Source organism: Vigna unguiculata, chromosome 5 (genome assembly GCF_037176805.1).
Source record: "Vigna unguiculata cultivar grain cowpea cultivar isolate G323 ecotype 2 chromosome 5, ASM3717680v1, whole genome shotgun sequence".
Taxonomy (NCBI): Eukaryota; Viridiplantae; Streptophyta; class Magnoliopsida; order Fabales; family Fabaceae; genus Vigna; species Vigna unguiculata.
The window spans coordinates 44,368,112-44,439,633 of NC_140796.1; the positions used below are offsets into that span (position 1 = coordinate 44,368,112).

The window sequence follows — 71,522 nt, forward strand, 5'->3', positions numbered from 1 at the left end:
AACATATGTGCCCACAATCAAGACAGAAAAACAAGTCGTGACCCATGGATTTCCCAACACTTATTCCACCATACTGAACCAATTCCTCCCAGAACAAACCCCCCCCAACTCTCCAACATTAGTTTCATCCAACCTGGTTACAATGTCTGCGTCGACGCCTGGCGGCAATCCTCGTACCGCCAGGCGGTGCATACCATCTGGGCATTTCCAGATTCTTCCCAACATCACTGACTTCACCATTCTTCCAACTACGCGACTCCCCATCAGTCCCCACTCATATTCCAGCACAATCAAGGTAATTCGTACTCAAATACAATGATCAATTAATCCCACTATACTCTACCAGTATCCAATTTCGAATCATAACTAATGGAATCCCCAACATTCAACCCTAGAATTCTTGTACACTGTTCCATCAATTCATCTGCTAAATATACGGAATCTCCACAAAATATGACGTTACATCATCTCTAACTCACTAACCCCAAATTTCTCTCCGATCAGAATCACGTTTAACACCCAGAATTGACGAAAATCATAACTCAGTCTCGCGTCGCCTGGCGGAAATTCATCACCGCCAGGCAGTTCATCACCAAAACCCAGAATGCTCACGAACTTTGAGCCGCCTGGCGGTTCAGGGATTCACCGCCAGGCGCTGTACCCAGAAATTCCCACAATACACATTCAAATGCATGAGCCACCTGGCGGCTAAGTATAGCCCGCCAGGCGGTTTCTGGAAAAATTTCAGAATTCGACGAAATTATAATGCAGACACAGAACATACTTAAATTATATAGCATTTCCATACATTTCAGACCAAACAATCAAAATTAACGTAGAAAGCTCCCCTAACCTGGTTCCTTAGCTTTCAACCTTGATAATTTGAGGAAATCTCCCTTGATCACCAACCCTCCTTGGTCCCTTTCTATTCAGCCCCCTCAAGTCTCACTCCAACTCACAGAAATTTCAGATTTTCGTGCTCTCTCTCTCTGGTATATTTTTCAGCTTGCCAAAACCTTAGCCCTTAACCTAATTTTCCCTTTTAAAGTGTGCCTAAACTAAGGAATTAACTTCTAAAACGAAAATAGCATTGAATGATACATAATGTGCCATTCAATCCCTCCCTTGGCTGCCCTTCCAGCCTCCTTTGGCTGCCCACTCAATTAGGTCTCCTCCCCACCTTTCCATATTCACATCAAAACCAAAAAATGCCAAAAAAATATAAAGTTTAATGTAAGTTCTCCAAGGCTTCAACCCATAACCATGCAATTGCCCAATCAATATCACACCATTTATCCAATCCATATTTCATGCTAGGAACTACAATTCAAGCATCATAACATACAAGAACACGTTTTTCATAATTTTAAATAACAAAAACATAACATCAAAAGTTAGCATACATAGGACTCGAACTCAAGTCCTCTCGCACAATCAAAGTGCTCTCAACCACATGAGCTAGCACTTTTCCACGTCATACCAACCATAATTTAATGTCATAATTATTACCCCTCCCGTATTTATTAATTATTTATTTATTTAATTAATTAAATTCTACGGGTCTTACACTATGAGCGAGGGAATTCATAGTAGGAAAGACAGGTATACGGGTCTGGGTCTGAGCGAGGAGTTCAGAAGACGGGTGAGGGAGTTCATGAAGCAGGACTACGAGCGGGATAGGCTTGTAGGTTGGACCACGAGCGAGGAGGGTCGTGGAAGCACAAGAAGTCCCATGAGTTAGAGTACATGCATGAACTCATAATGATTATGAGTGTGGGAAAGTAGGTGTTTTGTGGAATAATAAATATTTCATGACTTATCGGGTGGGTGTATTTCATATTTATTTATATCTATATGCATAGCTCACCCTATCTGTTTGTGTGTGGCGATGATCGGGTAACTTGTTATCTGGGAGCAGATGATGTTTCAGGTGAGCTAGGAGACGCTTAGTGGCGGAGTGTGGGAGCAAAGTACGAGGGGATTTTATAAATAATTTTTTTTAATTTTCATGTAATTTAATTACTGTTTTGGACTTCCAAATTGTAATAGAGAATTATGAGTATTTTGTTTTTTTATAGTGGACATCAAATTTAAAGGTTTTAAAATTTCTCGCGTTGTTAGGAAATGGATTGATAATAATAAGGTTTTCCTTTCAAAATTGTTTAATTCTTTTTACTTTAAGTAATATCCTACTGGGATGTTACACAAGAAATGCATACAATGCAAGCAAACAAGAGGAAGTTTTTAGAAGTTTTTGCCCCATAAAATCAAGTGCCAAACTCGAGTTAGTCGGTTTAGATGTGTGTGGCCCCATGCAGATAGAAACATCTGGAGGGAACATGTATTTGTATTGTTTGTGGATGATTTCACTAGGAAAACTTGGACATATTTGATAAAACAGAAACATGAAGTTATAGATGTGTTTAAAAACTTAAAGGCCTTGGCAGAAAAGTAATGTGGAGAGAAAATTAAGTTTCTCCAAACAGATTGAGGAGGAAAGTATACCTCCACTAAGTTTAGAAGATTCTATGAAGTTGAAGGAATGTCTCAAAAAGTTACACCACCATATACCCCCAAATTTGAGATGAGTGACCTCGAGGTGCTAAGCTATTTTTCTGGCATAAATTTTACACAAAGTCTGAATGGTTTGATTATGCATGAATCACGGTATACAAGAGAATTACTAAAGAAGTTTAAAATGGGCCAGAGTAATGTTGTTGCAACACCTTTACAATACAAGGCATGACTTGTGTTTCAATGTTGGATTAATTAGTAGATACATGCAGGACCCACGAATGTCACACATGAATGCTGTAAAGAGAGTGCTGAAATATGTGCAAGGGACGAGTGAGTTTGGGGTTCTGTTTTCCAGGTCTGAGACAAAATTTGAGTTGGAGATTACTGTATATTCAGATGCAGATTGGTGTGGTGATAAGAGTGACAAGAAGAGCACATATGGGAGCATCTTCTTTCTTGGAAACACTCATGTATCGTGGAGCTCAACCAAGGAACATGTTGTTGCTCTATCTTCATGTAAATATGAATATATAGTTGCTTATGAACCTAGTTGTCAAGGAGTATGGCTAGAATCCTTGATGAAAGGGCTCAAGGTTGGTATTGGTAAGAAAATGAAGTTGTTAGTTGACAATAAGTCTGCTATCAGTCTGGCAAACCATCCTACTTCTCATGGTAGAAGTAAACATATAGAGACTAAGTTTCACTTTATACGTGAACAAGTAACAAGTGGAAGAGTTGAGATTGAGTATTGCAAGTCTGAAGAGCAACTGACAGACCTTTTAACTGAAGCTTTAAAATGTGATAGATTCAATGATTTGAGGAAACTTATTGGAGTTGTAAACGTGAAAGACTTTTGGCTTAGGGAGGTGTGTTGGAGTTTAGTCTTTAAGCCAAAATATAAAGTTGTTCTTGTAACAGTTTTTCGTTTTTTGTTTTTATCCTTTTTTGTTAATAGCAATTGCTCTGTTTATGTGGTGTATAAAACCTTGTATCATGGTTCAGTTCAATATAGCCTTTTCACCTTTTGTCTTTTGCATATGTGCTTTGTTGCCAAACCCTTTAAGGTGCATGACGTTGTAACTTTACTGTAATGGAGATGGGAAAACTCTATAGAGATACAATGACAATGGAGGAGCACAAACTCCACGGAGGCGCAATGACTTCTACTGTCACAAAGATGGAGTTAGGTCATTTTCATTAGGGTTTTTAATATTTTTTAAGGATTAAATATGTTTTTGGTCCTTCAATAGTAAAAATTGAAATTAGTCATTCTTGTAAACTTTGAAACAATTTAGTCCTCCAACTCCGTAAATGTGTGGATTTAGTCCTTTTAACAAAATTTTATTAAGTTTATTTGACGTTTCAAACACATTTCATTATAGTATTTTAGTTTGTTTACATCGTTTAGCACATGTTCGGTTCAATGTTAACTGAGAAATGTGTTATAAACGTCAAATAAACTTTAAAGAAAATAGTTTAAAGGACTAAATTCATATATTTCTAGAGATAAGAAACTAAATTAGTTCAAGATTTTCAAAAGAGACTAATTCTAATTTTAATTAAAAGTTGAAGAACAAAAACATATTTAATCATATTTTTAAAATAAAGGTTATTTAGGTCATTTCCATTAGACTTTGGGGGTGAAAAAAAAGAGTCCTGGAATAATGTTAGCTCAATTTGCAAACACGGTTTTTTTTCTTTTTTAAAGGCAATTACTCCCTGCATCCCATTAAATTTCTTCTCCCACCCATCAAAATGCTTCCGAAAAATATTTTTATTAGAAGATGAAAACTTTTGCTTTCTGGAAAAGGATTTCCGGAATTATTTATCGTGTTCCGGAAAATGAAATCTGGAGAATGATGCAGGATATGGTGCAGGAAGTAATTACGCTTTCTAAATTGGTAAGCCCAGTGTCGTCTAGCCCAACCCATTAACATAAAAGTAATAAAACACCCATTAAACAAAACTAAGAATATGTGTGAGCGTGCGTGTCACGTGAGTCTCCGTCCTCATGTTCCTCTCTATCTGTGTTAAGCAATGTGTGATTGTGCGAGGCAGAGATAGATAATGATGCATTCAAGGATTAGAAGCGTTGGCGCAAACATCAAATGCGCCGCGAGACTCTTCTGTTCATCATCGGCAACCTCTCCGGTGACGCCGTCGCAATTCCCGCAGACTCTGGCGGGGCTCCGGGCGCGGCTGGAGGAGGAATCACCGTCGCTGTCGGACTTCATCGCTCTGAGATCGGAGAGCGCGTACTCGGTGGAGGTTGGGACGAAGAAGAAGCCGCTTCCGAAGCCGAAGTGGATGAAGGAGGCCGTTCCCGGCGGCGAGAAGTACGTGCAGATCAAGAAGAAGCTCCGCGAATTGAAGCTTCACACTGTTTGCGAGGAGGCTCGGTGCCCTAATTTGGGCGAGTGCTGGTCCGGCGGCGAGACCGGCACTGCTACGGCAACTATCATGATTCTCGGTGACACTTGTACTCGAGGTTGCAGGTTATAATCCAATCGTTTCGATTTCTACATCTATAAATTAACATCTACACTATCACTAAAGGAAGATACGCATTGAGTGTTTCTAGCTTATTCTTCCACTTCAGCTTTAGCAGGAACAGGGACGTTATTTGTTTTTGAAAGTGGCTTTGAGGAAGTGTGTTCTAGATTTGGATAAATAGGTAGAGTTGGTGTTGCAGTTTGATGGATAAGTAGAGCAGATACCACTCGTCAGTAGAGTTGCAAAAATGATATGGAGTAGTTCTGTGCTCATGTTATGAATTCTAAGGAATGCTGGAGTTGCTTTAAGTAATAAGCATGTTTTAGAGATTGAGTTGTTTAATGGCTTAGCACGTATACTTGACTGAGATAGTAATAATTACATGTACATCTTAGAATTTGGGTTACTCAAATCCATAAACTAGTTCATGAAATGAGAGCTGTCCCACTCTTGTATACGCTACTTTTGTCATATCATTACTGATCGTGAGCTTTCCAATACATCCGATAATGGATCGGTAACCAGCGACTCAATAGGTCGAGTAGCAATCACTAAAATAAGGTCTATCATCTTTAAGTTTGGTTTGGATGTATAGCAAACTTTGATTTTAAAATATAACTTTTATTATCTGATCAATAATACTTTGGGGTGATACTCTGACTTCTCTTACGGGTACTGCTTGTTAAGTTTACACACTACATCCTTTTTGTTCGGGAAACTACACACTGTCATCACTTTGTATTTTATAATGCACACCCTTTTTTATATTTGAGAAGTTGCTCCTAGCTGTTCTGCTTTTATGTACAATGTCTACAACATTTATTCTAATAAAAATAACTAGGTAAGAAAGACAGCCGTAATTTCCCAAAGAAGTATATATAATAAGAACTAACCACGATGATTATCCAAAACTCATTATAGTTGTACATGGATTAGTTTTGTTCACAAGAACACTTGCATCTAATTATTTCTTGTTAATTTCCAGATTTTGTAATGTTAAGACATCAAGGACTCCTCCACCCCCTGACCCTGATGAGCCCACCAATGTGGCTGAAGCAATTGCATCATGGGGTCTAGATTATGTGGTTATAACAAGTGTTGACCGTGATGATTTACCTGATCAAGGGAGTGGTCATTTTACTGAGACAGTGCAGAAGCTGAAGGCACTGAAGCCTAATATGCTGATAGAAGCCCTAGGTATGTATTTGAATATTTCTAGTTACCGAAAATATTTTGGCATCTCTATCAAATTAAAAATCTAAGCCTAATACTGATAGGTGGGCACCTAGTTCTATTTAAAAAGTTAAGCATCTATATGGTTTGCAGTTATACTTAGTGGATAATGGGTATGAAAGGAAGGCAATCTTTAGTTAACTTTTGTTTCAACTATAGGATATTAGGTTGCAAGGTGAATCAGGTGGTACCTATTGTGCTAATTCCCCATGAAGTGTCAGTTGTTGAATTTCATAGACGTAGTATTTTTATTGTTGAAATGTGATATGCTAACGGTATGGCTTTAAATAGAATTATGAAGAGATCTTGGTTACAGGTCATTGAGAATAAATTTGGTTCGATTTTGAATTTACATCCTCTTGTGTCAGGTTTCAATCTTAGTATACATTTGTTGAGATGAATTATTATTCAGGGTCTATGCTTAATTAAAATCCTTCTTAAGTACTGACTCAAATTTCTTTCTTTGATGATTATTATTGCACTATTGTTGTAATAGTTCCAGATTTTCGGGGAGATGCAGACTGTGTAGAGAAAGTTGCTAAATCAGGATTAGATGTCTTTGCACATAACATTGAGACAGTTGAAGAGCTACAGAATGTTGTACGGGATCATCGTGCTAATTTTAGGCAGTCCTTAGATGTTCTAATGATGGCCAAGGAATATGCTCCTGTTGGAACACTCACTAAGACTTCAATAATGTTAGGTTGTGGGGAAACACCTGACCAGGTTGTGAAGACAATGGAGAAGGTGAGAGCGGCTGGAGTTGACGTGATGACATTTGGGCAGTACATGAGACCTTCAAAGCGCCATATGCCAGTATCTGAATATGTTACGCCAGAGGCCTTTAATAAGTATCAGACTCTTGGCATGGAAATGGTAAGACTTTTGTTCCTGTGTTTGAATTTAACTTATTTTGGTTTGGAGAAATACTCATATTTTTTACTGCCTGGGACCTGTTGAAAAAGATAGCATTAATATCACATAATGAATTGGTTACCAAAAGAAATTGTTAGAATGTATGATGAATATCTTGTAAAACCAATATTGTATCAAAATATTTTAGAGTACCTTAGAGGTTATATCATTAGCTTGGTCTTCCTTTTTGTTTTGAAAAGATTAATATTAGTTTTCCAATTTTCTTGATTTCCAGGTTTTCTTATATTTCATGATTTGACTCCTTATTTAGTTTAAGGTTATGATGTTGTTTTGGCATGAAAAAGAAGTGTATTTACCATCTTATTGTAACTCGTCATTCAGTCTCTTTTCCTTTTCGTCCCTCTGTTCCAAAAATTTAATAATTTCAACAGTAATTGCTGATAGTATACTTTATCATCAAAGTTTGCTGGCCTTAATGTAATCTAATACTAAATATAAGTTATGTACTATAATAGTTTTTTTAATTCTTTTTTAATTTTCTATGTTCTCACGATGTAGTAGATATTGAGTGGCATAAAACTTATTAAAGCCGAGCTTCTTGCCTGTATTTATTCGTCTCAAAATTTGGAGCATATAAAATCATTTTTTCCTTTTCAGTTTTTGTAAAATAATCATATCTTGCTAATCCATGGAAAGTTCAGGCTTGTCATTCTCTTATTTATTCTTAGAAGTTAGCACACCCCTGACCCTGACCCTGACCCAACGGACCTGCCAATAGCAATCTTTCCTCACATTCTATTTCTATTCATCACCAAGCAGTGCAATCATGGAACATTTCTCTCCTTTTAATTGTTGCATCCAGCATCATGATGATTTGTGGAAAAACTATAATATTATAAAAGCTGCATATGGTATTTAATTATAGCTTGATCATGAGGTATGAACTGATTCTACTTTGTATGAAGGGCTTTCGATATGTGGCATCTGGGCCCATGGTGAGGTCTTCATACAAGGCTGGTGAATTCTATATTAAATCCATGATTGAATCGGATCGTGCTGCATCTCCCTCAAAGCTGACATCCTCGTGACGCATTATCCTTTTTGTTATTTACACACTTCAATGTGCATTATATGTAAGTACCGCAGAATTATTACATGCTGTTGATGCTCAAGTCACCCAGTAATGAGTAAAAGCTTCTAAATGGACATGTGCTGTCTGCCATATTTTTCTCTTCCTCCTTCCCAACAACAACACCATTAGTGGATTGGCTCATTTATTTGGAAAATGCAAATTTCAAGGTTGTATATGTTCTCATTTACATGTACTCATTTTTTCTCTATTCAACTGGTGCTAACTAATACCAGTTACTGTAGTTATTGAAAGTAATGACTTTGAGAAATCGTTTAAATCTCTTATTTTTAACTCAATTTGGGTTTATTTGGTTGTTGCCGTTCAAACTTATCTCACTGGACTTCAGTTTTGAATTAGAGTTTGGTACTACCAAAGAGCCTATATTGTTCTGGCAAATTGTCCTGAAGTTATGTTTAGTGACGCGGTTACATTTGAAAGGCACTAGTGTCTGTCCCTCAACATCCTGTGGGGAATGATGGTAGAACAATTGAAAGCTGGAATACTTTGAGTAATAATTTTTTGTTACAATTCATTCATCTAATCAAATAAAATCTGTTGAACCTTTGTACTTCATGGGAGTTCTATGTGTCTGTGTATCCTTTTCTTCATCAGGTTTTGATGAAGATAAGCTTCATAAGATAACTTTGGCTGTCAATAGAGGTGCCAAAAAGGGGTAAATATTCGTATAAAATTTAAATCATATTAGTAATATTCATTTTAACTTGAGATATAATAATTTAATATATAAATTGTACACGTGTATTTTAATTATAAAATGGCTCAACTCATTAGGTTGAAGCTCACAGACTTTAAGTCTACTAAGGTTGTCGACTAATATGATTGGATAAAAACAATGGTATAGTTGAATATAAGATTATAATGTTTCAGCTTGACTTGTTTTTTAATATTTTAAAATTTTGAATAACTATCCAAATTAACTGAATTGTAAGAAAAAATGTGTTACACATTAAGAGGGAGTGAATTAGTGCTTAAAAAAATTATTTGATTACTAGAGATTCCAAATTAAATTCACTTTCATTCAATAATAGTGAACGTAAAATAAGAAACACTTATGTTTGCATAAAAGGAGAATACTCAATCCTTTTATATGTTTCTATTCTTCCTAAATTTACATTTAATTTCAATTACCACATAACCTTAGTCAGACTGTTTCAGTGTCTTATATGTAATCACTTGAAATGTACAATTTTATTGAAAATCTATCAAGAATACTATCAAACAATATAAAAATCTATTATTACATGAAACACCAAATTTAAGTGTATAAAAAATTACGCTAATAGACAAAAATAAATAGGAAGATATCATTTAATGTGATAGATAATCCAAAAGAATAAGAACAAGAGTTTATGAAAGTATATTTCATAATATCTTCAAGTCAAAACTTCCTCAGATATTTATCAAGAAAGAGACATTTTTATTATTGAAAATTATTAAATACAAACATAAATTATTTGTAAATGTATAAGACTATTACTTCTAAAATACACAATAAAACTTTTATATAAATTGCTATGAAGTTAGTCTAACGGGTTATATTTAATAATGTTTTTTTATATTTTAACTGATAAGAAAATTTGTGAGGCCCAATTATTTGTTTTTGTTTCAGCCCTAATGTCAGTGGGCCGTCCTTGTAGTTGGGCCTAAGGCCGGCCCAACATAAATGCCCTTAGGTCTGCCCTAAACCTAGGGTACCCTACATTTCAGAGACACTTTGCCCTTGCCTTGAACCCAGCAGCCGCCACCCCTCTGCTAGGGTTTCGTTTCTTCGTCTCGAACCAGTCCATCACAAGAGCTCGACTTGTGATTTCTGCTCCACGTAAGTAACTCTATCCTACTGTACTTACCTTATGAGGTTTACATTCGTTTTCCACCGATTAAAGTACGAAAATAATCGTGTCCTCCGCTGTTTTCGCCAGTTTTGCAAGTACGCCTTTCAAGTTGTTGTGCTCCGAGGTCCCGCGTCGAGGTTCTGTTAACCTTTTCCAGGTACGGGAAGCTAGGGTTCTAGTTTCGAGTCTTTTTAGAACTGTTTCTGCGTTGGTTGTTGATTTCATGGTTGGATCTGTTGTTGTGATGTGTGAAAACAGCTTGCATGTGTTGTTTGGCCGGAAAACATGGCGGTACGGCGAAGAACAGTGGCGAGACCTGTTAATCTCGCCCAAGCGAGTCCATCTCGCCTAGGCGAGATGAAATAGGGAGCTCGCCTAAGTCTTTTGCGCGAAAAGTCGCCCGGGCGGCTCGCTCAATTTTTGAGCGAGCAGGCAACTCGCCCAAGCGAGAGGGATCTCGCTTAAGCGAGATCCCGTGTTGCCCATGCCCTAGTTTTTGGCATTCTCGCCTAGGCGAGGGGGGAGGCTCGCCTGAGCGAGATGCTGGGCGAGACAGTGTTGTGATTTGGACGTTTGATGTTTCCCGAGTGATCTGTTTTGATTGGGTATGATTGTGTGATGATGGACATGTATATAATGGAGTATGAAATGTATTTTTGGCATGATTCATGAATTGTGGAGGAATGGGTTGGTATGAGACTTAGCATGTGAAATAAATGAGTGGTTTGGGACTAAAGGAACATGGTATTATCATGAGATGAGACCCCAGACCCATCGGGGCGGTAATGAACAGTGGTATGGACTCAAATGTGATGCGTATGAGGAATAAATCTCATGGATGGATATGGAATTGAAAAACATAATTTAATATTCTCTTAATTGCTGATTTATGAATGTTGGTCCATGTCAGCGTATAATTCCTTGGGGTCTCTAGGTGAGACCTCCGGGGTCGCGCTTCAGTGGTCGGGACGTAATTCCATGGCCCCTGTTAGTGGGTGTTCATGGTGGTGCCCCATCTGTATAACTAGGTAAGGATTCAAGGTAAGGTTGCATCTTGACACTCCGAGGAGCCAGTTAGTCTCACTTAGAGCGGACTGACTCCTGTGGTGGGAGTAGCAGGAGGCCTGAAACTCACTAAGGGCTAACCTTGTGGTGGGAGAGATTTGATTCATTATAACACTGGTAATACATGGCTCAGGATCGAGCAGCTCAGGTTCGAGCAGGGGTACCCACACAAGTGCAAGCATCCGCTGAATCCGACCAAGTTATACGTATCCGGATGAGTCGAGTCGAGTCGTAGTGTATTGAATGAAGAGTCATAACCTGTTTGGTTGCTATGTGGATGAGATGATGAAAATATGCTTGATTGCATGATTTATGTTGTTGGCTCTAGCTTACCCGTTTTGTTGTATGTTTGTGTTGTATGTGGCCGTTTTTCCTTGCGATGATCATCAACTTGATTGATGGGAGCAGTTGGGCGAGGTTCTCAGGGTCAACAAGCGAATGGCGATTCCGCTGCTTAGCCATCTGGGCTGGAGTTTCCTTATGTTTATTTAGGGCCATGGCCCATGTATTTCTTTCCGTATTTCTACGCTACATTCTACGCTGTATTCGTATTCAGCTATCCTGTTTTTATTGGCATCGTGGTGTGCCTAGTTTTGTAGGGGTTGTGTTAGGGACCCCAAGACTTTTCTGCAGTACTATTATCGCGTGACGTTTCCTTTAATTACGCATTAAATTAAATGGGACGTTACAAAATTTAATTAAAATAATCTAATTTATTATTTCTAATCCAGTTATAATTGATTATCTGTAAAACTTACGTTGAATAAAACTTTAAGTAATTAATTATTATTTAACTTACAATAATCTACTGTGATATAAAATCATTAAACATCTACTAAAGGACAGTAGTGTACCTTAGAAAATAATCCATTATGTTTGAACATAACTAATTACCAAATTTCAAACTATTCTTAAAATGGGTTCAGTTTTCCTAAAGACAAAATAAATATGAGAGACGTTGACTAAGTAAACATAAAACCCAAATAGTTTATTATAATCTCCCCTCAAACTTTCTACCCTCACCCGTCATTTCCAAACAACTATAAAAATAAAACTATTCCTCATATCTCACACACATTTAAATGTAATTAAATTAAATTAAATTAAATTATCACTTTTTAATTTTTTATGCAGTTATTTTAAGGAAAAAGATAACTTAAAAAAATTATACATAAAATAAAGAGGAAAAGGCAATAAAAAAAATCGGTATAATTACTCGTATAGTACCCAGTTTGGTGCTAGTGTGTCAGATAGGTACCTGGTTTAAAAAAAGTGTCAATTGCATTTCAATTAGGTCCCTTTCAGACGGAGTTGACTAACACCGTTAATGACGTACCACGTGCAGTATGTGGTTTTTTTTTAATTTTTGTTTAATTTTTTTAATTTTCTTTTTGACTTTTTGAAAAAAAAATAATAAAAATGTCACGTGTCAAATCCTTGTGTGTGACACGTGACATTACAATGCCACATGTCAGTATCACTATCAGATGTCATTGTGTTGATTTCGATTTAGTCCCCATATATGTTTTTTTGTTTCAATTTAGTACCTACTTATGTGTATCTCATTCAATTTTGACCTAATTTTTTTTAATAATTAAAATCCATTTTTTATAAAATTAAAAGTAATTAAGTATAAAATTTTTATAAAAATTAAGTATTTAATATCTATATTAAAATTTAGTGGTAAAAGTCATTTTATTAAGTCATTTTTAATAAAAAAAAATAATATAACATTCGTACAAATAGAAATTTTGGTTTAAAATTAGTAAGAGACAATATTGTTCTATTTTGGAAAAAAAATAAAAATTAACAAAACATGAATACTTAATAAAAAAGTAATTAATAAAATAATAGGTTAAAAAGTCGTTTTTAATAAAAAATATTAGTATAACATTTATACAAATAATAAATTTGGTCTGAAATTGAAAGAAATAATATAAATATTAGTACTTAATTTTGTAAAAATATTTTTACTTAATTATTTTTAATCTTATAAAAAATGGATTACAAAAATATTTTAATTATTAAAAAAAATGGGACAAAATTGAATCAGATACACATAATTAGGTACTAAATTGAAACAAAAAGACATATATGGAAACTAAATCGAAATCAATACAATGACATCTGAGAATGATACTGACACGTGGTATTGCAATACCACGTGGCACTGACAATGCCACGTGTCACACACATGGAACTGACATGTGGCATTTTTATTTTTTTTTCAAAAAATAAAAAAAAATTAAAAAAACCACATACTGACACGTGGCACCGTTAACCGCGTTAGTCAACTCCGTCTGAAAGAGACCTAATTGAAGCACTTTTTTAAAAGTTGGGATGCAATTGATACTTTTTTTAAACTGGGTACCTATTTGACACACTAGTCCCAAACTGGGTACTATACGAGTAATTATACAAAAAAAAAATCATAAAAAAAGTATTATATAAAAATCATTTTTGAGATAATAGTATAACTTGTTTAACATACATGTATAATATAGTAAAATATTATACTTTCAAACATTTAAGATCTAGAGTTTGAAAAGAAACTAAACAACACAATTACAACTACAATTGTTTTCAATTTAACTTATGAAATAATATAACAGTGGTACATGAAATTTTTAAATGCATTACAAGATTGAAAAAAAATACACCCAACAATAAGGAACACTGATTTAACTTAAGAGAGAAAAATGTTGAGTAATTTAAGAGGTGAAGAAGAAAAAAAGAATTTATACATATACCTAATACTTTAGTGAAGATATATATTGCCCTTTTTATAATATATTTTAAAAATACTCATCCCTACACATTATTATTATTATTATTTGTTTGTATTTGGTAATGATGATGTCAGCATGATGAACTATTGTGTGAATCAATTATTATGTAATTAATTGAGATTACAAATATTAGAAACATAATTAAGGGCAATTTGCTAAAGTCCATTTGCAAGTCCATGGTTTTGAAAAGTTTGAAGAATCAACACTCAACACAGTTAATAAGGGCAATGCAACAACCAAGAAGATGAAAGTAAAGTCAAAGTCAACCCTATTTTGGTCTACATTCCCACATATTCATCCTTTTCAACGGTTCTGATTCGCTTTAAGAAAGTTCAACTATGGTGTTGATGGTTGACAATTGTATAAGCCGCAATTGGCTTCACGCACTTTTCGCCGGAAAAAGGGATCCTCTGCACATGCACCTACGATACATCTCATTGTCAACCATAGTAGGTAGAGATCACAAATCGGTAGGTATTATAGAACCCTTTTTAAACTAAATAAACTACTCATATTAAGCTCCATAGAATTACTCATATAATTAAAAAGTGATTATTCAAAATATGTAAGTTAACTGAGATATCACTTTTCAAAAAATTTATTTTAGCTTACATTTATGAATTATAAGAATAAAATTATGTAGATATTTGTTATAACTAAAATTAAATTTCTGAATTTTTTCAAAGATATCTCTACTATATAAATGTATAAAATAAGAATTTTATCAAATTTTAACAAAAAAACATTTTATTAATTGTTTTCATTTTTAGAATATAACACATCGCATATATGAAAAATAAAACCATTTATTTCTTTGATTCAAAGATCAACAGAACATATTTATAAAAATAAATAATAACATAATATTATAATTTACAAACAATAGAAAAACTATCGAATACATAATTACAAACTTAAAAATATATATAAAAGAATTTGATCAAGATATATCCATACATAAAATAATCCACATTGTGCATAAATATGAAAGTAAAAAAATATATTATTCTATTTTTATCATTATTTATAATAATAATTTTTCAATTTAGAATAAAAATAAATTAAAATTTTACTATTAAATTACTCAGAAATGTCATGTTTAAATAATATTAATAGTATAACCTTAGAGTCATAAATTTGACTGATGATAGTTTAAAATATATATATATATATATATATATATATATATATATATATATATATATATATATATATATATATATAGAGAGAGAGAGAGAGAGAGAGATATTAAATGTTAACCACTGTGTTTTTGAATAAAATGTTCTCATAAAAAGGGATGGAAATTCTAAAATTCAAATTAAAAGTGAAAAAGTTTTAAGCCATGATAACGTTCCAAATATATTTTTCACAAATTAAACACGTTTATAATGTTTCTAAAAGTTATAATTCCAAGGAACATGATTCTTGAAAAATATATGATTCCAAGATTAAACTTGAAAAAAAAAATGACCACATGCTGCTGTATTGTTGTATTAATTATTGTATACATAGAAATATTAAAAAAATTTATAACAAATTAAGCTGAAATATATATATTCATCTGAAAAACCCTAATAACGTTTAGTTCTTTCTATATATATCTTGCGTTTAACAGTGATTAAAATCTGATATTCCTACCTACACTTAACTTTGCATCATCACTTTTTTGTCCTTAACTTTCGAAGCTTTCTTGAAAAATGAGCAAAAACAGGTTAACTTGTTCCATTATTCACATTAATTAAACAACAAGATCATGCTTGCACATCACTTATCCTCGAACCGAGAATTTAGATGAATCTAATTCTCTCATTCAACATTGCTATTAATTAAAAGAGCCAAGTTTTCCCCTAAGATCATGGAGTATTTCACGACAAACCACACTTTAAATTGCAAACACATTCCCATAACCATAATCAAAAGCTCAAGTTACAGCAACATCAACCTAAACTCAATAATTCATCACCATGGCCAACACAATCCTGAAGCTCACAGCATTTCTCGTTCTGCTCATTTTTTCAACCCTGCATGATTCTCATTTTGCTTCTGCAACTGACGTACAAGATCAAAATCATAACGAAGAGGAGGACGAAGACTATGTTCTTGATACCCCAATAACCCATTCGGGACCAAGAAGCAGATTTTTGGTTTCTGTAATAAAGAAAGGAAGACAGTGTAATGCTGAGAGCAATAACATCTGCAATGGGGTTCGAGCGAACAAGGGGAGGGACCTACTTTACTGCTGCAAGACGCATTGTCGCAATGTTCTTCGTGACAAGAACAACTGCAAGGTGTGTGGGAACAAGTGCAAGCAGGGAGAAAGATGCTGCAATGGAGTTTGTACCAATGTTTTGTCCAATGCTAATCACTGTGGCAAGTGCGACAAGAAGTGTTCATCTGGTGATTCATGTGGGAATGGTGTTTGTGGGTATGCTTGAAAGGAAGTTATTGGAAAAGGTTAGGGATCTTGTGATCCATCATATACTATATAGCAGTTTGAGATATAAAAAGATTAAGAGATGCTAACTACACTTTGTTATTGGTTAAAACCATGAAGAACTCACCAAAGTTTGTGACTTTTGATTGTTTCGATCAATGACGAAAGTGTGTTAGGGAGTGTCTTTCTAGCATATGAAATCCCATTGTGGTTTTGTTTTTTCTTAATCACATTTTTAGCACGTTAATAAGTATGAAATTGGACTGAATTTTGATTTAGTTTTGTATTAAAGTGTAAACATTTTAATTTTGTTAAGTGATTGGTTTTATTTGTTTAGTTTATGATGTTGTTATTGTGGTTGTTCCTTTATTTAAATTAATAACAAATGGTTGTCTTTGCATATATGCTCAAGAAGAATAAATTTGCACGTCAATTAAGTGTAATTAATATCTTGTAAATGAAACCTATGTCTATTATTAACAAATTAAGTTTTCCTTTCAAGATAAGGAGTGATTGTAGATATGATTTAAATCAATCTAAGAACATTTAGAATCGTTCATACCATAAGAAGAAAAGAATATATAATGAATATTATTAGTTTTACATTCTGGTAATAAGAATTCACTAACATATTACCGTGTTCATGTTATACATTTTATTCTCAAGGATAATGATATTTTAATATATTTTTTTTGACTTACTTTTAACTGAATATTTGAATCATCATTAGATCATCTATTTTGATTCTTTTAGTGATGTGATGTGATAATTTAATCGGAAATGATATTTGAACATATTTTTTGAACTTAAATTTGACATGACTGATGTGGCATGACCTTTTTTTATTCAAACATAAACTTTTTTTTTAATGAAAGAAAATTGCTGCACATGCGAGAGTTAAATTCTTTTTTTCCCAAAAACCAAAGGACACAGAGACAGAGAGAGAAAAGGCACAGTGATGAGTGTTAGTGTTAGAGAAGCAAAGAAGCAACCCAGAGAGAGAGAGAAAGAGAGAGAGAGAGAGAGAGAGAGAAGCAAAGAAGTAGTGCTTGCCGGAGAACGCATCGACCATTAAAAGTCATCCATGGCGAGGCTTCCACCAGTTTTGGGTTTCAAGTGAAAGGTGTGTTTGGAAGTGTTTGCACAGCGAATCAAATAAGCATTGATTGTATAGTGTTTGGAAGAGTTTGCACAGTGAACCAAAAAATTTAAGATAACTCCCCACCTAATTATTTTTGAGTCCCCACTTTTGACCCATTTCTGATTTAAATTTTTTTTGTCAAAATTTCGTGCCCAACATTGTATACCCATCATGGAATGTGATGGTGATGGAAATACATACATACTATGTTAAGGTTGTTGTGTGAGGAAATGTAACTAGCAATGATGATTGATTTCTTTAAAATTGGGTGTCTAAGTCCAAAATACTCATGACAACTCCCTATTAAAAAGTTCTTTACTCCCCACGAACCAATAATATCCATATTATCGCATTTCTACATAGGTTTACTGTATTCATAGTCCTGTGGCGAATTATGTATTGATTGAAGGAATTGTCTAGCATTCAAATGTGACTTTGTGGTGCGCATAACTTTGTAATTGGTTTCAAGTCTTGGGTCTGTGAACCGAAAAATTCAAGATAACGCCCCACCTAATTATTTTTGAGTCCCCACTTTTGACCCATTTCTGATTTAAATTTTTGTCACAATAATGTGCCCAACATTGTATACCCATCATGGAATGTGATGGTGATGGAGATACATACATACATACTATGTTAGGATGTATATGCATGTGGTGTGGTGTTTGGGCATGAAGGACTAAGTCCAATAGGGTTCTGGGATGTGCTTGGTGGTTGGACACATGATGGGCAAGGAACTGGTTGAGTTCTCGTCGGCTACTAATGGGCGAGGAGTCCTTAGTATGGTGATTGCATGTGTCGAGCGCACGATGGGCAATGAACTGTTATGTTCCCGTCGGCTACTATTGGGCGTCCATAGTATGGTGATTGCATGCGTGTCAGGGTCCAAGTTATGAGACTTGGATGTTTTTACTACAGGCGAGGAGTCTGTAGGGCAGGATTATGAGCGGGATAGGCTTATAGGGTTGGACCACGAATGAGTTAGTTTCGTGGAAGCACAGTGAAGTCCCAAGATCTAGTTCATGCATATGACTCATGAAGGACTATGAGGTCATGGTTGGGTGATTTGGATAGTATAAGAAATTTGATTATGTTATTTTGGGTTGGGAAGCATATTTATTTCTTATATTTGTTTATATTTTTTTTTTTGTGCATAGCTCAACCTATCTGTGTGTGTATGGCGATGATTGGATAAATTTGTTATCCGAGAGCAGATGATGTGACAGGTGAGCCAGGTGATACGTAGACTCGGAGCGAGGGCTAGCAGGGGATAATTTGTGTATATACATATGTTTATTACTTTCGTTTTGAGGATATTATGTAATCCTGGCGGGAGCCATGGACTTTTAATTCAGTTTCATGAATTTTTGGACTCCTGGATTTAACGATTTTAATTTTTAAAGTTTTATATTTCCCGTGTTTTGGGAAATAGTGTATATTATAAATGCAGTATTTATAATTAGAATTTTTAATTGTTTAATATCAGTAATATTCCTTAGGGATGTTACATTTGGTCTTCTCTCTTGCGCCTCCACTGCTTCTTTTTCTCTTTCAAGCGCCATTGACCACTGTCGCCGTGCCCTACTACCGTCGCACCGTGCTTCAACAAGCTTCTTCTTCTCTTCCATGCCATTCTTCAACAACCGATGCAATAAGTTAGTGTTTTTCTCCCTCATTTTCTCATGACTAGGGTTTTTATTTGTGGAGAAAGCTCTCTTTGTAGTTGTCTTTCTTGGTGCTCGGTGTTTTCCCATCTCCTTTGCAAATGAAGCAAATTTGTGACGCTGCTGCTTTACCGAATGTGTGTCGCTGGTCCCTATGGTGTTTCGTGAAGTCTCTTAGTCAAGTTTGCAGTCGGGGTGCGGTGTTCTCCTTGGTGGTTCGTTGGTGGTTCACTTGGTGGTTCGTTGGTGGTTCACTTGATGTTTCGTTGGTGTTGGTCTGTGGTGGTTTGTTGGTGTTGGTCCGTGGTGGTTTGTTGGTGTTGGTTCGTGGTGGTTTGTTGGTGGTCTTTGGTGGTTCGTTTCTCCTTTGCCCCTTCGCATGGTCACTTTCGAAAATGTTTTTTTTTCTTTTCAGTAAAAAGATATTAGATCGGTATTTTCAGAACCGATCTAATATGTTTTTGACATATTACACCAGTGTATATTAGATCGGTTGCGGAATCGATCTAATATGCGCTCCGGAACCGATCTAATATACTTATTTTGCACTAGTGCTAGGTGCATATATATATATATATATATATATATATATATATATATATATATATAATGACCTCTAGGCCACTAACTCCGTTATGTAAGTAAATGTTAAACTAGGCCACATCAAACCAATACAAAAAAAAAAAATCATAATTGGTGGGTTATGTGTTTTAGTATGTTTTCACCTCACGACCTAGTTTGACCTGATCTATTTTTTACGGTTCAACAGTTGGCCAAGCTAAAACGGATCAGATTGGCCCATTTTACCACATCTTTCTGTAATTGGTTTTTATGATATGATATAGGTTAAATTATAAATTTGGTCTCTATTTTTGTTTAATTCAGTACTAATGTTCTTTTATTCAATCAGGTCCTAATTTTTGTTAATTTTGTTCAATTTGGTCATTTTTTGCGAACTCTGTTTAAATTATTAACGATAATAAACAATGACTGTCACATGTCACTTTATGGTTTTTCTTTGTTTTTTTTTAATTTTTATAATTTTATTTTAATTTTTGAAAAACGTTCACGTATCAACCCAATAGTGTCACATTTAGAGTCAAAGTTTAATATGTTTTATATTCGATTTGGTTTCTATATTCGCTATTTTTGTTCAATTTAGTCTCAATTTTATTTAAAATGGAACAATTTTGTCCATCTCTAAATTGAAACCAAATTTAATTTTTATATAAATGTTATAAAAATTCAAAAAATTATTAAGTATTTTTTATTTAAGATTACAATTACAGATGTCAACAAAATTCGTACCCGCGGGTATTCGCGGATAAAACTCGCCACGGGTAAAAAACGGATACTCGCTACCCGTTGGTACGGGTATTTTGGATACCCGCATGTTAACGGGGCGGGTATGGATATCATAGTATTCGTACCCGTGGATACCCGTACCCGCTAAACTTACACCCCTTGACATTCTTCTCTTTCCTTCCTTTGAAATTGGGCATATACATCAAATCTTATATAGACAATGACGTTTATGGTATGCTTGTTGTCAAATGATGGAATCAAAATAAGAATATTTGGCACGTGACAATTGAGGTTTATTATTTGTTTATTTTTCAGGAATCAATCAGAGAAAGTGAGTTTATTGATCAAAGCACTAATTAAAGAATTTTCATTGTGTTAAACGTCATTTTATAAACTTGAGTTTATTTAAACTTTATTTGAAATTTATGACAGTTATGTATTTTGTTTTATTTTATTTGAATTTATGACTAAATATTTGTATTTTAAATAATTTTGTAAACACCCGCAGGTACCCGTGGATACCCGCGGATATGAAAAAAATAGACGGGTACCCGACGGATATGGGTACGGGCACGAGGTAGATATTTATCTAGCGGGTAGGGTACGGGGGAGCTACTACCCGTACCCTACTCGCCTCGTTAACATCCCTAATTACAATTAGTTTAAAATTTTAAATCAATAATATTAGTCATCATCCTTCAAATTTTCGTTTTAATTTTAAACTAAATGTAGCCCTAAACCAAAAATATATAATAAAAATGTGAATTTTAATAAACACATTATAACATTTATATAAAGATTAAATTTGGCATCAATCTAGAGGAACAAAATTGCTTTATTTTAATAAAAATTGTCACTAAATTGAACAAAAATAATGAATATATGGACCAAATTTAATACAAAACATCGATTCTGACACATTGCACACGGCTGGATTGACACATAAACATTTTTTCAAAAAAAAAATAAAAATAAAAAAAAAATAAAAAACACACAAAATGACACGTGATAGTCACGGTTCATTACCGTTAATCATTTAAAAGGAGTTAGCAAAAATGATAAAATTGAACAAAATTTAACGAAAATTAAAACCTCATTGAACAAAAAAAAAATAATAATATGATTGAATTGACAAAACTGAACGAAGATAGAAACCAAATATATAATTTAATCTATAATATACATTCATAATTGTTACCACTTACAACTCTTTTAAAAGCTACTATTTTATTTTATTTTGCAATCGAAAATAGTGATTAAATTGTCAAATACCTGGAAACAAATAATTGCGTATATTAACAAAAATCGTGAAATTGATTGAATTATTTTGTATAAAATGATTTCAATCCATGAAATATTTTTATTCATTTAAACTTTAGTAACTGAACTCATTCGCTATGGCTTATAATATTTTTTTTTAAATATATTTTTAGTCCTTAAATTTGGTAAAACTAAAATTTGGTCTAGTCTTTGATACAGTTTAATATTCGGACATTAAAAGTAAATAGATATCATCCTTTTAATCCAAATTGTAATACTCTTTTTTTTTTTTTCGTTAAACGAAATTTAAAATTTGTGTTTAAGTTGTTTACATCGAATGTTAGCTTAGAACATTGTTAAACATATATCAAATTTTGAGATGTTTGAGTTGTTGACTTAAAAGGAGTATATTCATTATTTTTTAACTTTGAGGACCAAAATATATCAAAGTTTGAGACAATAATAAATTTCAATTTCGCATATAAGTTTAAGAATTAAAAACATATTTAACTAATTTTTTTTTCTTGCAAAATTTTAGAGTTAATTTTTTTTTAGTAAACTTTAATGCGAAATTGAAATCCATTCGTCATATTCTAAACTTTGATACAGTTTAATCTCCAAACTTTAATATATATATATATATATATATATATATATATATATATATATATATATATAATATTCTCTATAAAAAATTCTTCACGCCCGAAAAAATAAAACAATCTTAATTTCTAATTAAATAACAAATACCATTATAATAATCAAAGAACTACATCATGAGAATGGTATAAGACAAAATAACGTCATTGGTAAAATATAAATCTAACTATCTCTTCATTCCTTCTATATACACATACTTTATGACTAATTTTGTAAGACACCCAACAATCCATAAATCATTTCCATTGCAGCTAGGCTGTCAACTTAACCCATGACCCATGGGTCAATCCTAAGCTAACTTGAATAAGTCCTCATTTTGGAAGCCCCTATGAAAGGACCAAACACAAATCTTAGTTCCCAAATACCCCTTTCAACTAGTTTAAGGTCAGAGTTAAGGTTTCAGCATGACCCCATTACAAGACTATAATTAACTATCAAAATAAATATCTATATTAGGAATGACAACGGGACAGGTAGGTTACGGATAGTAGCTCCTAATATTCTACCCGTTTGATAAATATTCGTTTTATACCCATCTGGTATCCGTTATGCAGGTACTTATATATTTTTTTAATATCCAAGGATATCCACGGGCATCCCCAAATATTTTAAAAAAATAATATTTAACAATATATTTGAACCATAAATTCAAATAAAATACAATACATAACATTCATAAATTTTAAATATGTTTCAATCAATGATGAAAGTGTGTTAGGGAATGTCTTTCTAGCATTTGAAATCCCATTGTGGTTTTTGTTTTTTCTTAATCAGATTTTTAGCACGTTAATTAGGATAAAAGGATATATGACATTGGATTGAATTTTAATTTAGTTTTGTATTAAAGTGTACACATTTTAATTTTGTTAAGTGATTGGTTGTATTTGTTCAGTTTATGATGTTGTTATTATGGTTGTTCGTCTGTTTAAATGTATAACAAATGTTTGGCTTTTAGTTGCATATGTATATGTTGATGAAGAATAAGTTTACATGTCAATTAAGTGTAATTAATATTATGTAAATGAAACTTTATGTTTATTATATTCAAATTAAGTTTTCTTTTCAAAATAAGTAGTGATTGTAAATATGATTTAACTCAATTTCAATAAGAATATTTAGAATCATTCTGATTGGATGATGGGAAGAATAGTTAGAACTAGTAGCTAGAGCTATTGTCTAGAGTTAGAAGTTAGTAACTAGAGCTAAAGTTGTAGCTAGTAATTATAGCTAGAGATAGAGCTAGAGCTAGAGTTAGTAGCTAAAGCTAATAGCTAGTAGTTAGTGCTAATAGCTAGAGCTAGTAGCTAAAGCTAATACCTAGAACTAGTAGCTAGAACTAGAGATAGTAGATAAACGTAGTAGCTAGAGGTAATAATTAGTAGCTAGAGTTAGTAACTACAGATATTATCAAAAGTTAGTGGCTAGTAACTAGAACTATAGTTGTAGCTTGTAGCTAGTAGCTAGTAGCTAGAGCTAGAGCTAGTAGCTAGTAGCTAGAGCTAGAGCTAAAGTTGTAGCTAATAGTTAAAGCTAGTAACTAAACTAGTAGTTAGTAGCTAGAGCTAGTAGTTAGAGCTAATAACTAGAGTTAGTAGCTAAAACTAGTCACTAGGACTAAGGCTAGAGGTAGTAGCTAGGGCTGTAGTTAGTAGCTAAAGCTAGTTTGAAAGTTATTACCCATGTGAGATTTTGAACTTTACTTACTTTCATTGTGTGATGCATTCATGTTTATTTACATTTTAGAACTTGCACTATTTATTTTCAAACGAATTGTTGGATTTGAACTCTTGATGTTATATTAGGCCATGTTTGTTTTTATTCACCTAGCCAAATAAAACTTACTTTGAACATAGTTCCTTTGCATATGAATTTTGAGCAATGTTATACTTCTCCTTTATTAATTTTAAGCTCATCACAAGCCTTAGACCAGAAAAACCGTGAAAATACCCATTCCTAGAGTTGTGAGATGTCTTAGGCAGTGTTTAGGAATTTGGGAAATTCAACTGGGGGGAGATTTGAGCTTTTATGATGATTGATCATGAATAATGTGTTGAAACATTTTGAATGAAAATAAATGAGCAAAAGCTGAAAAATCTGAAAGTAAAGCTCAAAATCTCACATGGAGTAAAATCTGTCAAAACTGGCTCAAGACTGACTTTGGCTCAAGACTGATTTTTCATGTAAAAACTATTCAACTCTATTGAAATAAATTGTAAAACTAGTTAGAGACTATAAACTCAAATTAGAAACTCAAAAATCATTCACAATCAAGAACTAATTATGCAAAATGTGTGAAACTCAACTAAAAATAGCAAGGTATCTATCTAAGCAAGTTTAAAACAATGAAAGAAAGCTAAGAACATAATTAATTTCTAAAAACAGCAAAGAACTAACAAATTCACTATTAAATCTGAAACAAAATACTAAAACAGTACAAGAACTCAAACTACTCTTGAAACAACAAATGAAATCCCAATTAACATTTCTAAAATTTTAAAACAACAAAATAAAAGTAAAATCTACTAAAAACATTAAAGAAACCTAAAAGAAACTATCTACAAATGAAGGTTCAAATAAAGTCTAAACACTAAAAACAACAAAGAAAATTAAGATGCATATGAATACCAAAGTTGAACTAAGGATCAGCGAAACTAGCATTAGTAAACTAAAAGAACCAACTCTACAAACTAGAATTAGTAAACCAAACCTGTAACAACATCAAATTAGTAAGAAGAAGTAAGATAGAATCAACTAACTAGAATGGAGAATGGATAATAGGTACCAGTAGTTAAACTTGCAAAATAAGAAACTAAGTCAGAAATGAAACCAAAGTCAGAATTCAGAACTGGTTAAAAAATTAGTAGAAGAATTAGTAAAAGAAGCAAAACTGGTTAGTAAGCATATTAGTAACTGGCGTAAAAACTGGTTAGAGAAATATCATCAGCAAAAACAAGCTAGTGAAAGTAAGTGGGTCAGCCAAAAAGGGTTAGAAAGGTTAGTAAGTCAGCAAACTGATTGAATCAGCAAAACAAGGTTAGTAAACTGAATGCATCAGCAAAAAGTAATCATCGAAGCGGCAGACTTTCCATACGGATTTTCTAACCCCTCCAGTGCTAAGGAATCTATGCAAGTTTTGGAAAAATTAGCAACTGCTCAAGGAGGTTACCCTCAGATAAATGCTTTCCAGTCCCTCCATACTAAAGTTATCTGAATTTGTGTGTAGACTAGTGATCCAGAAGAACTGACTAGTGATCCGGATATTATTTCAGCATTAAGGTAAATCTTCTAATTTCATTACTAACAATTTCAAGCTCATTAGATCCAATATTGATGTTTCTGGAAGTGTGCTAATATTTCCATAAAATTACTTCAGTATTAAAGGGAACTTCCAGTTTGAACCTTGCTCACATGGTGACTTCCTTGGCTCAGTTCTTGGAACAGGAATCGTCAGGGAGAAACTTGAGGATATTATATTGCAGGTATTTCTTTAATTAAATTTATTTCAGGAAAGTTCTTTTTAAAACTTTGCTAATGTGCACACATGAGTGCTAAATTTCCATGTCTTCTCTTTGTTGTTTGATGAGTCAATATTTTTATTATCTTTCTACTTGTATCAATAGAGTGCACTTAATAGGAAGATTATTCTTACCATGGATCCAAACGGAATCAAATCAGTGTCAAAAAAGAAAAGAATCAAATCTGTCAAGAAAACAATATTAACAAGTGTAACCTCTGTAGTTCTTGTTTGCTTTCATTCTGAGTTTTATTTTACCATTTGGTTCTGTTTGACTTTACAGTGTGCATGTACAGCAGCCCCAAACATATCTTAGGAAACTTAGACTTTTACCTTTGTTATCCAGGGAGAACAGGGTGCGCAGATAATTGTTGTGCCAGAACTGGTTGAATTTCTTATGTCAACCTTGGTTAAGGTAGCTTTTTACAGTTTACTTTTCTAGATAAACATCTAATTCTCAGAAGTAATAGTTTTGATTGTAATAGTTAATATTTGATTGCCATTGATGTGGATATGAACGTTGTTTCAAAAAATCTATGATAGTAGTATGGCAGAGTGTTCAAAAATAAAAGATTACAGGAACATTAATATTCGTATAGATAATGTTGCTTAAGTTCATTCATAAGAATATTATATGTCAATTCCAAAATACATAGGCTAACAAATTCAAATATTTTGGTGCCAATTTTTATGTTTTGTTTTTGTTTTAGGATCTAATCCAATACAATTTAAAAATAATAAACTACAAAGATATTAGAGAAGCCATAAATAGCATTCTGACTGCTTTCTTGTTATTCAGGTTCGTAATGTTCCTGTAACTTGCACGAAGATACCATTAATTTCTCTTGATTATGAACCACCAAGGTGCAGCAGTCTTAAACTACACTTGATATTTGTGTCAGTTATACTTTTACTGAATTTGTTTATTGTGCAGAACAAAATCATTCAAAACTATAGAAGCATCGCTAAGAGTTGATGCACTTGCTAGTGCTGGATTTAAGATTTTACGCTCAAAGCTAGTTAACTTGAGTAATATCTCATTTGTCAATTATCTGTAATTTGTTGATACACTTGTGAACATTGGAAAGATTTATGCATAGATTGAATGTTTCTGAATTTGATTAGCTATAACCAGACCAGTTGCATGGCTTACTCTTCCCCTTTCTTTCAATGCCAATATCCAAAAATGTACTCGTGTTCTTGCAACTAAAACTGCTTGAACTTTAACAGCTATTTTGGCATATAATGTGATGAAAAAATAATGGGGGCCATTATGAGTATCAGTTTGGGAAGGAATTCACGCCACACTAAAAAAATGAAAATGAGTGATAAGTGATGAAATTGATCATCACAAATTACTCTCGTAAGATTAAATTTGAGTTCTTATAACTTAGAACTCGAAAGAGGTTATTATAACAAAGAGAAATCTCATTTTCTATCTCATATATCTCACTATCATATTACAAGTGTATCCCTTACAATACCCTCTTAATTCCACAATATTTCCCAATAAGTAATATTTAATAACCACTAGTAATTAACCCCACTAATACTGTTTTTAATTTATATTATCTGGATCATTATTTTTCATTTAATTAAAAAGATAAAAATTACAAAGAATAAAAAGGAAACCATTCAATAAGAATAAATCGTATGATACATTAATTCCAAAAATCCACACTTATTGGTAGCATTGCAAGAGAACCATGCTTTGCCCAACCTAGCTTAGATTTGGCCAATGTCGTAAACAACCCTAAAGCTGCTGTAAAAGACAGGTAAAAGGGTTCTCAAAAATTTCATTTTACCATCTATAATCAGAAAACATGAATGCAGAAGTGAACCTATCACGAAAACCAGCTCTTTAATCAGTAACGATAAATGGATCCACATCACCTAGATCAGCAACCAATGGTTTCAAATTATCAGTATCTTCGTCTTCTGGGGCAAAGTAAGTTGGGAAAGGAAGTAGAGATATGTCAGGTTTTTCGTATACAGCATCTTTTATAAAAACAAAGTTCCCTGTAGCTCCTGGGACCTGTTGTGCACATCATACATACATAGAGAAATAAGCCATCGCTGAGAAGCCAAAATCCAACTTTTTTAGTGACTTAATGGACAACTCTGAACCATGAAGTTGCAAATCTACCACAAAATTTGCGCAACTAATTTGGCTCAACATCAAATTAAAATTTCTGTAGCAGTATTGCATGTGAAATGATTCTGATTTGAACTTTCAGGAAAAAAATTGGTGCATCCACCCCAGTCTGATGTTATGAGCAGATATTTTTTACCCTTAATCTGAATGTCATAAAAATAGAAAAAAGAATTTACCTGGCCTTTCACCCACATCAAATTCCTTGCCGGATCAATTTTATAGACCCATACATTTTTAACTGTTCTTTGATCTCCACCCATTCGCCCAGCCATCTTTTTACCTTTAAAAACCTGAAGGGTAATATAAGACGTGTTTAAATCAATCATCGAGCAAAAATTATAGTAACCAAATTACAACTTATTCAAGGAACTAAACAAACATATCAATCTAAAAAGAGTACAACTTACCCTTCCAGGACCAGTTATATGACCAATAGAACCAGCGCTTCGATGGGACAACGAAGTACCATGGGTTTCTGGCATCCCCTTAAATCCATGCCGCTTCATCACACCCTGGTAACAAAAATGATATTTAAAATTGACACCAATGATTTGAAGATATCCACAAAACTGGAGGACCCTTTTAGTGCCTTTTTACTCGCATTGAATGATTCTCCGCAAGTACACAGAAAATATAAATAAAAGGAAAACAGCATGATGATATATAAAAACACGGCGCAGATACATGTATAAACTTCCATACATGCACAAAGTAATTAACTTCTAAAGAATAAAAGGTAAAAGCAATATTTAACATGAAGGAAGGGGAAAAACACCTGAAAACCTTTTCCTTTGGTTATTCCCGTGACATCAACATATTGGCCTGGAACAAAGTGGCGAACATTAAGTGATGTTCCAACAGGAAGAAGTGCATCCTCTGTCACTGGAAACTCCTTAAGCTTTCTCTTCAGTGGAACTCCTTGCGCCCTTAAATGACCAACTTCAGGCTTGGTCAAATGTTTTTCCTTCTTCTGTCCACAACCAATCTAACTAGAAACAAACCAGCATAAAAGTTTATAATTAGATACACAAACGCTTAAAGGCATAACACCACGGTAGAAACCAAGGCATAGCTAAATGGACCACACCACAAAATATTCAAACTGCTTAATAACACAAACCCGTTTTCTTAAACCAGTTCAGTAAATAGAGTCAACTTTCAATCCAATTTGTTTATTTGGTTCTAAGTTGCAATCAAACCCAAAACAATCTAAAGATCTTTAATGAAGAGTAGTACAACTGTGGGTAATGACTGCACCAACTTGAATATTGGCTTGTTTTAATTATCATTTCTGTCCTTCCTAGTGCATTAAACTGCAGTTGTTCATGTACATTGTTTCATTGAACTCCACCAAGAATGTGCACTATTCAAACAATTGAAACATAAACTGGCTATTAACTTTCCTATAATTTCTTTGAGATTATGCGGCACAAGTCCATAAAGTTGTTGTTCATGCAAATCGGATAAATAGTTAACCACATTGTTACCATTCTGTACAAACTTAATGTCACTCAGGTGAACTTAAGTTCCAAAATCCCACAACAAATACGGTAGAAAATAATACAGGTTTTAGTATGGGTAAATAGAAGGGAAGAGAGGTGTACCTGGAGAGAACAAAAACCTTCTTTCTCTGGGGTCTTAACCTGAGACACAATGTTATCATCCACCCAAAGCACGGTGATTGGGATTCTAGCACCCCATTTATCCCAAAGCGCGCTCATTCCACATTTTACCGCTATAAGCCCAGTTCGCTTGGAATAAGGGGTCATCACACAGGGTTTTTGATCAATAATACGAGTCTGAATCGCTGCATCGGAGCTAAGAAATCGGAGCGGCGAGGGTGAATCGAATGCGAAACGTTGCAACCTGGAAACAAAGCCTCTCGAAAATGCGAGCATGGCAGAGCTACAAAAACGGAACGGATCAGCACAAAACGAATCGAAAAACCGAAAATGTGAAGAATTGCGCGCTTACCCAGGTGAAGATATCAAAAGATTAGGAGATCACACAGCTGGCTTTGCACGGGAGCAGGATGGGATTTAGGGTTTTAGAACTGCGTCTGTGTCAGAGACAGTGTAAAATTGACAAGTTTAAATAAATGAGTCACTCTAATTTTTGTTTTTTAATATAATTTTTCCAAAGTATAATCTTTTAATATAATTTTTCCAACTTTTTATCTCAATGTACACATAAATGAATTTTAAGTTATAAATAAATTTGTTTTGCTTAGTTTTTTTTTTTTATGAAAAACCTTTAAACTGATTGTCTACAGTGTATAATTACTTTGTAAAGTGAATGGACTTGTTATGGTACCCTTCAAGTTTAAATGTTTTCTTCCATTTATTTAGGTATAAAAATCTTTCTCTTTCAGGTCTAACATTAATATATTTTTTTTAGTTTTCTAATACTATTTATATATCTTTTATAGATTAAACTCAATTCATTATACTCACAAAATATATCAAAGTGGATAAATAAATTAACATATTTCAATCAAATGTTATTTCAAGTATTCATTTGTCATATACATAAAAAAATCAAATTACTTTCGTTTGAATTAAAAAAAAAAAAAAAAGTTCAACATGATGGACATATGACTGTTACATGATAAATTTTGGTGCGATACCAAGGATGAAAATAATAAATTTTAACATATATAATTATATTGATTGATAACTTATAAACTTATATTTTTTTAATGGAATGATATCTAGTAAAATGTTGCCTTTAAATATAATTTACCTTTAAAAATAATATAGTATCATAATATAAAATACTTATAGTAAGTCTAAAATGTAAAGTAAATTATTTATTGAAAAATAAATCATAATTTAATTAAGAAATAAAAATATTTAATTATTATAAATTTTAGTTATATTCTATAATACAAATTCAAATATTAACGACTGTATAAAGTTGAAGTTTGATCAGTTCCTCATTCAAATACATCTGATTTTTTATGCTTTTTTTTTAACTCAATCTAACTCAACTTACCAATTAGATTGAGTTAATCAATTAAAACTACTAACTTTGAAAAAAAAAAATATCATTGAATTTTGTAATTTTTTAAAATATTCTAAAACACTTTTTTTATAAATAATAAATATAATGTAAGTAAGGTTAAATAAAAAGTTACAAATATTAAAACTAAAAATAAAAGTTTTAATTATAGCTCGGATTTCAAGTTAAACCTACATAATCCAAATCATAAATCTAATATATTTATATTGAATTGTATCAGCATCAACATTTTCAATGGGCTGATATTACTGAATAAAATCAGTATCAAATACAAATCACAGCTCTTAGTTTAAGGTGAACATCAATAGTCTTGAAATGGAGGGAATAATAATATTCCTCTGTAAAACTTTTGCCTCTCTCCATTTTTATTTACATGAGGCAAAAGCTTCCCACATAAATGTCTTCTGAACTTGCTCAACTTCTACAAATACCGAATGAGCTCCACTGCAAATTTTCCTTTCTTTGTAGAGTTTATTTCACCTATCTGGTCCCAGATGAAGTAAAACATAACCAACTAAAACGCTTAATCACATATAATATAGCCAAAGTCATTCAGGTAATCCAGTAGCTATTTTAAGTTTTGGCAAGTTACCTTTAATCTTCCCTTTCCACTGACTGATACAATATCTCCACTCTTCAGTGTGGTTCCTTTGGTAGTAACAGGGATCCAGTTCACACGCACATCACCATTGCTACAAGCATATGTAAAACACAGTTATTGTATCTTGCCAAGGTCTTGTCATCAAGAGCAAGCCATGCAAAATGTTCATTTGTCACACAATGTCCATATTTGATTGATATGATTTGTTTCAAGTGGAGTGCTAAACTATATAGAATATACACATAGGTTATGATATGATCTTGAGGTTGTCAATGTAATTTTAGTTTTCTTTGTAATTTTTATCTTTTTAATTAAGTATGAAAAATAATGATCCATATAATGTAAATTAAAAACAGTATTAGTGGGGTTAATTACTACTGGATATTAAATATTACTTATTGAGAATTAATGTGGAATTAAGAAGGTATTGTCTAATTCATCCTATAAAAGGAATACAGTTGTAATATGATAGATAGATATATGAATTTTGACAGAAAATAAGATTTCTCTTTTGTGAGAACTTTTTGGAGTTCTAAGTTATAAGAACTCAAATTTAATCGTAGGAGGGTAACTTCAATCAATTTCATTACTTATCACTTATTTTCAAATTTTTAGTATGGCGTCAATGTCCTTTCCAAACTGAATATCAAAACGGTCTCCATTGTTTTCTCATCATATTAATATGCCAAAATAGCTGTTAAAGTTCAAGAAGTTTTAGTTGCAAGAACATGAGTACATTTCTGCATATTGGCAACATTGGAAGAAAAGGGAATTGTAAGCCATGCAACTGGTGTGGTTAAAGCTAATCAAATTCAGAGACATTCAATCTCTGCATAAAACTTTGCAATGTTCATGAGTGTATTATAGGCAATCAACAAATTACAGATAATTGACAGATGAGATATTACTCAAGTTAAGTCCGAGATAACCAACCTGATCATGTCAACTAGCTTTGAGCGTGAAATTTTAAATCCGGCACTAGCAAGTGCATCAACTCTTAGCGATGCTTCTATAGTTTTGAATGATTTTGTTCTGCACAATAAACAAATTCAGTAAAAGTATAACTAACACAAATATCAAGTGAAGTAGTTTAAGACTGCTGCACCTTGGTGGTTCATAATCAAGAGAAATTAATGGTATCTTGGTGCAAGTTACAGGAACATTACGAACCTGAATAACAAGAATGCAGTCAGAATGCTATTTTAAGACTTCTATAATATCTTTTTAGTTTATTATTTTCAAAATTGTATTGGATTAGATCCTGAAACAAAAACAAACATAAAAATTGGCATCAAAATATTTGAACTTGTTAGCTTAGATATTTTGGAATATATTATTCTTATAAATGAACTTAAGCAAAATTATCTATATGAATGTAAATATTTCTGTAATATTGTATTTTTGAACAGTCTGCCATACTACTATCATAGATTTTTGGAAACAACGTGCATATTCACATCAATGGCCATCAAATATTAACTATTACAATCACAACTATTACTTCTGAGAATTAGATGTTTATCTAGAAAAGTAAACTGTAAAAAGCTACCTTAACCAAGGTTGACATAAGAAATTCAACCAGTTCTGGCACAACAATTATCTGCGCACCCTGTTCTCCCTGGATAACAAAGGTAACAAAGTCTAAGTTTCCTAAAATATGTTTGGACAGCTGTACATGCACACTATAAAGTCAAACGGAACAAAACGGTAAAATAAAACTCAGAATGAAAGCAAACAAGAATTACAGAGATCACACTTCTTAATATTGTTTTCTTCATAGATTTGACTCTTTTTTCCTTTTTGACACTGATTTGATTCAGTTTGGATCCATCGTAAGAATAATCTTCCTATTAAATGCACTCTATTGGTACAAGTAGAAAGATAATAAAAATATTGACTCATCAAACAACAAAGAGAAGACATGGAAATTTAGCACTCATGTGTACACATAGCAAAGTTTTAAAAAGAACTTTCCTGAAATAAATTTAGTTAAAGAAATACCTGCAATATAATATCCCCAAGTTTCTCCCTGACAATTCCTGTACCAAGAACTGAGCCAAGGAAGTCACCATGTGAGCAAGGTTCAAACTGGAAGTTCCCTTTAATACTGAAGTAATTTTATGTAAATATTAGCACATTTCTAGAAACATCAATAATGGATCTAATGAGCTTGAAAATTGCAAGTAATGAAATTAGAAGATTTACCTTAATGCTGAAATAATATCTGGATCACTAGTCAGTTCTTCCGGATGTCCAACAGATATCCGACAGCGTTCAGCCTATAGAGAATACAAGTGTTATGTCTACACACAGATTCAGATAACTTTAGTATGGAGGGGCTGGAAAGTATTTATCTGGATATTTACCTGAGGATAACCTCCTTGAGCAATTGCTTTCACGTCTGCTAATTTTTCCAAAACTTGCATAGATTCCTTTAGCACTGGAGGGGTTAGAAAATCTGTGTGGAGAGTCTCCCGCTTCGATGATGCTCGTCTAGCCTACAACAAATGGACAACAACGAAGTCAGGGAATTAAATAGTGATATAGGGTAGGATTTTAAGACATGTAATGGTCCAAGGGCATCTATTTTTGACAGACAATCAGCATCAACCTTGTATGCAGGTAAAAAGGAGTACCAAAGTTGTTGTGTGAGGTAATGATGCTTATGGACTAGAGACCAGGAAAAAAGAAGAAAGTACCATCTCAAGAATATGTTTTACTTCTTTTGCTACACTTCTTTCTCCTACTCCCTTGATTAGCACGTCAACTTCTCCCTTTAAAGCTTGTACTGCTTGGCTTACACCTGAAGCTGCACTTCAAAAAACATTAAAATGGAAACTGGATCAAGATTGAGAGCCCACAAATACATACTTTACTAAACCTGCAGCTCAAAAGTGGCAAAGAAGTCATGAATATTTCCTTGTTATCACCCGGTACACTTATTTTCTAAGCACTAATCAATCGATAATCATATGTCAAAATTGGTTAGAGCTTAAGAGCAGGCGCACTTACAGGATTTAATGAAAGTTATCTAGTCAAAAACATTACTATAATATCTCACATGTACATTACCACTAACACCAATAAGTACTCTAGATGACATTAGAACAACCTTATACAAAATTGCCCCAGTTTCTCAGGAAAAGCATCAGATCCTCAGTAGCAGCACATGGAGATTGCTACAATGTTGAGCCGCTAGTTGGAATAAAAAAGTAGGATATATATTTCAGTGGACATACCATGGACCACCACTTTGTCTCAATTCAAAAGTTTTAGGCATTATGTTCAAAAGTCCTTCCACATTATACACTCCTTACCTGGTTCCTTAATATCCACACTGGAACTGCTTCACTAGTCCACTCAAACCCACATTCCTGTGACAATTTACACTCCTTGTCCAGAAGCCTTTCCCAGGTAATCAATAGTTAATATTTTCATGAGCACAGAAAGCCTATTTTTCTGAGATCAACATGCCTACCAACATTTTGGCACTCTTTAGTCTTCACCAAACCAACCTGCACTACACTGTTTTCTCATCACCAAGAAAAAGCCTACTTTTAAAAGCCAACAAAGTCATATATGTTACCACTTATCACCAGGTCGAGCCAGATAAAAACACTAGTCATGCCACCTCAGCCATTGATTCTTCTCTCTCACACATACTCTTCCCCATAGTGGCTTTTTCCCATTCATTGGCAATGGTTCAGGAAACCCCCTTACCCTTTGGGCCTCAGCAATACCAAAACCCCTTCACTATAGCAGGCTTACAGTGTATCAAGTTCAATATAATCAGTGAAACAAGAGGAACACCCTTGCCAAATTACAAACGGCATGCATATAATTCATGAAACCCCTTTGTCCATTCAGCAATATAAATTCATATAAACGTGAGTTATAAACACAATGCATCTCAAAATTAAAACAACAGGTAACGAAGACAAGGATAAGATTTCGAGTTTTACCAATTGCAAACATAATAAGATGGGAGTTAGCATGTGTCCTGAATGATTGAATAAAAAATTCTTACAATTTGGTATTTCAAACATTCAGAACACGACAATTACTAACATCCTGTTGTGAGAGCAAATTGATAAACCCCATCGGGGTATTATTAGAATTCTCCACTCTGTTAAACCACACACCCACAATTTCTTATATCAAAAAGATTGCAGCTTTTAAGAGAGTAAACATAATGGGTATGCGAAGGTTAACCAGCATCAGATTAAATACAGGTAGCATCAATAAATAAAGGGAAACTCAAATTGGAAGAATAAGTATAAACCTGAACAAGTAGAAACGGAGAGAATATGAGAGGAAAATTTTGTTTGGAAAGAGAAGGTGGCATTGCTGTTGAAGATATGAGAATGAGATACTGCAAAAGTCTGAGCAGCTCTTCTTAGAATACATGCAGTTCCAAAGCTTGTGGCTCCAGCCATGGTGGTTCCACCTTTGTTGGGATGACCTGAAACTCAACACCACCACATGAGGAGTTATATTGTGTCTCTTATTTTTCTTCTTATTTTTTCCATTTTGTGTTTAAGATTGAAAATAAAATGTAAGTTTATCATGTTTTTTATTGTTTGTTTTACCATTATACTATTATCATCAGACCACTTTTACAGTTTATCCTCCATATCAAATAATATATATTTGCGTTTATTAGATAAGATAATTGATTATATAATTCAATATAAATATATTATATTTATGATTTGGATTATGTAGGTTTAACTTGAAATCCAACCTATAACTATTTTTTTTTTTTACATGTTTTAGTTTTAATATATGTAACTTTTTATTATGTCCATTATATTTATTATTTCTATAAAAAAAAGGTCTTTTAGAATATTTTACAAAAACAATTTTAAAAAGTTACAAAATTAACTATTATGATACTATATTGTTTTTAAAGTAAATTATATTTAAAAGTAACATATTTTACTAGATCTCATTCCATAATATATATATATATATATATATATATATATATATATATATATATATATATATATATATAATTTTATAAGTTATCAATCAATATAATTATATATGTTAAATTTTGTTTATTTCCATCCCTTCCATACTTATTTTATGGTTTGGTACCAAAACTTATCATGCAATGTTCATATATGTCCATCATGTTGAACTTATTTTCTTAATTCAAACAAAGCTATATTTTTTTATGTCTATTCTATATGACAAAAATGAATATTTGAAATAACATTTGATTGAAATATGTTAGTTTATTCATCCACTTTAATCCATCTTGTGAGTATAATGATTTGAGTTTAATCTATAAAAGCTATATAAATAGTATTAGAAATTAAAAGGAATATACTAATGTTAAACTTAAAAGAAGAAAGGTTTTTATACTTAAATAAATAAATGGAAAAAAACATTTAAAATTGAAGAGGATCATAACAAATCCATTTACTTTAAAAAGTACTTATATTTTGTAGTAGTGATGGCAATATAAGTTGGTTCAACCTCCACTTTGGCTCGCAAAATGCAAGTCGGACTGTCCGCCCCACACTTTCAACACGGACTGAAAAATTTGGCTCGTCCTGCATAAATGTGTTCTGCTGGTTTGTAGGCCGATCCGTCTTTTTTTTAAAAGAAATTATGATAAAACTTTCAATATTCAACAAATTTGAAAACTTTAACGGGTTCACAAAATTAAATAAAGACTTTGAGAAATTGCATAATAAATTAATAATTTAACATTTTCATCATATTTATAGTTATATTTTGATATATTATTCTAATTTTAGCATATTAAAAAATACATAATACTTGTCATTTTTAATCACTCAAGTATTTGAAAAGTTTATGCAGAAGTCTAGAAAGAGTAACTAATATACACAAGTACGGCCAGCAGACTCAATGTCCTAACCTATTTCGAGTTTTTTTGACAAGTCTATTGTTTGGTCGGACCTAACACATATAGACAATTGGTTTACAAGTTTTTCATAAACCAAAATAAAATTCCGGCAAAACAAATTATTTATAACTTAAAACCTATTTGTATATATTTAGATAAAAAGTTGGAAAAGTATATTAAAAAATTATACTTTGTAATTTTTTTCACTTTTAGACCATATTAAAAAAATTCAGAGTGACTCATTTAAACTTGTCAATTTCACACACCAGAAATTCACTGTAACGATACCACTAGCACACAGTTTCAAAGGGTTTGTCCTTGTTCTGTTATGGTAGAGAAACTTCAACTCTGACTAAAGGTTGAAAGAGACTACTTTCAGCATGTTTGGACCTTGATTAATCTCATCTTCAAAAGTACTTCCATAATAAAAGATACAAAGATTATTTTTACCCAAAAGTACTTTTACCACCAAAAGTATATTTCTACTATTATCCATACAAGCACTTTGCTGACAAAGTTTTGCAATTTCAAACATGCACTTTGCTAACAAATTTACGCAATTTAAAAATCTTCATTCAGATCTAAATAAAAACAAAAACTTCAAAAAACGCACCAGTGGACAAAGTGTAATTTACCTAAAACTTGTACCCTTAACACTTTGCTATTTGTGCCTACACTTTTGAACTTCTACTTGGTGTTCTTAAGTCAATGATTATTTCATATTGGTACCTGTTGTAGCTTAATAAAGACATTCATGCTCACTGTACCATCACATCTCAAGTCATGTTCAACCAATATGTAAAACCTTTGATAAAGTTCAGTATATCACACTACGTTCTTGTGAACAATTAACTATAAAAACAAATTAAAGCTTCCGGTAACATCTCATGAAAACTGAACAAAATTTGAAAAGTACAAAGTCAAGCTAAAAAGTAGTATTCATGCAACTTCTCCCCAACGCAGGAACTAAGCACAACAAAGTGTGTTTGATCTATTTCTCTCAAGAGGGTGTATGGAACATGAATATAACTTATGCTACTTCACAAACCTAGCCACCCCACCTTCTACATCTAAACATCTCAGAAAAGATAGATGTATCCAAGCACTGCCAAAAGGAGGACTAACAAAGCAGCCACTGCAGCTCCAACCCACACCCAGTAATTGTTAGACTTCTTACGCTTAAGAATAACTTTTGGCACTGAATCTGGACCTCTTGCTCGGTTCCTGGACCTGATACCACTCTCCTTTTGGACCTTTTCCTTCACAGGTGCAGGGGCTGGAATCTCATCTACAACCTTTTCTGGTTCAGTAGCCTCAGCAACTTCATCTTTTGGTTCATCCTCAGGGTTGGCAACAACTCCAGCAGCACCTGAAGCTTTCTTCTTTGCTTTCTTCTCACGGTCCTATAAAAACCGGTTTCAGGTTTTTGAAAATGTATAACTACAGAATGACAAAAAGAAATGAAGAATCAAATCACCTTGAGCTTCTTCTCAGCTTCCTTTTGTGCTCTGATTGCTGCTTTGGCTGCAGCTTTGTCAGCTAACTTCTTCTTTCTTTCCAGGGCCTGCTTTGCTTTCAAAATTTCCTCCTCACGCTTTATCTCTTTCAGCTTTGCAGGATCAATTTCAGGCTCCTTGGCAGGGGTCACCTTTCTGGGATTTTCAAATTCATATTCATCAGTTACTGCTGAATCCTTAATGTCTGGTTTGGATTTCAAATCTCTCCCTTTGCTTTTGGATTCTTTCTGAGCAGGCAAAGTTTCTTGTGGAGATGGCTTAGGTTCCTCCTTTGGCTGTTTTGAAACAGTTTTTGGTATTGCTTCAGCTTCAGCAAGTTTTGGTTCTTCCAGTAATGGCCTTTCATCTGGGTTCCTCATCCGTCCATCCCGACTTAACTGACGCATATCCAATGAGGCTAAAATTCTTTTTTCATAATCATTCCTGAATGCTTTGTCACTGTTCCAGAGTGCCATAAATTTCTCAACCTGGAATCAGGGGAAAATGTAAGTTCGATCATAACCATCAGTCAAAAAAGCAGAAAAAGGTGTGCAATGCATCACTAAATATTGGATAGTTAGTATGAACCAATATTATGATGAGGACAAACCTCTGTCTGTGAAACTTCATCAAGAGCATTGATATCTTTCTTGGCAGCCAGATCCCGTGCTTTGTTCAGAACTGTACGACTTTGATAGAAATAGGAATTCTGAACCAGAAAATATTAATGCAAATTCAGATATTATTCCACTGTGCTACATAGCACTGAAATAAACAAAATTAGATTAAAAATTGTTTCAAAAGTAAATACAAATTGACATCAATGACAACTTCAGGCATGTTTTCATGAAACTTTATCAAGACAAAAATTCTACTTTATAGTGCTCAAGTAAATAGATATGCTAAATAATTGCCAATTTGGCAGAATTCCAAGATTCCAGTCACAATAATGCGTCAACTAAGTTCCTAAAACAGCAAGTTATACGTAAACTGAACAGAAGTCATTAAATGATTGCTGGTAACATAATTGAAAGAAATGAAGGTGCAAATAATCCCATGTTTCTTTCCACCTTAAAAAAATTATCCATATCAAATGAGATGGAAACAGAAAAATAAGGTCTTAAAGACCCCATTCTCCACCTTCTCTACCTAAACACCAGAGGAAATTAAAAACATTTCACCCTCTTTCGCATCCATATATTCTTCTTTTTTCATTTTCCACCTGGTTTACCAAGCACATCCTAAAGAAATCACATTGGAGTGCTCATATTTTAAAGTGAAACATACCCCCTCCTCACGCTGTTTTTTCAGCTGCTGCATGCTTTCAAAAGATTTGTCCCTTTTCTGAGATATGGCTGCCAGTTCCTCCTGTAGAGACTGAATATCCTTGTCAATGGTTTTCAGGGCATCATCAATTTGCTTGATTTTGGACCGAATTGCTTCTCTCTCTTTCTTCACTCCATCCAAATCCCCACCTATAAGCTGCAATGGAAGTTAATTTCTCAATAACCTTTTGAATAATAATACTCATTTATTCAAAAATAGTTTTAATAAGGGGAAATTTATTAGCACAAACAAATAAAACCATCTTACCTTGACCTGATCTTGAATGGCTTCTTTCTGCCCCATAGACTCCTGTAACTTGGTTCTCATTGCCGCATTAGCAATAACTTTCTCCCTTGTGCCCTCGAGCTGTTTGATTTCTCGGAGGAGTTGTTTTTCCTCAGTCAATGGAATGCTCTCGTGCTGTATGCGGTACTGCAAACTATATATCTGCATTCGTCAACCACACAGGAGTAGTGAGTAATGGAGAATAGATGTTGGTATAAATAGACATTGATGAACTCAACTAAAAAGAACTCAAACTCATAACATACAATACTATTAAGTTCTGCCTCAGATGAACACAAACCACCCCGACCCGCATTATTTGTATTGCGCAGCTTGCCCAGTGCTTGCTGCAAAGGTTCAATCTCTTTTATTTTCTCATCCACAATACTCTGAAATTGCCTACTGTCACCTCTTAGGGACTTGATTTGAGAAATTAACTCGCCTCGTTCTGACTGCAATGAATATATAAATATATTAGATCATCATATCACGTCATTTCATTCTGCAAAAATAACTCATGAAAAAAAAGATGCAAGCCCCATGATCTTTTCTACTATCAATGGGCTCAATAAATGTTTAAATTCCACAGTTACACTCAAACAACACTACTAACATCAAAATCCATATAAATGTAATCAGAAAATAAATTATTTAATTTCTTTCTGCATAAATTTTGGATATAATTTTGAAAACAAATGTTTGCTGCTTAGAGTCTTAAGCATTTTTTACACCACCAATACAATAATTTTCATCAAGCAACCAAAATGATTTCTTCTCAACTCACCCGCTTTGCCTTCAGTGCTTCAGTGATCTGAAAGCGGGCTTGATTTTTCTTGGTAATCTCTTTGTCAAGAGAATCAATTTTAGACTTTATGGTTGGATCCTCGTAAGGCCGCCACCTGACAAAATAATAAGAATGAATCTGCTTAGGTGCAGGCCACTCTTCAGCAGCATCTCTAGGCACATTCGCTTCAGAAACATCATTCCCTTTTGCCGATTCATCTCCATGTGACCCAAATTTGATGGCCTCCACAGCTCCTATCTCTTTTTCCAGCTTTCCATTCTCCTTCTCATGTGAAACAGGTTTTGCTCCTTCAGCACCATTCTCCACTGGTCCTTGAACCATCTCAAATCCCACAACCTCAACCGCCATGGTTCCAACTACAAGACAGGAATACCTAATAATACCAAAGCCAAAGCAAATAATAAAGGGAAGATTCATGAGCATATACAGTTGAATATTTCGATATTTCGATCCACAGGCTCAATAAGCAGGTAAACAATCGCTAAATCACAACTCAAACACTAAATCACAACTCAAACACTAAATCACAACTCAAACAGAGAATTGTAAGAAACATGTTAACCGTGCACCATTATTATTATCATCATCGAATAACAACCAAATACACATCCACAAAGTCATTAACATATATGCTGAACGACAGCACAAGAAAACTAAAAGATCAACATTCCACATGTCCTTTCAGTAAATACATAAATTCCATCAATTTGATTATAAACAACCAATCAGGTTAAATACATAAAGGGATCTAAAGATTAACAGCTTCATCTCAAACATGCAAATGAAACAAACCACCATCAACAAAACAACAAAACACGATTTAACAAAAACATAATTTTCCAGACAAAAATTCACCTTTTTATTTGACTAAACCCAAAGTGTGCAAATCCGAATCCCAGAATGAAGAAAAGACCGTCAAAACAAAATTCATAAAGGGTATGATCTGAATAAATAGAACGATCAACCTAGCATAGATGCATCGAGAAAGACAAAAACTTTGAATCTAAAAATCATCCCAATAAACTAAAAACGGCACAAGCAATGACATAGAGAATACCCAAATGGAGAAGGAAGAGAATTACAGCAAAGGAAGTCCTCCTCTTTCAAAAGGGTCTCCAAATTATAAATCAGATCTCGAGTTCTGAGACAGAACCTCTAGCCCCTCTTCACTGCGATGACTTAGAACAAAACCCAGTTTCAGAGAGAAATAAGAATTAACAGTTTTTATTTATATAAACAAAATCGTAGATATTTTTCCTTTTTCTTTTTTTTTCACGAGCGGATTTCGCACCTATCTTTTCTTCTAGTAAAATGTATGATGACTACAGTATATCTTGCTGCTGTTATTTTAAGTAGGATTTTTTTTTTTCTTTTCTACACTTTTGGGATAATTCATAAATTCAAACTAGATAAATAAACGAATATTAACTATAAATCCAAATGCCAAATGAAAATATAGGAGATTTTGTAATTTTTATTCTTTTATGTACAAATTTTGTTCATTGCTCTTTATTGGACATGTGTATCTAAATCTAAAAGATAAAATTCTCTTAACCCAAATCAGAATCTTGAGAGGATCATAGAGAAAAGAGTTATATATATATATATATATATATATATATATATATATATATATATATATATATATATATATAATTGTTCTGCTTTTAGATATATAATATTATATTATAACAAAATATTTATCAATTTTAAGACTTCTTTCTGGTAACATAGATAAGTATATATGTGTTATTCTACTTACATTAGGGTGACATGTAAATTCAGATTAAAAATAAATTTTGTAACGTAAGATATTATTAATTTTGTAACAAATTGGACGTGGTTAAGAATAATAAGATATGGGATGAGTATCTTTTATTTTGTTTATAAATGATTATTATCCTTGTACTTTGTTCTAAAGATAATTTGGTTAGTACAAAATAAGTCTTTGATCATTATCTGTGGCAAAAATCTAAGGAGCTAACGGATATATTGTATAAATGAAATTAGTATATATTATGATGAATAAAATTTGAGTTTTTTTTTTTTTCATATCATGTGTTATAAGTTATTGAAAACTAAAAAACTCAATTTAAAAATAAAATACAAAATTGTGAAAAATAAATTATCTCCAGATTACTTTTTTTTTATAAATATGTGTCCATCTATATTACATTAAAATAATGAAATTAAGAAAAACATAAAAATATAGGTAATTTTATAAAGTTCGTTTTTAAATGATTGTGTGGAGAAATAGAAATATTGAATTTTGAGAGAACTATTCCGACTTTTGAACAGTTAAATTTGTAATATTTTAATTAAATAGTTAAATTACTTTTATGGAAGAACTATAAAAAAAATTTCTCTTTTATAATATATATATATATATATATATATATATATATATATATTAATGTTTTATATATTAGTTTATGGGTGATAATGATTGAATTTACTTTAAAGTTAAAATAAAATTTAAATTAATAAAACTATTATTAAATCAAAATTTATATTTTAAAAATAAATTATTTTATGAAATACTAAAATTTCAATTATTTTATTTTATTTTTAGTTTAACTATTTTTATTTTAATTATTTATTTTATTATGGCACAAAATCGTGCAAATTAATAAACTATTAAATATTTTTATTTTAAGTTTGTTTTTATATTACATTTATAAAACAATAATTTATTTTATTTAAAAATTAAAAAAAAAACATGTGCATATGAAAAAACTTTTCCTGTCAAAATTAAAGTTTCACTCTGGTAATCATTATTATAAAAGTTTGCTTCAGAAATCAAATAGATATTTTAGTAGAATTTCAATTCTGATTGTAGAAATGCAATAAACATACTTAAGGAACTGTACCTAAGTCTTGTGTTTAAATTAAGGTCTCAAATAACTCTGTTTCACTTGTGTCATTTGTTATTGTGTTGTTTTTTCTATTGAGTCTTCAGTCATAAAAATGTAGGACTTCATATGTTTTTTTTTTATTTGTTTACAACTGTGGAAGAGTAAATGGAAGGATTTGAAAGAATAGAAAAAAAAATATGGTGTTGTTTATTTTGAAGACTTGAGATATAAAAGTAAATAAATTTGAAGGAAAAATATATGAAAATTTGTGTAAAAATTGATGAATATGAAAAAAAAAATTATAATAGATAAAATTAAAAAATTACGCATTTGTTAAGTAGTATATAATAAAGAAATAAAAGTGATATTTAAAAAAGTGGTATAATATTGATATTTAAAAAATCCTATAACATATTAATTTAAAAAATGTTCAAATTAAATTAAAATTAAAGAAAAATAGTGAAATCAAATTAAATTAAAATTATAAAAAAAATATATTATTATTAAGAAGTGAAAAAGAAATTGTTATCAACAAAGTAAAGAAAAACAACCAATTATTCTCATGCTGCCTTAATTAAAAAAACATAAGGACATTTTCGTAAAATAATGAATGATGAATATATATCTCTTTACATCTTCTTTCACTCATTTACAAATCTCCTCCCACAAACCCTTACAAATCTTACCAAGTGAACACAAGAACATTTGTTTTTTCATCTACACCAACTATGAATGATTAGGAGTGAACACAAACTAAGTGATCGAGGAGAAGATCTGAGGAGTGAAAGGATGAATTTGAGGAGATAGAAAGAGAATTGTGGTATTGTTTGCTTTAATTGATGGATGAAGAGAAAGTTTATGAAAATTTATGAATAATTTGATTGATGTGATGTGATGTGATATGATGGATAAAAAAATATTTTAGTAGATAAAATGTGTATATTACTACTTTGTCTGTATGATTAAAATGAATATAAAATAAAAATGTTAATGGTATTATTAATATAATAATTATTATTATTATGGTTATTATTATTGTTATTAATAATAATAATTATTATAATAATTAATAATATGTTAAATAATTTCATTAGTCTTCATTTTTGTAAGAACTTGTTTCTTTATTTGTCTCGATTTGGTCTCTAATTTGGAAAAATAAATACAATGAGGCCTTAATCATTAACTGCGTCAGTCAGCATTAAATAAATAATGACTAGGCATGGCTATGTGCAATTTTTAAATTACATGGGTTAAAAAAGGAATTGTGATGTGGAATTATGTTTTCTTAAATAGAAAAGGAGGAATAAATATATGATAAAAGTCAGGTCAAATTAGGGATTGAAGTGGTGGGTCTGATTAACAAAAATTAGGGATCGAATTCGCAATTAGCGAAATTAGGGTTCATTCAATGAAAGAATTTGTCGTGTTTTGGAGCTGGTTCGTGGGAATCGTGGGATCCTTCAAATAAAAAGGCATTAAAGGTTAATATTTTGGGATTGCATCGTTGGAAGGTCAGTATTTACAATTTTTTGTTCAATGATTTTTGTCGTGATGTGTTGTAGCGTTTGTGTTTTGGGAAACCAAACCAGATTATTGGTTTTGGGGTTTGAGGTGTTTAAATGTTGGGAAATGATGTTTTAATTATGAGTGTGTTGTCCCACCATGTTGAAATGTTTTTGTGTTGTGGTCCCCCATCTTTAAAGTTGTGTTGAAGTGTCTCTTTCAATGTGGTATGTGTTTAATATATCTTTAATTTTGTTGGCATATGAGTTTTTGTTAGGTGCATATATATGTATGTATTTGTTTGCATCATGGTCGATGATTTTGAGGTGGTCTTTCACCATGAAGGCAAATTTGTAAGTGATAGGAAGCTGGTGTATGAGGGGGAAATCATTCCTTGTCTTTTAACCTATATATGTGGAGCTACTATGTGGTTTTCAGTGTGCGTTGGAGTGAAACAACTATGATATTGTGTAGGAGGGGGTTTAGTGTTGGAAGACAATTTGGAGCTTTTGTTTGATGACACTAGTGCGATGCATATGGTTAACATAGCGAGGCTGAACGACCAGGTTCATCTATTTATGGAACACACACTGTCTAAACCTCATGTAATAGAAATGTTGGAATATTTGTCTAATGGTGCAACTAAAGTTAGTGTTCATGAAAAAGGTGAGGATGGATGTGAGAGTGTGTGTGACAATGAAGGTAAAGGTAAAGGTGCAATTGTGTTAGATGAAGGGGTTGAGTGTGAAGGTGAAGTTGAAGGTGAAGCTAAGATACATGAGGATGCAACTACGTTAGGTGAGGGAGGTGAGTGTGAAGGTGAAGGTCAGGCTGAGAAACAAGATGAAGGAGGACAATGTGAAGGTGTAGTTGTGTTAAATGGGGGGTTTAATGTCAATGTGGAAGTCAAGATGAGATGTAGGAGGAAGGGGGTCAATGTGATGGTGCAACTGTTTTAGATGAGGGTATTGAGTGTGAAAATGAAGGTCAGACTGAGATATAGAAGGAAAGGGGTGGAGTCAATGTGGTGGTGCAAATGTTTTAGATTAGGGTGGTGAGTGTGAAGGTCAAGTTCAGACTAAGATACAAGAAGAGGGGGTCAATTTGAGGCTAACACTAAGTTAGAGGATGATGTTCATGTTGATAGTTGGAATGAGTCTATTGACAACCTAGTTGATATCAATATTGATTGTGATATACATGATGAATTAGGGGATGAAGAATGGTCTGGTAATGTGGAAGTTGAGTAGGATCTGTTTCACATGACTTTGGTGGACCATTTATTACTTATAGATCACATTGAGAGAATAGGATGACAATGATTTGGATGATGATGTTCATGTGAAGAATGATAGAGGGTTGTTAGATAAAGAGTGGCAAAAAGAAGAATCGGATAACAGGGACCTATTTGATATTTTCTTACAAAAATGGGGATCAATAAATTTATTTAACCTTAATAATATTACTATTAATATCATTATTACTATTATTAATAGTAGTATTAGTATTATTATCAATGTGATTATTATTCTTTCACAATTGTTTATCTTGGTAATTAATATTTTCATTTTTCATATTATAATTAATATTAGTATTATTAAGTGTAATGGATTCCAATTTGTTGTTATGGCCAATGTAATTGATTCAACATGTGCAACTTTAATTTAAAACGTGGACGATGTTATTTTCGAGTTTATGTGAATATGGAGGTTATTATGGTGTTTCCATTCATGTTGAACAATATATCTACACCTCATCCCTTCAATTTTGCGAGGATGATTTATACAGTACATTCCTTCCAATCCATTTACGCAAATACCCTCAAATGCCGAAAAATAAACATCATACATCATTCCACATCCATTTGTCCCTACAATTCATCCCTTGATCCAAATGTTACTGTTTGAAGTCATGAGCACTTTGAAGGGAGCAGCGAAAGTGGAAGGAAAAGTAAAAAGTCACTAGTAAAAAAAATCATTTAACCTAAGAATAGAGGTAAAATTTTTGTGGTTTATTTTTTGTAATAATAATTATTTTTGTAGGTAATTTTTCAATTGAAAAAACAGTTAATCATTATTCACACATATAGGTCATACATTCCATAAAATTTAATAGGTAGATCATTTTATCTCATTCATCTTTTTTCATACTCTTAAAACATCATACTACATCATATATATATATATATATATATATATATATATATATATATATATATATATATATACCTTACTCCAAAATCATCTTATAACATCAATCAACTATTATTTATTTCAATTCACGTGTTAATAATTTATCATTTATTTTTTATTGCAATAACATAATCTTCAATTATAATATTTCACTTAAGTATATCAAAATGGTCAAAACGAAGAACCATATGCCTAACATTTGTTGTCAAAGTTTTAGTCTGATCCAACGGTTAACGAATCGAGAATGTCAAATTTTTTGAGATGACTCAGAATAAGAAACACGAAATCGCCCAGCAAAGGTTGTCTCAGCTAATGAGAAAGTTTCATGTGTCTATCTGCCAAACTCAAATTTGGCACTAGCTTAGTGAGCGGTTCTTATCCATTATCCAAGTCAAAAAACAATACCAATTTGTTTAAAATGACTCAATAGAGGTCCCAAGTACCATCCCATAGGTTCAATTCAAATTTCACATCACATGATCAATATAACATTCAATCACAAATTTCTCATTCAACAACATTTCATAAAAGTATAGTCAAGTGCAATCTATAATCCTAAAATCACTTTCACATATTCAATTGAAATTCATAACTTAATATCAAACTCCACAAACAAGCACAATTTTTCTCATTTAGCTCATTACCATGCATCAAGCCAATTCTTGATCACAAATTAAGCATCAATTTAACTAATAATTTCATATAGGTAAAGTAAACATTTAAAGATAGATTCACTTTCTCCATGCATCACACACCATCATCATACAATTCGCATTTCATAAATAATCAATAAGAATTAAATGACAACTAGCTTCCCTTATCTTATTAAACCACCTTTTTTTTTTCTCACATTGGTCACTTAAAACTTTATTTCTCACAGGATGACCTTACTAGACAAACCTTGATTAAAAATCTAAACATATCACTATGATCACAAAGCAACATAGATTTATTTTAAGCACATTTGAGTCACGTGCATGGGAGTATAGCACACATGCAACTCAAAGAGCTAAAACCAACTCAAAAAGGGTGAAACGTAAACTTATTATATTCTTCACTCTAATCGGGTGAATGTATAAAGCTCTTCATGAAAAATAATCATACGATCATTGATTTTCGAAAGGATGAAAATTGAGGTTAGAAATGTAGAGAAAAGGCAGAAGAAGATTTTAGAGAAAAAATTTAGAAAGATGATGACTTTTATAAAAACTAACTTTAGTTAATAAAAAACTTATTTATAACCTTAACCTTCTTCTATGTTGAAATATTATAGTATCATTTCTTTTAAAAACCACAACTACCCTTAGTTTATTTTCTAAATTCTTACATTAACTCTCTATATGTAACACCTATTTATTCAAACAACTCCAACTAAGAAAAAAAAATACAAAGAAATTTTGAAAATCTTAAGTTACATCATCTAGTCTAACAAATTAATAATCATTAACTAGACTAATTAAAAGAAATTTGTCCCAATTATTAAAATAAGTGAAAAAGTATGACATTCCTTAATAGAATAAAGAACTAACAAAAAGATAAATAATATTTAAATTAGAATGAATAGGATTAGTCTAGTAGAAACCACCAATTAAAAAAGAAAAAAATATTAAAAAAATAAAAATAAAGAATAACTTATATAGAAAATACAAAATAATATGGATTTAAAAAAATGAATTTTAAATGGTAAAATTTGTAGTCTATGTACTCTAACGTAAAAATATAACTTTTTCTTAAACAATCCCTATAAACCATAAAAAAGAGATCTTACTAATACTAAGCTCATTCTAAAAACACTACCAAAACATTTATCTCTCCTCCAAAAAAGACTATCCATATTTTATGAGTATCTTGTAGAATACATAATTTTCTCATAAATTTGATAATTCCTACGATAAACAAACAACATAAGACTTGTATTTCTACTTATATATTTAACCCAAAAAATAAATGCATATACTTTATATGCATTTAAAAGGAAGGTAAGATGGGCGTTAAAATCGATGTGGGACCTCATTTACATAAATATCCTCTCACCTTCCCTCAACTACCTCAACTTATTTTTCTCCACGTGTTCACACGTGTTTTTTTTCTTATCTTTTTGGTTTGTCTGTTTCTGAATTTACTTGCCATTGTTGCAGGTTCTTGTCGTTGAGGAAAGAGTTTTGTACAAATGCAACCAAATTTGATGCTGCGTGTTGAATTCATGCTTTCAATGTTTTGGTGATTTTTTTTAAGCAAAAATGGCAACAAGATGATGCCCTAAGAAGAGACAAATTAAAGAAGATGCTGATCTTGGTATCATATTTTTCATTGCCTTAATTAACTCTCTTCTCAATATTCAAATATTTCTTCCATTACTATTTAAAATTATCAATACAATATACTGAATTTTTTTCATCAATGATTTATATTTCATCAAAGAAATATAAAATTTGACGAGTTAAATACGATAAAATTGAAACAACACTAAAATAAATAAGAAAACGGTCAATTATTTTTAATAAAAATTAATTAAAAATGCTTAAATTTAAAAAGTTAGAATTTTAAGGTTTTCCAAAACAATAAATGGCAAGGCCACATAAACAGTTGAATATTATTATATTTATTGAAGGCAGTAGTTGAGTTGCATGTTTAATAAAAATGAATGTGATGATTGCCATGGGAAAAGATAGAATACAAGCGTCACGTGGCTAAGTTTCTTAAGCCATTATTTATTATGAGTTTTTATAGTTTTTGTTTAATATGTTAAGATAATATAGGCATGCGTATTAATGTCAAGTGAAAAAATAATTAACCTTTTAAATGAAACTATAATCTAGTCTTAAGTTAAATATATAATAAATTAAGTATGTCTTGTTATTTCAATTTTTTTTTATAAAGTATAGGAGCATATACTCATAAATCCATCACTAATCCGTCTGAGAGTAGATTAAGTAAGGTTTGATCTAATTATAAATTAAACTCAATTCATTCTAATTAGGTTGAATTGAGTGAGTTAAATCATGAGGTAATCTAATCCAATGAACACTCTTAATATTCTTTTTTGTTATATAACTTAAAAAAATAGCAAAAATTGTCCAAAATTCACTATAACATAAAAAAGTAAAGAAAATCATAAGAATATGTAAGAAAGATTAAATGTAAAGTTATAATTTAAATGTATGATCACTGTGTGTGTATGTTTATGTGTATGTTTGTATAAAATATTACAACATCTAAGATATGAAAAAAATTAAAGCATTGACACTAGATTTGAAAAACTAAAAACTATAATTTTTTTTATATATCTTCCTTATTTTTATATCCAATTAATTTCATATTTAAAAGAAAAAAATTAAGATTAAATGTGTGTGTGCATGTGTGTTCTTATATAAAGATTAGCCATTAGACGATGTAAGTAAAGTAAAATAAACATAAACATGTTATGCACTAGAGTAGGCATATCATTTGGATGATGTATTGTCTACGTTCTACAAGTTAACTCATAACGACTCTTCATTAAAATGTTGACACAAGTACCAAATATAAATGTGAGAAATCACTTTCTTGGTATTGTTAGTTATGCAAAGACATTCATAGAATTAAAGAGTCAGTCACAAAGTTAGAGAGTGTAATTTAATTATTTTATCCTACCACAAGTTAAAGGATGTTAGTGTTAGAAATCCAAGTGTGAGTCTAAGTCCCACATTGGTTAGAAATGAGAAAGTAGAACACTATATAAAGAATAAAGACCCATAAACTCATTGCCTTAAGGTTTTGGGTTGAGAGTGGTGTTAATGCCTTATGTGGTTGGGCTCAGGTCTCATTGGTGTTGTATCTCCCCAGTGATACCCCCTCCTCTTTAAACGTAACAAGTGGTATTAGAGCCGATGGTTAAAACCGGCTGAAAGTCTTCCTGACAGTGTGGGTCAGGTAAGCGTGTCCGGGTCAGGTAAGCGTGTCCCGTTAAGAAAAAAGAACGGCGGAAGATTGTTAGGAATCCAAGTGTGAGTCTAAGTCCCACATTGGCTAGAAATGAGAAAGTAGAGCACTATATAAGAATAAAGACCTATAAACTCATCGCCTTAAGATTTTGGGTTGAAAGTGGTGTCAGTGCCTTATATGGTTTGGCTCAGGTCTCATTGTATGTGGTTGAAGGGACTCACTCTTGATGGAGAGATGGTTAGAAATCCAAGTGTGAGTCTAAGTCCCACATTGGTTAGAAATTGGAAAGTAGAGCACTATATAAAGAATAAAGACCCATAAACCCATTGCCTTAAGGTTTTGGGTTGAGAGTGATGTCAATGTCTTATGTGGTTGGGCTCAGGTCTCATTGGTGTTTGTTCTCCCCAGTGACACCCCTCTTTATAAACCTAACAGTTAGTAGTAAGTCATGACTTTTGAAAAAGCTATGATTCAAGATGCTCTTAAAGTATACAACCTTCAATAGTTCTTTTTTGGAAATTTACACAAGAAAGCCCAACCATGTAAGAATAACTAAGGTTCTAATACATAATCATCAACTGTGCATGCATGTAAAAAAATGTTAATAAGCCTTAAGTGTTAGAAATATAGACAATCTTCTAGACGAATAAAATATATAAATAGATCTTAATTGTATACTCTTCATAATTAGGAAGTAATATTCTCTAAATCAATAAGAATGTGTATTTTATATCCATTCTAAAGAGATAATATTTCATATTCACTCTAAAGAGTGTGAACATTGACATTTCATTGTTGTCTAGTTAGGAAAAACTTTATTACTTGGCTTAGAGAGATCCTATGTAATCATGCTTAAGCTTAGGGAGAGGGAGTTAAGTGGGTAGCTTGGTGAGACTTTGTGTAATTAACTAAGAGACGTTGTGTACTTGGATAGTGATAATACTTGTAATTTGCTTTGAACAACAAAGCTCATTGTTGTTAGCTTTAGAGAATGATGTATTGTAATTCGAATTGAACCATTATAAATTATATTATTATCATACCTTTCTTACACATGCATTCTCTATTGGGTATCCTCGTAGAAAATGAATAATGTAGATATTTATAAAATAGTTTTACCAATCCCATTAGAAAATTAATAGTGAAAATATTTATAACATAGTTTGACGACTCGTACTCAACATATGATAAGCTTATTATCAAAAGCTTTTCTAAAGTGTTTTATTAATAGGCAGACCCTGTTACAGGATGGGGTTTAGTTGGCAAGAAAGAAATTCATTGAGCGAATTTGTGATGGTTGGATGAGATGTTATTATAGAAACATGAGATTTGATTGATGTTTATGATGATTAAATAAAGTGTATGTTAGTGAAAGCACGTTAAACTAACAAAAAGAAAGATGATAATTTTATTCAATAATAATTTGTTTTATTCAAATGAGGTAAGCCATAAGCCAACTTAGGTAAGCCATAAGCCAACTCATTTCACTACAAATTCAACACATCTGCATGTAAAAATGGCCCAACCTCTTGTGCTAAATTTCTATACTATTTATCGCAGCTGGATAAGAAGGTTGCTCTTATTTCATTCGATCAAATGAGAAACTTTTTCCTCTCATTTTGATACTAAACATGTGTTTGTAATCAACATCTTTAATTAAATAATGCTTATTTTAAAATATGACTTCAAATGCTTTCTCAACCAATTGAACAACACTTAACAAGTTTTGATCAATCTCAAGTACATACAAAACATTATGAATTAATTTTGTATTTGTACAACTTTTAATGGGTAAAGTGCCCTTTCCTTCAACAACAATCAGATCACCATTGCATATTCTAACTTTTGATACTTGTGATCTATCCAATTCTTTGAAAAGTTTTTCATCATGGGTCATGCGGTTGGTAGAACCATTATCCACTAACAAACATTCACTTGAGCTGCTTCTAGAGAAACATGTTGCTACAAACAATTGCTCCTCCTCTTGTTGAACTGTAACTTGGGTTTCATCTTTTGGTTGAATATTTGTTTTTCAGATTCGAACATGATGTTGTAACTTGTCGCACTTTTCACACTTAACATTGGGTCTTCTCCAACATTTGAAAGGAGGATGATCTAATTTGCCACAATGCTTACAAGGAGGAAATTCTTTGTTTTTGTCTCCATTATTGTTGTGGGTTGCATCTTAGGTGTTGAAGTTCTTCTTCTTTTATGTCTTCCACCTATTTTTCTCTCCTTAGTTAAGTTGTAATTTAGCCTACAATGTTTCTTCCATACAACCCTCTCCTCGTATCATCCTTCTTTATTCTTGGGCTTACAAAGCATTTACTAGTTCTACCAAAGTAAGTATTGTCAGATGCTTTGTATTCTCCAAGGAAATATTAGTAGCCTCAAAATTTTCAGGGATAATCATCAATATTTTCTCAACGATTTGTGAGTCGAGAATATGAGAACCAAGCAATCTAACTTTGTTAGCAATGCCGCAAAGTTTATTGGCACACTCTTTAATCATTTCAAACTCCTTCATTTTTTGCATCTCAAATTCTCGAATGAAATTTAAGGATTGTATTCACTTAATTCTATCATCTCCTTCATATTCATCCTTCATGATATTATAGATTTTAAATGCTGAATCAATTGTGATAATTCTAATGAAAATGTCTTTCAATTCAACAACCAACAAAGAGGATTTTTCCTTTGACTTTCTTCCTTTCTTCTCCTTGTGATTTTTCATCTGCGCTAATGTTGGATTGTCTGGTAAGGGAGGAACTTCATGGTTCTCTTCAACAACTTCCCAAACATGATTTGACTTTAGATGGACCTTCATTCTTGCTACTCAGATATAATAATCATCACCATTAAACAAAGGGGGTGCTAGTGTTATGTATGGTGTTTCATAATCCATCTAATTGGTAAATTAAAGCAAGGTGTTTTGGCCTTTTTGTGATGGGTTACACTCGGTTCACTCACAGGTCCCTCTAAAGAAGAAGGCTCTACATACCAATATGTTTGTGAAAGCACATTAAATTCATATAGGAGGAAAGATGATCATTTTATTCAATAATAATTTGTTTTAAATATAGATCTTGAACATAAGCAAAATAACAAATTGTAACAACAGTAAAATACTAAACTTCCTAAAAATAGCCACTAACTTAATTCAGTAATTAAAATAAATAATTCCCTAAGAACTTGGCTAAAGATAAAAAAAATTTGTTAAACAAATTGTTGTTGCACACATTTAACAATGTGCTTTTAAATAATTGAATATAGACAAACATGCAAATAGATAATGATAAATATTTTGAATTGCATGAGTTATGATGATAGAAAGCTTTTCTTGATTTGATCACAATGGTTTATATTATGTTAAAGAAAGCTTGAACCTAAGTTCCAAAAAATATATGTGGGAAATGTGAATCAGTAACGTTATTACGTGAATTGTACCAATGAAAAGGGATGAATAGTGTTGATGGTGATGATTTCTTGATTTTAGTTTGAAGTTTCGATTAAAAAGTATGGTTAATTGTGTATTATATGAATGTGGTTAATTTTAAGGAGAATTGTCACATTGTTTAATTTTAGGATATGTATTGAGTGGGAGTCTCGTTTGTTAAGTCATATGAACTCTACTAAACTCATTGACTCATATAAAGAATGAAATTTAGGTGGTTAGAGTTAAAAGAGGTTCCTATAGTAAGATAACCATTTTGGCAATGGTATAGTGAATTAACTTTGCCATGGTAGATGTGTGTCAGGTGGACCCATAACGATTCTTTTTACTCAATCCACTAGATTTGTGCTAAGTGGAACCACATAATTTATTTTGCGCAAATCTAGTGTATAGAGATTTCGTGAAAAGTGCAAGATTTCATGTGTATTCGACTCAATACATGTGTTCTAGAATTAAGTCTAGTTTTTATTTGTCTTAATGTACTAATGAATGATTATTTGGGATTAGATGATATTATGTTGTACATTGGGTGTTTGGTTTGTGCATGATGTTGAATGGTGAACTAATAATGAATATATGATTGAGAGATGAACTGCATGAGATGAAATGCATGATAGAACTTTATAAAAAAAACAAATAAGGTTATCCTTGTGTTTGTTTGTTGTTTGTGGTTGTCCACATGCTATGATCATATGTTACTGATGAATGCCTATTTATGCTCTAATGGTTAATTTTGGGCTTTTAATTGAATTATATTCTTAAAATATTAATTTAATTGAGGTTTATGGTATTAGACTATTTGAGATTGTGAGATAAAAATAGCTTAAAACATATTTTTTACTTGCATAAATCATTTTTGGATATTCTAATGTTTGTTCATGTAACTGAAGTTAAGATTAAGTTCATCTAAGGTGTGAAAATAAATTGATTAAAGTTACAAAACACCTTCAAATAAGGCTAAAATCAGCAAGTTTTGGAAAGTTATGTCTTACACCCTTAATTTACTAATACACTTCCCTTTTTCAAATGGGTCACATAAAACCTACTCCTACACGCTCTAATACATATATTCTCACTCCTCATACTACTCACTAAAACAACTTAACCAGATCATGCCACGTGGCAATCCACTCACAAATTTGAACCAATCAAAACATGACACATGTCAGAATCCTAACTCACAAAATCAGACCAATCACATGCTGCTACCCCATCATCTTCAACCTCCCATCCTTCTCCACACAAATAGAAACCATAGGCAACCACCAACAATAGTTCATGTTGTGCCACCACCCATTGATGAAGGAGTTGTTGTGCATCAACCACCTTCAATCTGCCACTAAATTTGAACATTCACAAATCGAAACAACCAACAAAACGTGAAGCAACCCCATCATCAAATTGAACCACCATTGAAGCCACCACACTGAAACCTTTAAAGTTGCAACAAGCCTCATTTGAGAGGATAGGGACTTGCCATGTGTCAGCCCCTAATTGGAAGCAAATAAGTCAAACAATTAAAACAGTCAAAGTTGGTCAAACAAGAGAGGATAAAATGCAAATATTTATATATTTGAATTTATTTGCAAATTTGGATTAGAGGATTGCAAAATGGCTTATTTGGAAAATTAATGCAAATATTAGTTAGTGATAATTTATTATATATCTTTAAGTAATTAATTTATTTGATTATATAAGAAATTATCAACCAACTATATTTTCTAAATATTTTTAAAATTGGCTATATCTCTCAAATATTTTTAGATATTTATAACCACTATAAAGATAATCATACTTATGAATATTTTAAAGATATTTGAGAGATTTCAACAACAGAAAATTCAGATCCAAGTCCAATCAAGTCCTATATAAAGAGACAAGGGGAAATAGAAAAACAAGTTTGGAACATCGGAGTTTAGGAACCCTTTAGGGAACCTAATTTCTTTTTCTCTCTCCACATTCTCTTCTTTTATTTTGATGTTATTTTGATTCCATGGAGGGCTAAGTTTCTTGGGTTGGTTCCACTATAATTTTATTATGAATTCTAAGGTTAAAAAGCAATAATTGGTTTGTTATTTTGATTAGTGTTGTGATTTATATTTTTCTATGTCTTTAGCCTTTTAATCAAGTAGAAGTGATTATTTTTACATTGTAACAAGTTAGCACGATGTTAAATTTACATAACATATCAATCTGTCGCAACCGGAATCGCGACGGGAAGGCGAATCGAAAAAGAAAACGGGTTTGAAAAGAGATTTGGAGTCGCCATCATAGTTATTCTGGAAAACTATGAAAAACCATAAAAATAAAACAAGTCTGCGAAAAACCAGATTTTGGATCCGGGAGTCGGTTAGGCATAGGGAAGGTGTTAGCACCCTACCGCGCCCGTCCGAGGGCGGTACATTTAATTAAAAATGCAAAGTTTATGTGATTTTCAAAATATTAATTTTCCCAAAAATAATGACACAAATAATACTAAAAAGAAACAAAAATATTTTTTTTTTTTATTTTTGGGCCCGACAAGGATTGACCTTGGTCCTACGTATTCTCATTTAAAGTGAGAAATCAAGGTTACGTAGTTCTTGAAAAGATATTTGAAAAAAAATGAGAAAAAGATTTGATTTTTTTTTAGAGGTGAACCTGAGAAGGACTGGCCTTGCTCCTACGTATCTCACGGTGGAGAATCAAAGATCACGTAGTTCTATTCAAGGACTCTTTGTTTGGAAATGGTGATGTTTTTTTTTATATTTTGAAAATTTTATATTTTTTTGTATTTTTTGAATTACTTGAAAATACGTGTCACACGACGCGGGCGGTCGGACAAACACTAAAAGGGAAAGAAAACTATTTTTGGTATTTTTAAAAATGAGTGTCACACGGTGCGAGCGACCGGACATACACAATAAAGTGAAAGAGAATATTTTTCATTTTTTAGATTTTTCTATTTTTTTTGTAATTTTTAATAATTTTCAAATATTTGGTTTTCTAGGAATAAAAAAATAAAATAAAAAAAAACGAAAATAAATAAATAATAAAAAAACAAAATAAAAATAAATAAATAAATAAATAAAAAGAAACAATTTAATTAAGAAGAGTTAAAGTGGAAAACAAAAATATGGGGGTACATGAGTAGTTAGTGGGGTGTACAAAATAGATACAACGGGCCCAAAGACAATAGACAAAGATACAGGGGTGCAGGATTATCACATATGGGAGGTGTACGAAGTAAATGAGGTGTTTGTATTAAAAGACGGGGTGCGGCAAGTAAAATATAAAACAAGCCCAAAATAGGAATGAAAAGTGTGTGCAGGGGTGCGAAATTAGCAATTGTGAAGGTGCACGAGGAAGTGAATAATGCAGCGACAATCCAACAACCAAAAACAAGGCGGGAGTGCAGGATCGTAAAAAATGGAGGTGCACGAAGAAAACAATGGCCAGATTCAATGTACATGGTGAGAAAATTAAAAAGGTGAAGTGGCTCAAATGTAACTCTTTTCTACTGCAAAACAGAAGCCACGAGGGTTTCTTCTTCACCTTCAACACAGCTTCCTCCTCCACCATCTCACGCGAACGGCTTCCATGGAGTTCCTGCAGGTCCCCGCGACTTCAGCGGCATATGCTACCACCACGCGTCCAACGGCCGGCGCGAGACGCCACTGTCGTCGTCAGCGAGAACTCGTCTTCGAAACGCGCGAGACAGGAGCATCTTCTTCCTCGCGTAACCACATGACATCGCCAATCCCCTTTGCGGCTGCGCGGCCCTGCCCGCCGGAGACTACCGTCAGCGATTCCAGCCGTCGTGCCAACCACCGTGACTGAGTCCGCGAGCACCAAGGGAACCAACCTTCTGGCCGCCGCGACCAAGATCACCTCCATCTGAGACTCCGACTCGCCGGCGACATTGCCGCCGACGATGGTTTTATCTCACTCACTTCACTATTTTTCGTTTCGATTTGTGCTTGGGTGTGACTGATTGGAAAACAGATCCGTATTTGGGTGTGAATGGAGATTCTCGGTTTTTTATTTTGGTTTTTATTCAGATGCGAGATGAAGATGGTGATGGGTTATTTCCGTGTTGTTGGTTTGGTTTTCGTGTTGTTCGTGTTGAGATAATGGAGTGGAGCGAAAATGAAAAGAAGATGGATTATGGTGGTGTAGTTGGAAGAATGTGGGAGAAGATGAAAGTAGGCATAATAACTGTGAATATATTTTTTATGGTTTTTTATGTAGGTGCGAGATGAAAATGGTGAGCAAGAATGAACCAATCCGATTTATGAATGAGTTTTCTGATCTTTCTTTTTTGTTGTAGGGAGAATGGAAAAAACATTAAGTAACACATTTAATTCATAAAACACATCTTCATGATGAACAATCCAACAGATAAACAGTGATATAGGAACACAACATCAGTTCACGCCAACATCAATTATTTTCATACCTAAGTGTTCCAAAGTGTACCTTTAGTGGATCCTTTCTAATACCCCTGGCAGTTTCTCAATGATGTTCCTTTTGTCGTCACCGATTTCTCTTGCTCTCTGAGTTCTAGTCTCTTGCTCTCTGAGTTCTAGTGCCTTCTCCCTCTATAATAAAAAAACTAGAATCCCTCCTCTCATGAATCTTTCCTTTTTTATTATGTAACTATATGCACCTTCCAATCTCGAAATTTGGAATAAGGCTGAGAGTAGATATTGCTTCCTGCTCTTTCAGCCATCATGACCATGTTACAGGTTATTCCCAATACAAAACCATGATAGCACAACAGGCATGGGTCTGATAACAGAGAGACCATACGTTACCTCTTTCTTTCCCTTTTTCTTTCATTTCATTTTTTTTCTTAAATAATAAAAAGTAAAAAAGGAAAATAAAGAAAATAAAATAAAAATAAATGAAATAAGATTAAAATGAAAAAAAAAAATAAAACAAAATAAAACAAAATATATAAAAATAATAATAATAATAATAGAATAATAAAAAAAAATAAGATAAAAAGAAAAAACAAAATACATTATAACCCGAACAAAATTGGGTGTTGACTCAATCATATAAGTTCAAGGGTTAATTTTCATTGAGAAAGTACTTTGATTAAATTTAGGAACTTTCATCTGATTGAATGAGTTTTTTTCAATGATTGAGAATGTACTTTGATTAAAGGTGAAAATTTTAACAAGAATTAATCAAGAATGTATTTTGGTTAATGAACTTTTTACTTGATATAAGAGGGAAAAGAATAGACATGATTAGGCATGGTAATCTTTAATTGAGGACTTTGGTTAAATTTACTATGATTAATCTACAAAGTTCTTACTTCTAATTGAGAATGTACTTTGATTAATAATAAGAACGCCAACGAACTAATTGAAATTTACATTGATTAATTTGAAAATCTACGACAATAATTAATTGAACGATAATCCTTATATAACCAATGAAGAATATATTTTGAAAGATGTGAACTTAATCTATTTTCTTTATCATAGTGTTTATATCTTTTTTATCTTTCACCAATTTTATTTCTCTTTATTACTTTTATTATTTCACTAACCTCTTTTGTATACTTTTTATAAGAACTAATTTGTTACAAATCAATTCCGTGTTCATTGGGAGACAATTTGAAGTTACTTTATATTTTCTATTTTGTTAGCTACTTTCTTAACAACACTGAAGTTGTAATAGATAAGTAGTATAAATTTGATCGCATCAACAACAACGTTATCAGTTACATAAACAAATGATGGAAGTGGGAGAGATGGACAACATGAGACTGCTTAGAAGATTTGTAAGATGTAGTAGCGTAGTAGCTTCATATGAACTTATATTAGTATTGTTATATTCCTCTTAGTACTGAAAGAATTTTAATCTTTGCAAGATTTTCTTTAATTTATATAAAGGATTATAAATACAAGATATATGTTATGTAATTGTTTATTCTTAATACTTAACTTATAATATTTTAAATTAATAGTGTGATTTACTAATTTGGATGTTACAGTTTAGTCCTTACAACTCTTAGATCGTACTTGCCTCCAAGTAATGCTTAAAATGGACAAAACTTTAAAATTAGGTTAAATTTCTCTTTTGGTCATTCTATTTGTCAAGTAGTGTCAAATTGGTCCTCCAATTTTATTTTTTTGTCTCAATTTGGTCATTTTTTAAAAAAATGATTTAATTTGGTCATTACTGTCAATTTTGATCAAGCAGTGTTAAAGTCAACGCCATATATCAATTTGTGATTTTTTGCATTTTTTAATTTTTTTTACACATGTCACTTCATAGTTGTGTCACATGTCAAAATAATTCAATTTGGTCCCTATATTTTGTTTTTAGTTTCAATTTAGTCCCAATTTTTGTAAAAATGAAGCAATATTGTCTCTCATTAAATTAAGACTCAATTTACTTTTTGTATAAATCCTATGATGAATTCTTACTAAAATTGACATTTTTATTAAATATTTGTAAAAATATTTTTAAACAAACTTTTTTGTTTTAGTTTTATTATTAAACAAAGTTAAACCTCAAAAAATTTCAATAATTAACCATTTTGTCATCATATATACATAAAGACATCAAGTGTACCATATTATACAAACTTAGTGAAGATTAAAATCAAATAACTTGTCACACATAGTTTTAGGAAGTAAATTTCAAGTTCAAAACTGAACTAAAGTTTAAAGTTTTGTATAGAATTTAAAGTTAATTTAAAAATATTTCTAGAAATATTTAATAAAAATGTTAATTTTAGTAAGAATATCACCATAAGATTTATATAAGATGTAAATTGAGTATCAATTTAAGGAAGAACAATCTTGCTCCATTTTTACAAAAATTAGGACTAAATTGAAACTAAAAATAAATATAAGGATCAAATTCAAGCATTTTGACACGTGACATAACTCTGAAGTGACATTTGTAAGAAATAAAAAAATTCAAAAAATAAAAAAATTCAAAAGATTCAAAAAACCACAAATTGACACATGGAGTTGACTTTAACATCATTTGGTCAAACTAACAACAAGAACCAAATTGAATCATTTTTTTTAAAAAAAGACCAAATTGACACAAAAGAAGAATGAATGACCAATTTGACACTACTCAAACAAATATCAGGACCAAAAGAGTAATTTAACATTAAAATTATAAAGAAATGATTATTTATTTAGCAATTAAGAGAGGAGGAATTCGATAAAAATAAAACTTATATTTTCTAAGAATTAACTTTTTTAACCTATATGCCTTATATATAAGATAAAAGTTTGTTATAAGAAATAAAATTTTATTGAATGAAAATTAAAAAATCAATTTTAAATTTAGTGGAAACATAAATCTATTCTGAATTTTAGAGAATAAAAACATGTTTGAGTAAAACATATTGCCCTTACCCTTGCACTTAATGGTTGTATCCTATGAATTGACAAGACTGTTGGAAATCTGATATAATTTTTTTTTACCTTTCATAACTTAGGACGAAGATATCAGACCTTTCTGCATGCTTATGACTTTGTAGAATATTATAACTGGACAATCTGACAAATAGAGTAGAATAATGAACACAACATATACTCCTTTTTTTTACGGAACATATCGGTATATTAATATAATTATTTTTTAACATTTATATAAAAAATAAATAATTTTTAATAAATTAATTAACTTAAAAAATTTTAGTTAGTGAGTCTATACATAATTAAATATCTTAGGATAGATTCAATATTTTTAGATATTCGAACACGAATCTAATATCAACTAACACAAAAATCATAATGATAAAAAAATTGTTAAATGGTCTAAAAAAATTCAATAATATCCAACTTATTTATAATATACTCGAAATGATATTATATTTTTTCAAAAGTTGAAGTTATATCTAACTTAATTTTACAAAAATAATTTATAAGATAAAATTTACATTGAAAAATGTCATTTCATCTTATAATGAAATTTTCTAAAAGAAAATTAAATTTAACTTTTTATCTAAATTTGTACTTTAAATTGATATATAAGGTAATCTCAACTTACAAACAATATATTTTCTTTTTCTTACTTTTCTTTATTTATAAAGAAAATTGTCCATCATTACACAATTTTCAAAGTGCCTACTTGAGTAGTATTTGGCTACAAGTGTTGTGATAGTTTGCTGCTTATGTTACTGTGTAAATGCGTTAAGTGTTGTTGGGATTTAGTTTCTGGATGAAAACACGCAGAACAGTGAGAGAGAACTGATATTCGCGCCCAAGCGAGCTCGTCTCGCCTAGGCGAGAATAGCAGGAACTCGCTCAGTTCTTCTGCTCGAGCGCTCGCCCAGGCGAGGGGCTATATTTTTTAGCGACGAACTGTCTCGCTCAGGCGAGACAGCCTCGCCTAAGCGAGAGCTCGCAAAATTTTCCATGAGCCACTGTTGCAGTCTCGCCTAAACGAGAGTCTGCAGCTTGAGCGAGAGCACTCTTCTCGCCTGAGCGAGGACTGCCAGCTTGAGCGAGACCTAGCTTGGGTTTTGCTATGCTTCGTTTCATGAGTGTTGTTGGTTGATTGATTGGCTGGTTCGTTGATTTATTTTATAAAAGGGATGGATATGCATGTACTATGTATGATATGGGTGGGAACTACTGAATTTGAAATGAGCTTGGCATGAGATATGATTGGTGGTTGGTCATGTATGATAAATGATATGTAATTGGTATGCATGGGAACTTCATGATTGGTTGATAATGCATGAGTAAGGTTGTATAGGACGTAATCCCATGACCCGTGTAGCGGGGCTTGTGGTGGTGCCTCATCATATGGACATAATTTTGTGGGCCCTTCTAGGGGGAGTTCACGGTGGTGCCTCAACTATTAGACCTAATTCCATGAACCTCGAGGCGAGAGTTCACGGTGGTGCCTCGAGATCAGGACGTAATTCCACGAGGGTAACGTGGTGGTGCCTCAAGACCAGGACGTAATTCTACAAAGGTCACGTGGTGGTGCCTCTTGTAAGGGTGTAATTCCACAAAGGCCTCGTGGTGACGCCTCACTGCTAGGACGTAATTCCACTGTCTCGTGGTGGTGCCTCATTGAGCGGATCCGGATAATCAAGTCTTGGTGTCTATATGGTTTGCTGCCTCCTATGTGTATGTCTGCTAATCATTCTTGAATATGAAATTGTATGTTGAGTGTATGATATGAGAACTTTTTCAATAGCTTACCCCTTTTGCTTGTTTGTATGATTGTTTGTGGTTTCCTCCTTTACGATGATCATCAACCTTGTTGATGTGAGCAGATGTGAGAACCCCTGGCAGTGGTAATGATAATAGGGATGCAACAGCTTGATGGTTTGGATGGATATTGGGCCCACTGTGGGGTCCATCACTGAAGGATTTATTAGTTATGATTCTCTGTCCGAGCAAGACCTAGTATATTTAATTGTTTTTCCAATGTATTTTTGGTCTGTGCCGTGTGGAGCCTTTTTCATGTAATCTGGGTATTTATGGCGTATTGTGCACCTTACACTCTAAACCCCGTACTCTCTGAATATTCATGTATGTGATGTTTTATTAATTTGAGGTTATCCAGTTTTTGGGACGTTACATATACAAAATGTAAATTGAGTATCAATTTAAGGAGGAACAATATTGCTTCACTTTTACAAAAATTGAGACTAAATTGAAACTAAAAACAAATATAAGAATCAAATTGAATCATTTTGACACATGACACAACTCTGAAGTGACATGTGTAAAAAATAAAAAAAATGAAAAAAAAAATCACAAATTGATACATGAAGTTGACTTTAACACCGTTCGGTCAAACTAACGTCAATGACCAAATTGAATCATTTAAAAAAAAAGACCAAATTGAGACAAAAGAAGATTGGAAGACCAATTTGACACTATTCGACAAATACCATGATCAAAAGAGTAATTTAACATTAAAATTATAAAGAAATGATTATTTATTTAGCAATTAAGAGAGGAGGAATTCGATAAAAATAAAACTTATATTTTCTAAGAACTAACTTTTTTAACCTATATGCTTTATATGTAAGATAAAAGTTTGTTATAAGAAATAAAACTTTATTGAATGAAAATTAAAAAATCAATTTTAAATTTAGTGGAAACATAAATCTATTCTGAATTTTAGAGAATAAAAACATGTTTGAGTAAAACATATCGCCCTTACCCTTGCACTTAACATACTATGGTTGTATCCTATGAATTGACAAGACTATTTGAAATCTGATATAAATTTTTTGTACCTTTCATAACTTAGGACGAAGATATCAGACCTTTCTGCATGCTTGTGACTTTCTAGAATATTGTGACTGGACAATCTGACAAATTGAGTGGAATAATGAAAACAACATATACTCCCATTTTTTTTACCAAAGACATATCGGTATATTAATACAATTATTTTTTAACATTTCATTAATAAATAAATAATTTTTTAATAAAAATTAAAATTAACTTAAAATTTTTAGTTAGTGAGTCTATACATAATTAAATATCACAAAATCAATAAAATCAATTTATAAGATGATATTTTTATTATAATTTAATTCTATCTTTAATTAATGTAAAATATTTAATAATTTTCATGGTGAGAAATAAATATATTAGTAAAGATTCAATACTTTTAGATGTTCGAACATGAATCCAATATCAACTAACACAAAAATCATAATGATAAAAAAATTGTTGAATGAGGTAAGAAAAGTTCAATAATATCCAACTTATGTATACTATACTCGGAATAATATTATATTTTCTCAAAATGTAAAATTATATCTGACTTAATTTTACAAAAGTCAATTTATAAGATAAGATTTATATTTCTTTTGTATTTTTTTTCTAAAAAATGTCATTTTATCTTATAATCTTATAATGAGATCTTTTATAAAAAATCTAAATTTAACTTTTTTATCTAAATATGTAATTTAAATCGATATATAAACTAATCTCAATTTACAAACAATAGATTTTCTTTTGCTTACTTTTCTTTATTTATAGAGAAAATTGTCTATCATTACACAATTTTCAAAGTGCCTACTTGAGTATTATTCATTGAATGAATATCATTATTTGTTTACATTGTCAATTTCCTTTCACCATAAAGCTTTTACATGAACAAAATATTTCTTTCATAAAATTATTACTTGATAAATATACATCAAAAGTGTGCCCAGTTGTCAAATAAAACGAACAAAATTGAGATGATTCAGTAGTGCACATGTTACTGTAAAGTTGAATTGGTTAAACAATGTGTGATTTTGTAATTAAAATATGCTTAATTTTAACTAACGAAATATAACCATAAAGAAAAAAAAAAAACAAATTTAGAGAAAACTATAGGAATAATGATTGAATTTAAAAGTAGCTTAATTTTTTTAATTGATTTAAACAATTCTGTAGTAAAGATTATTAAAATATGTTTTAGTTCAAGTCTATAGCATAAGCTTTCCTATAATCAGTTAAATTTTTTTAAACAAGCATCTACTTAAATTAATATTTAAGCGTACTCTAAAATTAAAAAAACAATTATTACTTAATTTTGTTTCAGTGGATCATGATATAATTCGAAGTGTAAGACCCATTACTATAATTTCTAATATTTATAACAATTTATAACATTCAACATCAACTTAAAATATAATTACACAATAAAATGTATCTCATACTTTTGGATACGATACTAAATTAATTCGGAATTAAGTACTTAAAAAATCCATAATTTTAAATAACTAAATAGAATTTTAAAATAGGATGTTCTACATGCATCATTTGTTAAACACGTCATTATACTTGTAAAATGAGTAAGAAAGATTAATATTACTTCTATTCAATGTTGAAAGTTAAAATTTACAAATACTAAAATCCAATTATTAAATTTCAACTTAAATTATATTTTAATTACCCGGGAAAATATAAATTGAACATATATTTGATCTTATTTTCATTCATAGGTTGTTCTCAAGCAGTTAGATTAGTTAATGGCTCCATTATATATAATACACACTAAACTTTATCTAAATTAATTATTAACTCGATGATTTCTACTCGCATCAATCTAAAGTATTTCATTAACGAGTCAATTTTTCACCAAAATTCCAATTTTTTCAAGCATTATTCAAAGTATATTTATTAATTTAAATTTGAATAGTAAATCTTAAAGTTATTTAAATAACATAAATATAGTTTTTTTATTATTTATTTAGGAGTCTAGTTTCTTTATTGAGTTTTTTTTGTTGTCATCTGTTGAACATTAAAAACACACTGTTTTAGTACTTTAAAGATAATTTTAATACATTTAAAATTTTAAAATTAATGGCGGTCACCAATGTATTTTGAAAGCACAACAAAAGAACAACAAAGAAAAATCAGTAAGAATCCAAACTCTTTATTTAGCTAGTGAACACAAATTTTTGTGAGACCTGTATTTGTTGTACATTTTTTTCGCAATTATTTTGGATTGGTCATTAGAGTGAAAACGTTTTTCTTCCACATTATCTTAAATTCACTAAATGATGTTAAGAATATTCCAACGATATGTTTGAATGAGACAATTTAAGAGAATAATTAATTTATTTGGAGAATTTGAATTTCTTTAAAGTAAAATGACTTGTTTGGATGAGAAAATTAAAAATAATTTGAAATGAGGAATTTTAAGAAGGTATTTTAAATAACTAAAATAATAAAATTTGAAATTCACTAAAAAAGGAAGGAAATTAAAATTGCACAAGCTGCGAAATTCCTTATTGGTTAGGATAAAAAGGTCGGGGCTGACTTGATAGAAATTTGACGAGGGTTGACTTGATCATATTCGGTCAAACTTGGCCAAGTTGATCCCTCTCAAAATTTAGCCAAGTCGGCCTCATTCGAAATTGGGTTGCATTCGATCGAGTTGACCCTAGATGAAATTCAGACAAATTCAACCAAGTCGTCCCCGACAAAAACTTTGGCCTAATACAACTGGAGTTGGGCTTAGTCAAAATTTGGTCGAATTTCGCTAAGTCGGCAAAGTCAACCTTGGCTGAATTCGATAGAATCGACGTTGATCAAAATTTTGCCCAAATTTGACCTAGTAGGCCTAAAGAGAAATTCAGACAAATTCGACTGAGATGACCTTGTCTCAAATTCTACGAAATTTGGTCGAGTTGACTTCCGTCGAAATTTTGCAAAATTTGGTCGGTGTGGCACCAGTCGAAATTTGGCCGAGTTAACCCAGTTGAAATTAGTTTGAATTCCACTGAGTCATCCCCAGCCAAAATCTACTGAATGCGATGGAGTTAGCCTTGGTCAAAATTTGGCCAAATTGGACTGAGTTTATGTCGACAGAAATTTATCCGAATTCGGTAGAGTCGACCCGATTGAAATTTGTTTGAATTTAAATATTTTAAGTTGACTAATATACTTTTAAAATTTAATTTCAAAATTTTATATATTAAAATCAGTATTATTAAAATAAAAGCTTATCTCATAAGAGAAATTTAATTATTTTATCAAAACAAAAAAATTGAAATGTAAGATATTTTAATAGATTATTTAGAAAATTAAGAGAATTTATTTGGAAGGAATTCAAGTGCAATGCTTTTCAATTTCTTAGAATTGTTGAAATCTTTCGTCCAAATATAAGGTAAGTGAATTATGCATAGAATTTACATTTTAAAATTGCATAGACCAATACACCTACACCAATTCAACATTTAACATATCTACCAAATCTTGATTTCACATTCCTAACAAGCTTTAGAGATCATACTTTAACACAAACTAATAATTTATACTTAACTCAAATTCAATCAAATTTCACTTTTAATTGAATTTCACAATCACTTTAACATTTCACATACAATCAAAATTCATCAAAAGTTAATAGCCCTAACAATCATTACTCAAACAAAATTTAAAATTTAACACAAAAACCACTAATTTCCTTTACCTTAATTTCTTTTAAAAATGAAACAAACTTCGGATTTTTGTGATAATAATGAAAGGATAGTGTTGAGAAATAATGATTAGACTTCCTTAGGTTAAGATAGTTTGTATCTCATTTCACAAAGTTTGATACATGAATCTTTTTTAGTTTCTTACAAAGTTTAACGCATGAATCTTCTTCAATTGATCATTCTCAAATATCTTAGTTTACATTATTTAGATTAATAAAGTCAAAATATCTTATTTCCTTAATTTTTTCATGTATTTAATAGTATGACAACAATAGGTTATGTATGATACCATCTCAAGTACCCACAAACAACTATAATAGGTCACAATATTATTCTAACTATCTATACAACATGTACTAACATGTATATTCATTCATCACATAACATGTAACCATATTTCATTATCACATGCATTCATATGCATATCTCATTGAAACACACACTATGTATAAAACATACATTATCACTAAATCACTAGCATAATTAGGAACGTCTATTATTTTCTATTTTTAATATCAGGTCAAGGCTTAGCATTATAACGGGTGACATTAATTTGACGCTGGAGATAAAAACTGACGTGTCTTAATGTTAGGTATTCAGGTCCGATATCATATAATGTTGGATTCCCTACAAGACTGACATCAAATTTGCACCGCTTCAAACTAGAATTGAATATGTGATAATATTTTATTTTCTTTGCTGTGATTTTTTTAAAATTAATTAATTGATTTTGAAACAAATAAATAAGAGGTATGTGAATAAAAATGAAACAAAAATTTTAGACCTATTTATAAGAATGAGAATATTTTTTTTCTACGAGGATAGGATAATTTTTTTATGGGGTTAAATATATTTTTAGTCCCTGAACTTTGACTCAAAATTGAAATTCATCATTGTCCGAAACTTTGATATATTTTGGTTACTAAACTTTAAAAATAAATGAATATAATCCTTCTAACCCAATTACGTTAACTTTTTATGACGTGTCGAACACATTTCCTTACAGATATTATAGCATAAATGCGTCTAACAGTATAAACAACTTCAATACTAACACAAAACGCGTTCGAAATGTCAAATTTTTTTAACTTAATTGAGTTAAAAAGACTATATCCAATCATTTTTTAAGTTTGAGGACTAAAAATTTTAGATAGAGACTAATTCCAATTTCACATCAAAGTTCAAAAACTGAAAACATACTTAATTTTTTTTTATACATTTTTTTTTATACATGTTGCTATTCCTAAGTGTACTACATGTCCAGGAACTAAAAAAAAACATACTTAACTTTCTTTTAAGCATGTTGCTATTCCTAAATGTACTACATGTTCTACAAATATTTTCTCTCAATTTTCCTTCTAAAACTACACATAAAATATACTCATTCCATTCAAGTCAAAACAATAAGAACAATTATAATAAAATCATTATTAACTAAATTTCAACTTCAATAACCAAATATCTATATTTTTTAAAATTTATTTTCCTTTCTTAATTTATCCAACATCATTATATTTTATTACTGCAAAGTTTTAAATCATATTTTTCTTAAACTAAAAACCCACAAAAAAAATTCTTCACTTGTTAACTTTTCTTATATTTTCACATCAATATTGAATACATAAGCATCACATGTTGACAAAATACTCTTTTTTAAAAAAAAAATATTTTCGGTGTATAATATTTTCTTCAGAATATATAATCTCTTGAATTAAAAACTTAAACATGTTATAAAAAAAAGAAGTAAACATATGTAACACATTGATTAAAAGATAGTTTTTCCAATTTTCAATACTTTTAATAGGATTTCCAATTTATCATTAAGGGAATCGTTCTATGGCTATCTCCTATTGTTTAATATCTAAATCTTCACAAGTTTATCAAGCATTGTGACAATGATAGACACTTACAACTAGCAACATCAATTTGTTTCAATCATCTCTTTATCAACGTTAACCTAATCCAAATTATTAAAACATCAATCTTTATAAACCAACACAAACACAAGAGTGCAACCCAATCACAAATAATTACCCTATTGACCACATGTAATAATATTATGGATTCAATGATTAATATCCTGCTTCAAACAATATTATTTAGTAGCTTTTATGAATAAAATCACACAATACAAAATAAAATATACTATTAATATATCTGGACAATATTT

At 31.6% G+C, this 71,522-nt stretch overlaps 5 protein-coding genes and 1 long non-coding RNA gene across 9 annotated transcripts; 3 read left to right on the forward strand and 3 right to left on the reverse strand.

Moving 5' to 3' along the window:
• The first annotated feature begins 4,511 nt into the window (after window positions 1–4,511).
• On the forward strand, window positions 4,512–8,547 carry LOC114185752 (lipoyl synthase 2, mitochondrial). Its single transcript, XM_028073653.2, has 4 exons — window positions 4,512–5,012; window positions 5,996–6,207; window positions 6,740–7,119; window positions 8,085–8,547. The coding sequence occupies exons 1-4, from the start codon at window positions 4,585–4,587 to the stop codon at window positions 8,205–8,207; spliced, it is 1,143 nt and encodes a 380-aa protein (XP_027929454.1). The 5' UTR covers window positions 4,512–4,584; the 3' UTR covers window positions 8,208–8,547.
• A 1,305-nt stretch (window positions 8,548–9,852) lies between these two features.
• Window positions 9,853–11,839, forward strand: LOC114184680 (uncharacterized). Its single transcript, XR_014994863.1, has 3 exons — window positions 9,853–10,091; window positions 10,192–10,261; window positions 11,578–11,839. It is a non-coding gene; the product is annotated as an uncharacterized LOC114184680 (long non-coding RNA).
• Window positions 11,840–15,846: 4,007 nt separating this feature from the next.
• On the forward strand, window positions 15,847–16,728 carry GRI (Stigma-specific Stig1 family protein). The gene has a single exon (XM_028073807.2). The coding sequence runs from the start codon at window positions 15,923–15,925 to the stop codon at window positions 16,391–16,393; it is 471 nt and encodes a 156-aa protein (XP_027929608.1). The 5' UTR covers window positions 15,847–15,922; the 3' UTR covers window positions 16,394–16,728.
• A 10,818-nt stretch (window positions 16,729–27,546) lies between these two features.
• On the reverse strand, window positions 27,547–30,217 carry LOC114183503 (large ribosomal subunit protein uL3m-like). The gene is made up of 6 exons (XM_028070539.2): window positions 30,066–30,217; window positions 29,696–29,996; window positions 28,867–29,076; window positions 28,499–28,603; window positions 28,268–28,381; window positions 27,547–27,971 (listed from the first exon to the last, which is right to left on the reverse strand). The coding sequence occupies exons 2-6, from the start codon at window positions 29,987–29,989 to the stop codon at window positions 27,798–27,800; spliced, it is 897 nt and encodes a 298-aa protein (XP_027926340.1). The 5' UTR covers window positions 29,990–29,996; window positions 30,066–30,217; the 3' UTR covers window positions 27,547–27,797.
• Window positions 30,218–31,287: 1,070 nt separating this feature from the next.
• LOC114183915 (RNA-binding S4 domain-containing protein) lies at window positions 31,288–36,232 on the reverse strand. Its single transcript, XM_028071096.2, has 10 exons — window positions 35,996–36,232; window positions 34,413–34,522; window positions 34,080–34,211; window positions 33,919–33,992; window positions 33,715–33,820; window positions 33,263–33,331; window positions 32,819–32,883; window positions 32,647–32,745; window positions 31,705–31,804; window positions 31,288–31,596 (listed from the first exon to the last, which is right to left on the reverse strand). The coding sequence occupies exons 1-10, from the start codon at window positions 36,147–36,149 to the stop codon at window positions 31,534–31,536; spliced, it is 972 nt and encodes a 323-aa protein (XP_027926897.1). The 5' UTR covers window positions 36,150–36,232; the 3' UTR covers window positions 31,288–31,533.
• A 2,148-nt stretch (window positions 36,233–38,380) lies between these two features.
• LOC114184873 (proton pump-interactor 1-like) lies at window positions 38,381–42,814 on the reverse strand. 4 transcript variants are annotated; one of them, XM_028072246.2, is made up of 8 exons: window positions 42,589–42,814; window positions 41,486–41,879; window positions 40,968–41,153; window positions 40,684–40,863; window positions 40,378–40,572; window positions 39,701–39,799; window positions 39,072–39,578; window positions 38,381–38,997 (listed from the first exon to the last, which is right to left on the reverse strand). In XM_028072246.2, the coding sequence occupies exons 2-8, from the start codon at window positions 41,852–41,854 to the stop codon at window positions 38,674–38,676; spliced, it is 1,860 nt and encodes a 619-aa protein (XP_027928047.1). In that variant the 5' UTR covers window positions 41,855–41,879; window positions 42,589–42,814; the 3' UTR covers window positions 38,381–38,673. The 4 variants fall into 4 exon arrangements, with proteins under 4 accessions (XP_027928047.1, XP_027928048.1, XP_027928049.1 ...); XM_028072247.2 differs by having other exon boundaries at window positions 42,564–42,732; XM_028072248.2 differs by having other exon boundaries at window positions 41,486–41,862; window positions 42,589–42,722.
• Between the last annotated feature and the right edge of the window lie 28,708 nt (window positions 42,815–71,522).

Excerpts from the sequence above, each read along its gene's own strand:
- LOC114183915 (XM_028071096.2), bottom strand. The coding sequence starts at position 36,149 with ATGGCTGGAGCCACAAGCTTTGGAACTGCATGTATTCTAAGAAGAGCT. Across the intron at positions 33,821-33,918 it reads GATATTATTTCAGCATTAAG|TATTAAAGGGAACTTCCAGT; the intron begins GTAAATCTTCTA and ends AAATTACTTCAG. Across the intron at positions 32,746-32,818 it reads CTTGATTATGAACCACCAAG|AACAAAATCATTCAAAACTA; the intron begins GTGCAGCAGTCT and ends TTTATTGTGCAG.
- LOC114184873 (XM_028072246.2), bottom strand. The coding sequence starts at position 41,854 with ATGGCGGTTGAGGTTGTGGGATTTGAGATGGTTCAAGGACCAGTGGAG. Across the intron at positions 41,154-41,485 it reads AAGCACTGAAGGCAAAGCGG|TCAGAACGAGGCGAGTTAAT; the intron begins GTGAGTTGAGAA and ends TATTCATTGCAG. Across the intron at positions 39,579-39,700 it reads ATGAAGTTTCACAGACAGAG|GTTGAGAAATTTATGGCACT; the intron begins GTTTGTCCTCAT and ends CCCTGATTCCAG.
- GRI (XM_028073807.2), top strand. The coding sequence starts at position 15,923 with ATGGCCAACACAATCCTGAAGCTCACAGCATTTCTCGTTCTGCTCATT.
- LOC114183503 (XM_028070539.2), bottom strand. The coding sequence starts at position 29,989 with ATGCTCGCATTTTCGAGAGGCTTTGTTTCCAGGTTGCAACGTTTCGCA. Across the intron at positions 28,604-28,866 it reads CCAAAGGAAAAGGTTTTCAG|GGTGTGATGAAGCGGCATGG; the intron begins GTGTTTTTCCCC and ends TTTTGTTACCAG. Across the intron at positions 27,972-28,267 it reads TGATGTGGGTGAAAGGCCAG|GTCCCAGGAGCTACAGGGAA; the intron begins GTAAATTCTTTT and ends TGTGCACAACAG.
- LOC114185752 (XM_028073653.2), top strand. The coding sequence starts at position 4,585 with ATGATGCATTCAAGGATTAGAAGCGTTGGCGCAAACATCAAATGCGCC. Across the intron at positions 5,013-5,995 it reads ACTTGTACTCGAGGTTGCAG|ATTTTGTAATGTTAAGACAT; the intron begins GTTATAATCCAA and ends GTTAATTTCCAG. Across the intron at positions 7,120-8,084 it reads AGACTCTTGGCATGGAAATG|GGCTTTCGATATGTGGCATC; the intron begins GTAAGACTTTTG and ends CTTTGTATGAAG.